General features: G+C 39.6%; 1 long non-coding RNA gene across 1 annotated transcript; it reads right to left on the bottom strand.

Moving 5' to 3' along the window:
• Nucleotides 1-12115: 12115 nt before the first annotated feature.
• On the bottom strand, nt 12116-39688 carry LOC144341236 (uncharacterized). Its single transcript, XR_013418109.1, has 3 exons — nt 39635-39688; nt 12314-12387; nt 12116-12136 (listed from the first exon to the last, which is right to left on the bottom strand). It is a non-coding gene; the product is annotated as an uncharacterized LOC144341236 (long non-coding RNA).
• Between the last annotated feature and the right edge of the window lie 32401 nt (nt 39689-72089).

Below are 72089 nucleotides of genomic sequence, written 5' to 3' on the forward strand. Positions count from 1 at the left end.
CGAAGATATTCTTGAGCCATTCAACAACACTTTGAAACATCCCCGTTGAAACTCAGAATTATTCACAATCACCAAAGAGCAAAAGTGGCTAGTTGTCATCTGAATATCACCAAAGTCAAAAGAAGTGGTCACACAGAAAGTCTTATTACATTTGGAGAAGGCAACAGAAGCAACTGAAAAGAAACATTAACATCTTAGAGGCTGATTAATGGCTCACTATGTTGTCATTTTGAGGTTATGTAAAGTTTATGAGCAATACTTGCCTTAATGCTGTTATTGTTATTGAGCTATTCAGCAATTGTAAAATTCCTGGCTATAAAGCACACAAAAATACAAGTAGCTGTAAATAACTCCTTTGTTTTTAGATAGAAGCTCTACCATTGTTAAGCAGAAAAAATCTTTTAGACACAAAGCTTTGGAGAGAAAGAGAGAGATGTAAACATTGTCTTGGCCAAGGCACCAGTAATAGGTAGCATTGCCCCGAGAAGAGCCAATCACAGAATAAGCAAGCACCTGTTTTTGATTAACCAGTTACACACATGTTCAGAGGTAGATGGCTTTGAATCCTAGGTTGAAACCATTCAGTTAGAAAAAGCTTCCACATTTCTGTTTTGCTCTTTTACAAGGGAATGGGAAAATAATCATGTCTGTATGTGTATATATAGATAGGTTGGTGCACAAGTAACTGCAGTTTTTGCCGTTACTTTCATGGCAAAAACCGCAATTACTTGGGCACCAACCTAATACTTTCATTCTCCAGTGAACAAGAACTATGGCTTTGTCTTTACAAGTCAATTCATTCAAAATCTGTACTTAGGCCAAACGTGGTAGCTCATGCCTGTAATCTCAACACTTTGAGAAGCTGAGGCAGGACGATCACTTGAGCCCAGGCATTCGAGGCTACAGGGAGCCATGATTGCACCACTGCACTCCAGCTAGGTGACAGAGTGAGACCCCATCTCTAAAAAAAATAAACTCACACACACACAATAAGAACAGCCAAATCTGTACTTAATTCCATCTCCAAAGAAATCAAACTGGTTTTGATTTTTTTTTTTTTTTTTCCAGACAGGGTCTGGCTCTGTCATCAAGGCTGGAGTACAATGGCACAATCTCAGCTCACTGCAACTGCCACCTCCTGGGCTCAAGAGATCCTCCCACCGCAGCCTCCTAAGTAGCTGTGATCACAAGCACACATCACCATGCCTGGCTAACTTTTTGTATTTTTGGTAGAGATAGGGCTTTGCCATGTCGCCCAGGCTGGTCTTGAACTCCTGAGCTTAAGCAAGCCACCTGCCTCGGCCTCCCAAAATGTTGGGATTACAGGCATAAGCCACCACACCCAGCTTGGTTTTTACTCCTGTAGATTTTTCATCCTATAAAAAAAAAAACAGTTCAATAGGATGTTATTTTGTACACATATAAATATGGTCACCAGTAGGAGCCATACATACAAATTATACAGATTCAAGCCACAAAATACACTGGCATCTCAATTAAATGGGTCTTTCAAGGACAGAGATCTTTAGTAACTAAAGAAAATGTCAAACAGCAACTAGTAGCTAAAATATACTATGATAGTGTTTTTCAAAATGTGGTCTGTGAACCACTTTTCTCACAAATGTCTGGAAAACATCTGAAAGCACAAATTTCCAAGCCACGCCCTAGTCCTAGAATTCCATGAAAGGCATCCATTACTACTATGGTACAAAAACAGGAACAAACAAAAACCCCTTCCCAGAGGGTGAATCTTTTACCCTCTAAGGTTTGAGAACTATGGGATTGTAAAAAAGAGGATACCTGTTCAGGCCAAGGGAACTAGGCTTTTCACATCACACAATGTAAAGCAGGTTGTAGACGAAACCAAAGAAGGGGATTATTTCTACTTTGGTGAAAGCAAAAAGAGAAAATTACATGGAGAATTATCAAAACTATAGCTTAAAGACATCTCATTCCACCTTTTCTTTCTCTTTCTTCAATAACACAGAGGGAGACTTTTTCAAAAGAGCAGAAAGCCTCACACCTTATGCTATAGGAAATACATGGTCATTTCATGTACATAAAAACTAGTAAACAGTACAAGAAAAAAAAAAGCAGAATTGAATACATAGAAAAACAAACAAGTTCTGGACATTGATTTATAAAACAATAATTTATTAGTAATCATTTTCAGTTTGAGCCGTATAGGGTCATCCAAGTAGAGTTTTCCTGTGGGCAGCTAAATATCCTGATCTCAAGCTCAAGGAGTAGTCTGGAGTAAACAGCATAAAAGTGACACTAGAAGCCTTGAATATAGAGGATATAGAATGGCAGAAGAATGAGCACAGAACCTTTGGAAACATCAGAAAGAAAAGTCTGCAAGTTCAAATAACGGATAATGAAGATGACTTAGGAAGAAGAGCTGAGAAAGTGACATGATGAAAACCAAAGAAAAAATGTAAATAAAAAGGAATGGTCAACAGTGTAAAATACAAAAGAGAGAACATGTAATATAAATCCAAAACGTCACTGCTGCATTTGACAACTGGGTCACTGGTAATCTCTGTAAGAGATGCTTTCATATACTACTATAGTATGAAGCCACATTGCAGAGAATTGAGGAGCAGCAGAGAGATGAAAGAGTCAAGACAGCTGGTGGGAACAATACTTTGAAGATGTTTGGCTGGAAAGGAAGAAGGTGTAGTGTTAGGAGAGGGATTTTTAAGAAAAAATAGAAAGGCACTTATACACCAAGAGAAACAATTAGGGAAGAGGAAAAAAAAAAAAGATATAGAATGAAATGAGAATCATTTGTGGACAAGCTCTTAGAGAAAAAAGAAGTGTATTAGCCAGCTTGGGCTACTAACAAAAATCCAGAGACGATGTGGTTTAAACAATAGATGTTTATTTCTCACAGTTCTGGAAGATGGCAAGTCCAAGATCAAGTTGCTGGCAGATTCAGTTCCTGGTGAGGGCTCTCTTTCTGGCTTTCAAATGGCTGGCTTCTTGCTGTATCCTCACATGAAGAAGAAAAAGAGGGCTTTGGCCTCCTCCTGTTCTTAAAAGGACACTAATCACAACTACCCAAAGTGATCTACAGATTCGATGTAATTCTTATCAAAATACCTATGACATTCTTCACAGAAGTAGAAAAAAAAAATCTAAAATTCATACGGAACCACAAAAAAAAAAAAAAAACCAAATAGCCAAAGTTATCCTGAGCAAAAGGAACAAAGCTAGAGGCATCACACTACCTGACTTCAAAATACACTACAAATTAGAGTAACCAAAGCAGTACAGTGTTGACATAAAGACACATAGACCAATGGAACAGAATAGAAAACTCAGATACAAATCCACATATTTACAGCCAACTGATTTTCAATGCAGGCACCAAAAACATACATTGGAGAAAGAACAGTGTCCTCAATAAATGGTGATGGGAAAACTGCAGAAGATATGCAGAAGAATGAAACTAGATCCTGTATCTTTCATGTATACAAAGGTTAACTCAAAGTGGATTAAATACTCAAATGTAAGACCCAAAACTATGAAACTACTAGAACAGAGGAAATTCTTCAGAACATTGTTCTGGACAAAGATTTTTTTGATAAGACCTCAAATGCATAGGCAACAAAAGCAAAAATAAACAGGATTATATCAAGCTAAAAATCTCCTGCACAGCAAAGGAAACAATCAACAGATCGAAAAGACAGCCTACAGAATGGGAGAAAATATTTGCAGACTATCCACTCAACAAGGGATTAAAATCCAGAATATGCAAGAAACACAAACAACTCAACAGCAAAACACACACACACACACACACACACAAATAATTTGATTTAAAAATGGGCAAAAGACCTGAATAGACATTTCTCAAGAGAAGACATACAAATGGCCAACAGGTATATGAAAAAATTTTCAACATCACTAATCATCAGGGAAATGCACATCAAAATCATAATAAGATATCATCTCACCCCAGTTAAAATAGTTATTATCAAAAAGAAAAAATAAATTCTGGTAAGAATGCAGAGAAAATTCTTACATTCTGTTGATGGGAATGCAAATTAGTACAGCCATTATGGAAAAATACATGGGGGTTTCTAAAAGTACATCTATCATATTAACCAACTATTCTACTACTGGGTGTATATCCAAAGGAAAGTAAATCTGTATGTAGAAGACATATTTACACTCCCATATTTATATTGCAGCGCTATTCACAATAATGAAGATATGAAATCAACATAACTGTCCATCAACAAATGAATGCATAAAGAAAATGTGGTATGTATACACAATGGAATTCTATTCAGCCACTAAAAAGAAAGAAATCCTGTCGTTTGCAACAACATGGATGGAACTGTACATCATTATGTTAAGTGAAATAAGCCAGCCACAAAAAAACAAATACTACATATGTTCAATCATATGTGGGAGCTAAAAGAGTTAATCTCATAGAATTAGAGAGTAGAGTAGCGGCTACCAGAGACTGGGAAGGGTGGCGGGAAGGAGAATAGGGAAATGTTTGTTAACAGGTACAAAATTACAATTAGACTGGAGAAATAAATTCTAATGTTCTCTAGCATGATGGCATGACTATAGTTCACAATAATTTATTATGTTTCAAATAGCAGAAGAGAAGATTTCAAATGTTTCCAACACCAAAAAATGATAAATACTTGAGGTGGTGAATATCCCAATTACTCTAATTTGATCATTACACATTGTATGCATGTATTAAATTATCTCATGTATACCATAAATATGCACATTTATGTATCAATTAAATTTTTTAATAAAAAATCTTTTAAAAGGACACTAATTTCATCATGGAGGCGCCACCCTCATCATCTCTTCTAAACCTAATCACCTCGCTAAGGTCCCATCTCCAAATACACTGGAGATGCATGCTGAAGCCCTAAACATTAGGGTTTAGGGATTCAACAAATGAATTTTCGAGGAGCACAAACATTAGTCCATAACAAGGAGGATGTGTGATATGAAGCATGAGGGAAGAATTGCCTTTAAACAGGAAAGGCAAATTTTGCTTGTATACTAGATTCAAGGCTACAGGAAAGTCAGGCACAGATAACTGCAGGTTAAGAGGGAAGGAGAGAAATGGGTAAGGTCACAATTAATAATGTCAATGTCCCCTATGAAATAGAAAAAATAAGGTGTCTATTTAGACATAAAGTGGTGGGATTAGAATAGAACTGCTTGAGCAGATTAGAGGACTGAGAATGGCTATCATAGGACATGGAAACAAAAACTTACCTGGGCAAGAGAAAGGACTGATAAGCTGAGTTGAGATACACTTAAAGTCTGAGATCACAAACTATTAGCAGGACCAAATGACAAGGTTATTCAATTTTCTCCAGCAGTACTTAGTATCCTGGCAATAGAAGTAGAGAAGGTCCTGACAGCAAGCACCTTAAGTAGGATAGAGGTGAAGGTCATAGAATACAAAAAGACTAAATAATTCTAGGAGGCAATGTTAAATAGAAATTGAAATAAATCAAGACTTGGAGCAAAAAATAACTCATAAGCCAAGTTGCACAGTCCTCATAAGTGTTTGATACAAAGTCTTCATAAAACCAACATTTATGATAAGGAGTGGGGAAAGTGGAATAGCTAGATTGCATAAAATCCAAAGGAAAAGAAATGTTTGCATGGGGATCTAAGAGAAATGGTTTAGTACAACACATAGAAATACAAACCCCTTCCTTGGCCCAGTAATGTGCAGAATATGAAGGAATGGCCTTCCTGGCCTCAAAAGGGCCACTAGGAATCAGGTTCCAAGGAGGAATAAATTTTGGTTAAAGCAAGGAGTGAAGAAAATGTTCTGTAAGAAACCTGGAATATAGGAAAGTTAATTTAAAATACAGTGAGGCTCAGCTGGGGCAGTAGAGGGCTAGGGAGGGAAGAAACAAAATGGGTCAGTGAGGAAGGAGTCCATGACAATGGGCAAGTGGGTGAAAGTTTAAAAGGATGTTCTTGTTCTCAGCCCCCACTCCATTTGATTCTGGCCAACTTTTAAGCCTATGGTGTGCCCCTCCCTATCTGGCTTTAGCCCTACCATTGCCCCTTCATCATGACTGACCTTAGCTTCGTAGCTTAGATGGTAAGGCTTTTTTTCCTGCATGTTCCTGGCTACCCAGTCCAGCCTTGACCCACCAGGGTCCCCTGTTTCCAACAATCTCAGGATCTGAGTCCTGTTCTTTGTCCACCATCCTTCCTTGACTTTTTTTTAATTATTATTACAATCTACGCTCCAAATTTTATCTTGTCCTTGTCCCTGAAATATAATCCTGATCTCTGACCAAATTTCCCTGGAACAAACCGCATTCAACTCAACAGAGGCCTGCCTCAGAATGGCTTCCCACAAATGTATCCTTAGGACTGTTGGCACAACCTCACACACATTCAAAGGACCATAAATGATGCCCTTTCCTGTATCCTGTTGAGCTGTAGCTCATTGCCTTACATCCAATACCCTTCAAGGATTTTTTTTTCTCTCCTTTATTCGGCCTTCTAGCACCCATGGGGCAAAGATGTGAATCCCATGCTAACTATGGCATTGAAGGAACCAGAGTAAGTCACTGCAGTATAATCAATCAGGTATTGGAGACAAAATGAAACTCAAGAGATGTGGCCAGGACATTGAACTGTGTCAGGAATTGGGTAAGGAAGGTAATAAGTGGGTATAGTCAGATATGTGCCACAGGCTCTAGGAAGGCAGATTTCAAATCCTAAGATACCAACGTGATCACATTGTCTGAGACTCTTGATAGACAAGAATGAGCAGGAGGATTAGGAAACTTCTAAAAAACTAAATTCCAACAAGATAATTACAGATGCATGTCAACACACAAACAAGCAACTTGTGAAAGAAAAATACAAATGGCCACAAACATGAAAAGTGTTAAAAATTATTAGCAAAGAAAAAAATGCAGATTATAACAAGACATGATTTTTTTTTACCTAGACAATTGACTGAACATTTTAAATTGTTGTGTTGAGAAGAATGCCAGGAAATCAGCAATGGTACTCTTAAATACTACTGATGGAAGTGTGCACTGTCATCTCCTTTTTGGAAAGCAAATTAGTGCCAGGCACGGTGGCTCACACCTGTAATCCCAGCACTTTGGGAGGCTGAGTCAGGTGGATCACTTGAGATCAGGAGTTCGAGACCATCCTGGCCAGTATGGCGAAACCCCATCTTTATTTAAAATACAAAAAATAAAAAAAATCAGCCAGGCATGGTGGCATGCACCCGTAGTCCCAGCTACTTGGGAAGCTGAGGCAGGAAAACACTTGAGCCCGGGGGGCAGAGGTTGCAGTGAGCCGAGATCGTGCCATTGCACTCCAGCCTGGGCAACAGAGCAAGACTCCATCAAAGAAAAGAAAAGAAAAGAAGAAAAGAAAAAAAAGAGGAAGGAAGGAAGGAAGGAAGGAAGGAAGGAAGGAAGGAAGGAAGGAAGGAGGGAGGGAGGGAGGGAGGGAGGGAGGGAGGGAAGGAGCGAGCAAGCAAATTAGCAATATCTGTCAAAAGCTTGAAAATAATTTGTAGTCATTAAGAATAATGTTCTAAAAGAAAAAACAACATGAGAAACCATCATAGTATATTTATAGGTGAAAAAAGTTTACAAAATGTCATATGTGGTATGATCCCAAATTGGTAATGACAGTGTATACTTACATAGATCCATGCACACATATACATAAACACATATAATGTTTGTACAGATATGCATAGAAAAATGACTGAAAGACACCAAGCAAAGTGTTAATATTAATTATCTCTGAATCATGGAATTTTGGTAATTTTTTTCTCCTGGATGAGTCTCTCTACTTTCAAATTTTCTACAATGTAAATTGAATACCTTTGCATTCAGAGGAAAAAAATGTTTAAGTTGATATTTTAGTAAAGAAAGAATAAGAAAGACAAGTTTACATCCTGATAGAAAAAAGCAGGGGCAGGGGAGAGAAAAGATACCTCCAGAGGACAATACGGATACGAAGGGAACTTACTAATATACTGAGGCCTTTAAAAATAATTCAAAAGTTGAAGAAAAGAGGACACACCCAGAGATGATTATAAAATGCTGAAACACAGGGTCAGGAGGTGGAAGCCCAAAGTAAGCTCAGGCTTGCACTGAATGGAATGACAACAAAAAGGACCATTTTACTTACGTTTAGTCTAAGAAGAACAAAAATGGTCTAAGTGCTGTTGGGACAAATGGAGTGAAACTAATAACAACTTGTATTTCCCACCCCATGCAAACATGATAATAACAATAAACACAAAATAGTATTCCCTTGGCTTCAACTCTACCCATTCCGCAGAATTTCTAACATATGCGCACACACACACACACACACACACACACACCCTTGACAAAGTTCCTTTCATATGGCTTTAGGAATGAATCCCTAAGGGTAAATAAAGATAATACCAAATCATCCAGGTTTCCTTGCTGTACATTTTTTTCTTTCTTATTCTAACTCCATGTTTAGAATTCTCAAGTTATGGTCAACAACACCCAAGGTGAAAGCTACTACTGTTGCTGAAAGAGCAACCACCACTGTCGAGCTCTCTCCTGACAACACTAATGCCTACTCGCAGTTTGCATTCTCAAAGTCCCACAAAATCTACTGAGAAATAGTCCTTTAGGCATTTACCTGCTTTTGTAATGGCCTCCTCACCCCTGGACGCTGCTGTGATCTCCCGGGGTCTAGATCAGAGGACAGTTGCAGTGACACATATTAGGCTGTGCTCAGAATCGCCGTTCCTTCTGATAACTGGCCGTTCTCCTGGACCAACTTCTTGGCCTCCACTCTCATTTCTTCCTGTTCTTTCTGGTAATTCTATCCCTGAAAAGTCCTCAGACCTTCAAGTCAAACAGCCCTGTCAGACTGGCCCCACGTTACTCTGGGCAAACAGGCTCACCTCTGACTTCTAGGACAACTGCTCTTTGGGCTACAGCCGGGATTCTTGCTATGCTAATGGAGAACAGCAGAAACAATGACATTTCTGCTCCAATTTTGCTTCTAGCTTCTTTGTCAAAAAAGAGCTTCTGTAATTGGTGGGATAAATCTCACTCAGAGGGAATTAAAACCCAAGGTAAGTGAAGAGATCATGAGATGTTACCTAGCTGTTCAGAATCAGTTATGGACCCTGGCTCCGACACATCACAAACTTCTTTTGTGAAAATCTGCAGATAAAATGACCATGATCAATAACCAGTGAGGAACCTCAGAGAACCACAGAAGAGGTGCTAGGGATAGCCAGTCCCATTTCTGACCAGGGAAAAGAAAAAGAATCTAAAAATGAGAAACGGTGAATTTGTTCACCACACAGGCAATCGTCTAGATTTTTTTTTAATGTAGTAGCTATGCATCTCAATCCACTGACTAAAGAGCACAAGAAATATAACTTCCTTGATTTTCTATAACAACTTAATTTCTCAGTCTGCACCCTTATTTCCAGGCTAATGGAAAACCTTAACCTCAGTCCCTCTGGGGACTGCTCCATGATCCCTGAATCTTCTGCAGAGCCAAGATGTGAGCAACAGGGGAATCAGATCCTCTAGTTTCCTCTGAGACATCCCTTGTCCCTGTCCTTGTGGCTTCTTTGTATCCAAAAATGCTCATCTCTCAAGAGAAAAAAAAAAGCATTGGTCACCAAAAATTACTCCTGCTGCACTAGCTTCATTGCATGTTTTCTAATAGGATTATAATCATGGTATCTCCAGTGTACCAAGATTTCAACAGAATAATTTAAAAGGTTATTTTGATGTTTCTGAAAAAAATGGATAAATGATATCTGGATGCTGGTATAGTCAATATATTTATAACCTAGTGAACCATGATAAAAGATAAGACACAGTCTAGTGCAGTTGCTAAGAGCCCAGATTCTAAAGCCTGACTGTCTAGATTCAAATACCATCTATTTCACTGCTAGATAGCCCCAAGGAAAAGTGCTTAAACTTTCTGCACCTCAGTTTTCTTATATATAAAAGTGGGGATAATGATTTTAACATAGTGACAGGGATTATTAGTGTTCACTAAATATTTAGTGCTCTATCGGCTCTGGTACATTTAGATGAGGTCATGTGACTCATACAGGCCAATGGAATGTGCGTTGAAGTGATAGGAGCCAGTTCCCATCTTGGTCCTTAAAAACATCCACCAGGTTCTTCCTCCATCTCTCTCTCTCTCTCTGTCTCTCCCTCTCACTCACACACACTTTGCAAAGGCAGCCTTGCCAGCCACATGTACAAGATGGAAGCAGCCTAGATTCCCACAGCACCACTTGGAGGACACTGCCACACTGGAAAGCCAACCGACCCTGAAATATGATGTGAATGAGAAATAAATGTTTATTGTGTGAAGCCATTGAGATTCTGAGGTTTATCTACTGAGGATGGTAGAGCTAATTATTCTGCCCAATAGGATAGTACAGAACTCAATCAATGCCTGCCACATGAAGTACACTCAATAAATGCAAGTAATATTTGGCATCATCTTCATCATCATTATTGGAAAGAACATTTAGGTTTCAGAATATTTGGGATTAAATGCTAATTTGTGTTGATGAAAAGAGTCAAACTCTGTAAAATATTTGCAGAGATTTATTCTGGGCCAAATGTGAGTGACCATGGCCCGTAAACACGACCCCCAGGAGGTCCTGAGAACACATGCCCAAGGCGATCAGGGTGCAGCTTGGATTTATATACATTTGGGAGACATGAGACTTCAATCAAATACATTTAAAACAAACATTGGTTAGGTCCAGAAAGGCGGGACAACTCAAAGCTGGTGGGGGTATGGGGGCACAGCGGAAGTTCTTTAAAGTTATATTTCAGGTTATAGGTATATTTAAATTTTTTCTGGTTGGCAATTGGTTGAGTTTATCTAAAGACCTGAGCTCAATAGAAAGGAAATGTCTGGGTTGCAATAAGAGGCTGTGGAGACCAAAGTCTTATCATGCAGATGAAGCCTCCAGGCAGCAGGCTTCAGCAAAAATAGATTATAAAGGTTTCTTATCAAACTTAAGGTCTATGTTGATGTTAATGCCAGAGAGGTGTGATGTGGCATGTTCAACCCCCACTTCCCAACATGGCCTGAACCAATCTCTCAGGTTAAATTTTAAGAGCTCCCTGGCCAAGGAGGAGGAAGTTCATTCAGATGGCTGGGGGACCTTAGAATTTTATTTGTGGTTTATACTTGCCACTTGCTAGTGATGAGATGACACTTCATGTCTCAGGATTTAATTTGGTAAATAGAGAAAGCAACACTTTTCTCTCAAGGTTGTGGCAATTGACACAGAGAGATGTGAAGACACTTTGGGAACTGTTACACAAATGATAAATACTTTTACAACATGACTTAGTGTTTCTAATTATTCACTGCCACTCATTCCATGTGAGTTCTGGAGTGTTCCTGCACGAGTATGCACCCTCCTCCCATTGATGCTAGGATGGGTCACGTGATTTGCTTTGGCCAACAGGGGGTGAGGGGACTTGCATATTTGAGCAGAAGCTTACGAACCATTGTGTGTGTATGAATTAGTGAAACAGGAGAGTTCCCTGACCCCCTCGCAGGACATGTGATGGGGTGTGGCTCATATGTTCAGCTGCTGCACACTCAAACCCCTTATGGGAAGGGGAGCACACAGACAGGCAGATGCAGGAGCCAGGGTGAGCACTTTTGGGCTCCGGCCCTATGGTAGCATCTACAGGTGGGTGCCTGCAACTCCTGAAGCCCCAGTGGGAATGTTACAGTCCTCCTTTAGCTCTCCCGATGGCTAAAATGTTAATCAGTTTAGTGCCTTCTTCTACCCAGGCCCTTGTCCAGTGTCCGGAAAGAATCAGGTCACACACAGACTCAAAGGATGGTAAATGCAGGGGTTTTATTGAGTGGTAGAGGTAGCTCTCAGTGGGATGGACTGGGGATCTGGAAAGGGGATGGAGTGGAAACATAATCTTCTCCTGGAGTTTGGCTATCCCACGACCAATCTCCTCTCTGATCATTTCTAGTCCAACTCCTCTCAACGTTCAGATGCTCCTTCTCTTCTCTCCTTCTCTATTGCGCCCTTCTTCTGCTCTTCTGCTCTTCTGTTCATCTGCTCATCTGCTCACAGCACCTGAGGTTTGGGGTTTAAATGGGTACAGGATAGAGGGGTGTGGTGGGCCAAACATTCGGATGCAAAAACAGGAATGCCTGTTCCCGTTTAGGGCCATGGGTTTCCAGGCTTGAGGGTGGGCCCTTTGCTGGTGAACCACCCTCTTCTACTCAGTATTTCCTTGCCTCCTGTCCATACCATTAGCAACATCTCTTTTTCTCCCTTTAACATGAGGAAAGCATATCCCAGATTGGGACCTCTCCTTGCTGGCCCTGAAATGAAGACAAATGGAGCAGAGTGACAGCAGAACCACAGTCAGCACAAATTGTAAGAAATAAACTCTTGTTGTTGGAAGCCACTAAGATGTGGCAATTGTTTGTTACTGCAGCATAATGTAACTTAACTTTAGCTACGTTACATATTAACCAAATGAAATTGACTAATAGAATAATGTTAATGTAGACATAGGCACTTGGCAATTTGCTCCAGTTTTCCTTCCTCAACATTTTTTTCTAAACAGCTTTTATTAAATATGAAGAGGAAATCGTGCTAAGGTGTGCATATGACAAGCTCTTGAGGTTAATAGCTAATAGTTTGCATAACAGAATCGAGAGCCAAAAAGAGAGAAACAAACTGGAACAATGGTTTCCCAAGATGCCATCTAACTGGGAGAAATATAACGTCTTCCACAGAACTGCAGGATAAGGAAGACAGCAGTTCTCATGAAAATAATGTAAATTTTATTTTATAGTCAACAGAATATAAGGCAGGAGCATGAAGTTGTTGCCCCCCCAAAAAAATGGACTTCAGGCTATATTCACAGAAATGTGGTACCCCAAATAGTTAGTTTTAAGTATCTTCACAACTGCAGTCACTTTAATTTGTTGAATTCCCTCTTGGTTATAGAACCTAAAGTGAAAATAATCGGATTTGGTTTAACTCCAAAAAAACAATGACTAAGTTGTATAAGGTATGTGTAAATCCTGTAGGAGAGGAAAGTAGGAAAACTTAAGAGAAGAGAGGAGAGGAAAAAGAGGAGGCTACCACCTTAGGAGAGTTTAAATAAATGAATTTAAGCATTTGAAAGCCTGTCTTTTAGAATAAGTATTAGAATTAGTCTGCATGACTTTGAAGTACAAAACAGACATGGCAGGGAAAAGAAAGAGATTTTCAACAAATAGATCCCAAATTGAAAGGGCTGCTTGGGATGTGTTGGAGAGGAGACCCACATGTGAGTACAAATAACAATTAAGTCTCAATGAGAGCAGAAGTCTCTTCTAAATGTGAAGAATCCAAACCAATTTGCAGAGGGCAAGACTGGATTAGGCCAGTGGAATACCTTGGGGAGGCTATTAATAATTCACAATTTGCAGTTCATCTTGGAAAATGAATTTCACTTACGAAGGAGAAGTGCAAAATTGGTATTATTTAAGATAGTTCTACCCTCACAAAGCGGGGAATCACCTTCACTCCCCCACAGCCAGGACAGCCAATGTGCATTCGATTTAGAAATGGGCTGGTCTGTCACACGGGCACTTTCTTCCTCTTGTCAGCAAAAGAAAGACACATCTTTGGCAAACCCTCTGTTTTAAACCTGGCATTTCCATTTTTCATTTGTCTAAAACAGAGGGAGGGAAAATAGCTATGAGAATACAACTAGTCCCAACTGGTAAAAAGAAAGGCAAGTAGCCAACATAAATATTATAGCATAAGGCTGAAGCAGAGAAGAAATGAGAAGAAAAGATCAGCCCCTCTGAAAAGGTTCTCTCAAAATAAAAGGCCATGCCAAGAAAAGCCACAGGGGCAACACCACAAGCCCAAGGAGAGCTTTAATCAGGAAAACCTGGCCTCAGGCACGCGCATGCAGCTTCCTACCCGCCTTTCTGTGTGCCATTTTCTGAAAATTAGGAGACAGGAGGTTTGTTCATGGCCAGATGAAAAAGCAATGCACGCTTTCAATGGGAGCACTGGTAGGAATCATGTTTCTACAGGTTGTTTTCCTCTACCTCCCATATATCTCATGCTATATAATCTCCCAGGGCCATCTCACCTGATCTTACGGTTTCAGTGGTAAGCTATCCACCCCTAAATCTAAACCTGCAGATTGAATCGACCAAAGGAATCAAAGATATTTATATCCTGTTGTTTATTAAGTAACTGTCGCTTGGATTTCCTACTGACACTCCACATTTACAAGGTCCCAAACTCCCACATTTATCCTCCTACTGAGGCAAGATTTTTCCTTGACCCCCTTGCAGAATAGGTGTGCCCTGTTTACTCAGCCCATCATGCCCAGCCCCTCGCAGGAGGGAGCATGCAAGTGAGTGAGTGCAGGAACCTGCTGGCCACTTTGGTGCCAGCAGAAACAAACTCTGTGCAGGCCCCATGGCAGTGTCCAGGTGGGGGTGCCTGTGACCCCAAGGCCTCAGAGAGCGTGTTACAATGTTCTCTTAGCTCAACCATCCATGGACGGCAGTGTGCTATCAGCTCAGTGGCCCCTTTGCCTCATCAAAGTGGGTGGCTACCTCCCGCCAGCAAGAGCAACAAGCCAATGTGACAGCCTTTTTGGGTATCCCAAACTCTTGTCCAGTACCCAAGAAGAATGAGGTCATGCAGATAAATTGGAGGATGGTGAATGTGCAGAATTTTATTGAGTGATAAAGGCAGCTCTCAGCAGAGAGGGGAGCTGGAACGGGGACGGGAAGGGTAGATTGCTCTCCCCTGAAGCCAAGTTGCCTCTCTGTCTGTTCCTCCGAAGTCAAGTTGCCTCTCTCTGATGTCCCCTATCTGCCTAGAGTTTCTCCTCCTCCTGCCTCTATCTCTACTCTAATAGACAGTAGGGTCAGGAGCATGGAAGTAATATTCCTTATTTTCTTCTCTGCCTCATCATCTCCCCCATTTATATTCCACCTTTCCTCACCTCCCACCTCCTCATTCCCATGCAAGTCCTGTTAATTACAACTCCCAAGCATTTCTTCCATCCTGCTGAGCGCTCTCTTGGTTCACCACCATCATCTCTAACCTGGATTGCTGAGACAATCTCCTGGCTGGTTTTCATGATTCTAATCTTACCACCCTCTAATCTGTTTTTCACATAACATCCAGAATAATCTTCCTAAAAGTGTAAATTGATACTACTCTCCTATTTAAACCCCTTCAAAAATTCCCTTTGGCCATCAGGATAAAGTTCAGAATTGCTAATGTTGAATAGAAGACCTTTGTATTTCATCCCATGTGTCTTCCCTGACCTCTCTCTAGCCTTTTAGCCCTCTTCCCACACACACCCAAAACAGCTTCATCATGTCACTGAATTTATCATACTCTCTTTTAATCTTCGTACATTCTACTCCTTTTGTCTGGAAAGGTCTATCTCTTTAGTGGTCACACGCAACCAGTAAACTCTTACTCAAACTTCAGCTCCATTGAAAAGCCTAGCAGACCTTGTTAATGCTCCCCTCTTCCCCTACCCCCAAACAGTACCATTATCATCTGAGCCCTCTGCAGACTGTCCCCCCACAGACACACCAATAGTTTCTTGCCTGTCTCACTGCCTAAAGGAACATTCTGATCAGGAGGTGGTGCTCCACCCACTTGTCAGGTAGCTACCCCAGGAGTGACCCTCAACTAATGAGGGTTAGAAGTTGCTGGATAACTTGCTCACCCCTCCATAGGACAGCTCTGAGATGTGCTCTACATGGTTTCTTAAAGGTTCACTAGTTGGGCCAAGTCCTTTTTACCCATAGCAGAAACCTGCTCATTAATTCACCCAGTAATGGCTTCTCTTCCTTTCCCCTCTTACTTTCCCATTCACTCAATCATGCTTTTTGGACTCTTCCCTCAAATAAATTCCCATAACATTAGGGGAAACTGGATGAGAAGTCTACAGGAATGCCCTGTACTTACTATCTTTGAAACTCTTCTGTTAGTCTATAATTGTTTCAATATCAAAAATAAAAAGAAAAATAAAGTCACCTTTTTCCTGTAAATACCAGAATTGTAGTAGCATGCACCCCTGCTGGTTTTATTTGAAAACTCTGGCCCCTGGCCAGGCACAGGTGTTCATACCTGCTTTGGGAGGCCAAGGTGGGAGGACTGCTGGAGCCCAGAAGTTCAAAATTTGCTTGGCAACATAGCAAGACCCTGTCTCTACAAATAAAAAATAAAAAGTTAGGACATGGCAGCATGTGACCATAATCCAAACTACTTAGGAGGCTGAGGCAGGAGGATCAGTAGAGCCCGGGAGTTTGAGGTTACAGTAAGCTATGATCATACCACTGCACTCCAGCCTAGACGACAGAGAGAGACTGTGTCTCTCAATATACATATTAGGTCCCCAAAAATGTCCTCCAGCTTTTTCCAGGAGTTCCTTCAGTTTTCTCTCACATGTACTCAGCACTGCTGCTGCCTCTACTATAAATAATTCTTATTAAGTCTTTGCTTCACCGGACGCAACTACCATTCACCATCATCTGTTGCTACCACACTGTCGACCCTGTAAGAAAGAGAAGCTCTCCCATTGGCTACTCCATCTCAAGGGTGCCACAAGATTTTCCCTTAATTTATCACAGCAAATTAGAGAGTAGGCTGTTTTCTTCTGGAAGACTTATGGCCTTGAGTTTTATTTTTCACTAAATTTTTTCCCACTTCATATATTAACAATAATTTTTTAACGGGTCATAGGCCTAAATATAAAGTCCAGAACCATTAGTCTTCCAGAAAAAAAAATAATAATAAGAGAATATCTTTGTGACCTTTGCACAGGCAAAGGTTTGTGGACAGAATGCAAAAAGTCATACAAGAAAAAATGGATATGTTGGACTTCAACAAGATGGAAAATTTCTACTCATTAAAGTATGCCATTAAGAAAATGAATTAAGCCATAGACCAAGAAATAATATTTGCAGCACGCATATGTGACAAAGGCCTTGTATACAGAATATGTTTTAAAATATCCTGCAAATCAACAATAAAATCATGTACAATTTAATAAAAAGTTGGCAAAAGACATAACAGACATTTCACAAAAGAAGATATACGAATGGTCAATAACCACATGAAAAGGTGCTCAACATCATTAGTCATCAGATAGATGCAAATTAACATACGTAAAATACCATTTCAAACCCCACTAGAATACCTACAATTTAAAAAAATACTTGAAACACAAAATGTTGATAAAGATGGAGAGCAACAGGAACTTTGATAAGAAGGTAGAGTGGTACGGGTTTGGAGAACTGTTTGATAGTTTCCAATAAAATGAAGTGCATGTCTTAACTTTATTAGTAGTAGACAATTCTACTCCTAGGTATTTACTCTGGGTTGGTGGGTCAGGGAGGGACATGTCCACAGAAAGATTTGTGAAAGAATATTCATTCATAATAGCCCAAATTAGAAACAACTCAATGTCCATCAAGAAGAAAATGAACAAACAAATTGTGGCATATTCATGCATTGGACTCCTACTCAGCAATAAAAAAGAATAAACTACAGGGCAGGCGCAGTGGCTCACGCTTTAATGCCAGCACTTTGGGAGGCTGAGGTAGGTGGATCACTTAAGGTCAGGAGTTCGAGACCAGCCTGGCCAACACGGCGAAACCCTGTCTCTACTAAAAATACAAAAATTAGCCCGGGTATGGTGGTGCACAGTCGCTGTAGTCCCAGCTACTCGGGAAGTCCCAACTACTCAGGGGACTGAGGCAGGAGAATCGCTTGGACCCAGGAGGCAGAGGTTGTAGTGAGCCAAGATTGCACCACTGCATTCCAGCCTGGCAACAGAGCAAGACTCGCCCTCAACAACAACAACAACAAAAATGAACTACTGATTCATGCAACAACACGGATGAACCTCAAATATATTATGCTAAATGAAACAAGAAGAAAGAAAGACAATCAGTTGTGGGAGGCAGTGTTAGGGCACTACTTTATTTCTGAGCTTCTATCCTTGATTAACCCCAAGGCCAAAATAAGTGAAGCGAATTCATTAGCAAGCATGGCTAACACCCAACCAATACCATGTGTTCCACCCATTCAGAGCTTTGGACTGTCAGGAATTAACCCCCAGTGGGCATCATTCATCAAGTATTAATTACAATTGCTGCTTGCTCAGATTTTTCTGGAGATAGGACAGGACAGTCCAGATTTCATTCAAATCCCAGAGGAACATTTCCTCTAGAAACTGGACCCTGCCACATCAGACATGACAAGACTTCCAAGCAGGGGACAAGGCAACCATCCAGGAGACTGGCAGTCACTGGCTGGCTCTGCCAACACCCCACGCGGCTGTCAGCATGACAGGACAGAAAGGGGCAGCCCTCCCACAGCCCCCAGCAGAAGCCACACATTGTACGGTGGGGCAGGAGCCACTGGAAGCAGGAGAGGACTATTTCAAACTATGAAGTGGGAGCAAACATGGCAAATTGTGACCTCATTCCTAAGCAGGAGCAAAGTCATTCTGGCTACCAACAGAGCCCAGCCCCACTGCCAAGACTGCATAGGCTTTCAGTGGGAAGAGCCTTCTGCTTGGGGTTTTAATGGCCCCTAAGAAGGAGAAGGAAATACGCTAAGAGAATGGTCAGCAGGTTTTTTTCCTGGCTGTCCAGGGAACACAAACAATGCCATTACTAGACTTCTTGAAAGGGAAATGGCCACCCAGGCACCCCTTCCTGAACCCAGGCCTGGGGCCTCAGGCCTGCCGGCCAGTGGGCGGCCTGCTCAGTGTGCTGCTTCCAAAGCAGTTTCCAAAAGCAACTGAAAGCTACAGCATGGGTGAGCCTGGAAGACACAGGACTCAGTGAAACGTGCTAGTCACAGAAAAGGACACATGCTGCATGATTCCACTTATACAAGGTACCGAGGATAGTCCAATTCTTAGAGACAGAAAACAGCATAGTGCTTGCCAGGGATTAGGGGTAAGGGTGGAAGGGCATGGGGAGTTATAGTTTATTGCCTATGGGGTTTCAGTTGGGAAGATGAAAAAAATTCCCAGAGATGGGTGTTGGTTGTATAATAATGTGAATATATTTTATGCCACTCAACTGTATCCTTAAGAATAGTTTAAATAGTAAATTTTATGTTATGTATATTTTACCATAATTTTCTTTTAAAAAGTAGCTGGGGAAGGGATGTTCCCAATCATGTCTCCCATGCTATGAAGTCATCCTGTCCATCAGCTCTGCTCCTTGGACTATGTCCTGACTCAGGTCTACCAGTAAGCACAACTCTTAATTTTTCCAGAATGTGCATTTGGGCTTAGAAAGGCCTTTCCTCCTCATCCTTCCCCCAGCATACCGCCTCACCACATACCTATCAGGGAGGTGAGTTGGTCAGTAGAATTATACTGAAGGATCAAGTCAAAATATTAAAAAAAAAAAAAAAAAAAAATTCAGAGAGATGATCCTGACCAAGATGGCAGGAAGAGGGAGGTAGGAAGCCGTCCCTGGGTGGTATAGCCAATAATGTTTTCTTACAGGACTCCTCATTCCACTACCTCCTTTCCTCACCAGATACCTCTTCCCCAAACCTGGCCTCAGGTCTCCTGCTCAAGAAAAACAAATCCTATTTTTAGGAAAGAAGCTCAAGACTCATTCCGTGGAAATATAAAGTAAAAGTTTTAACTTGTTACCTCTAGCAGGGCTATTGTATCTGTGAACATGGTGTTGGTAGGAGAAATCTAGCTGTGGGATTTTAGGGAGTAAACAAGAGGGTGGTAGGGCAGGAGGTACAAGAAGGTCTTCAGAAACTCCTGAAGGAGTATTTAAAGGCCGTCTACTCATCAACTACAGGCAGCCTTCAGCTTTTCCTCTGTAAAGATTTATCTCTATTAGGGCCCACTCCCAGATTCCTGCATAGGAAGAAGAAAAAGCAAAAACTCAGGAAAAGTAAATATGATAGCTACTTTTTGTTAAGCATTTACTATATAAAATACATTATCTTATTTAATCCTTCCAGCTGCCTTGTGAGAAGGTTATTATTCACATTTGACAAATATGGAAACAGACTTTGAAAGAGAAAACAACTGCCTTTTTAAAATATCTATATAAACACATGGACAGTCTTGGAATTGTTTATTTTCATTTTGGAGGGGTTTGCCACATTTTCACATTTCCCTTTTCCTCCATTGACAACTCCTTCTCTTGGACCCAAAATACCAGCACCACAGGCAGGAGACTATAGAAGTCAAGAGCACAGTTTGGAGTGAGAGAACCCCATGTTTGAACTCATTACTTACTTGTTGAATTGTGTGTGTGTGTGTGTGTGCGCGCGCGCGCTCACACGCGCGCAACATCAGCTCATGTCTGAGAGAGCATGCATATGTGTAAATCAACCCTATCTAAGGACCAGTCTTTATGTAACAAAACTGATCATCTTTAGAATAAAAATCTTTAAAAAGATGTCTGAAAACATACATCAGAACTGAGCACTATGAACACACTCGATCTGGTTAGGTCTTCATCAAAGAACATGTTTTTGCAATCCAGTTGTATATACCCCTCCAATATTTATGATTCTGTAAGCATTCATTTAACAACAAATATGTTAGGCAGATAAAAAAATGAATAAGATTCCACCCTCATCCTCAAGTAGTCCATAGTCCCATAAAGGATATAGACAGGAGACATGTAAATGAATGGCACAATAATTGATAACACAGAGATGGACGCAGTGCTGTCAGGTCACAAAGAAAGGGATGCCTCAAATAAGTAGGAATATGCCAAGGGAAAAAGATGGGAGAAGCACTCCAAGCAGGAGGAAGATTGTGTGCAAGGATACAAAGGCTTCAAAAATATGTCACTCCCAGAGAGCTGCAAGTAGTTCACAGCTGGGACACAGGTAAGGGCTGGGGCAGGCGACAGGACCCGTCCAGTAGGCCAGGGCAGCTGGAGTGCCTCTTCAGTCTCGAATGAGTTTGAATTTCACCCTACAGGTGACAGGAGGCTGTTGAAGATTTTTAACCCAGTGGTAACATGATGAAATGTTCACATCACAAAGATAGCTTAGGCCATCGCTGTGTGGAAAATGGACTGGAAAGAAGTGGAAACATGGAGACCCATGAAATCTCCTGCAGTGATTCAAGTGAGAGAATATTGGAGCTTGAACAACAAATTCAAGAGGCTCTGTCAGGGACATTGGACAGAATTTGGTGGAGAGGGGTATTAAACAGGAAATTATTTAAAATGATTCCAGTGTTTTGGGCTCATACATTAGTCAACTGTCCGGCAAAGAGAGGGACACACCTTCTCCACTGAGCTTAAGAGCACATCATGGAGGCACACAGATCACCTAAAGCCCCATGAGTCCCCCTCTACCAGGTTAGGGCACCACATAAAAGCAAACTTTCATTCCTGTCATCTGCTCCCCTTGCCACCTTGTCTCCCATCCTGCTTACAAGGGTTCATATACAAAAACCCATCTTGAAAGCTGGTCCTTCTGCACACCCTGCTGCCCATGCCAACCTGCAGGCACAGACACAAGTTTGGCCCAATTCATTTTTGTGTGCTTCTGTAGAATTCTTTTCTTTGGGTTTCTAAAATATAATTTCAAGCCACCTGTCATCATGGAGCAGCACACCTTTATTTTTAAAGCCACAGTGAGTGCATCTGGGCCTCTAAAGAATCCTGAAACCCATACATGTCCTTATATGATCCAGCAATCAAGTGCTGCCAGGCAGCCCACATGGGTCAACTGAAACACCCACATGTGGTTTGCCTGCCCCAACCTAAGCCGTGCAGTCAGCCAAGTCTGTTAGTGATACCCTCTGGGCTCAAGTGTCTTTGGGACTAATTGCCTGCCAGTCACAGTCAGACAGAGCACATTTATTCCTCCTACCTGGGGGAACATTGAGTTTTATGAATTTTTCATTACAACCTTTATCTCTAATAAAGATGTACATGAATATTAGCTATAAAAATGTTCAGCATATCAGTGTAATAGCAAAAAGTTGCAACTCATCCTGTTAGAAACAATAGGAAACAATTAAATTAAAACCTATCAATACTAGGGAATAGTATGTGACTCCTAAAAACGTTGTTTCATAAAATGATCTACTAATATGAAAAGATGCTCACTACAGAATGCTTTTACTAGAACATAAGTTCCATGCAGGCAAGAGCTTTGTTTCCATCAGTGTACTTACTCTCTGTGCCCAGAACAGGGCCAGGTACATCATAGGCATTCGTTAAATATCTACTGACTGAATCAATATAAGTGGAAAAGCAGATGACAAAAGAATATGGTTTCATTTCTGTAAAAAGAAATATACATGCACAGAAAAAAATCTAGAAACAGATACATCAAAATGTTAGCAGTAGTTTTCTCTGCGTGGGTGGGCCATTTTATCCTGTTTTGTCTCTTCTTTCCCCCTGTGAGCAGTACAAGGTATTATTACAGCAAGGGTCAAAACACAAAAGAAACTATCTGGGGGGTTAAAATGCCATTACAAACTCAATGCTAACTTTCCAAGGTCATCTATGAACCCATTGCTCCTTGCATGCCCTAATAACATTACATTATCTATCCATAATCCCACATGTAACCCAAAGCACTAATTTGCACTCACACAGAACAGAATCCCTGTATCCTGCATCTGAGTTGACCCCTTAGCTTTAGCCTCATTCTTAACCTGGGTTCCACCCACTGCCCTCAGGACTCCCATCACTCTTGCTAGAGCCCCATCCTAGCCTCTCCTTACTGAGCTCTGCAAAAGCATCCAATTCCTCTCAAACAGGAAAAGGACATTTTACCACTCTCTTCATATAAACAGCTTGCCCATGTTTGCAGTTGGACTCCTCTCCTTACTACACCAAGCATGAGAGTGTGAACACTTTTCACCCAGTTTCTCCACAGGCAATTTTAAAAGTACCCGAAGACGTCACCTGCTGGGGCCTAGCCCCAGTTAAACTGTGACTGCCCTGGAGGAAAATAGGGCAGGCAAAAACACTGCAACTTCATAAAATCAGCTTATATCAATTGCTTGGTACCAACACCAGTGCACATAATCCTCTTCTGGCTGCGCTAATTGGCTTAGCTTGCTGATGATTTTACAGCACCAGAAGCTGTTCTCTGATTCTAGGAATGAAAGTTGCCAAATGATCTTAAACCACAGCCCAGACGGCCCAGCGCCACCAGAGGCATATCTGGGAAAAGAGCTATTTTAAACGAATGCTCCTGTGGGTATAAGGATCCTTTTCTGTCTAGACTCCTGCTAACACCTGTTGCTCACTCATCCTGCCCCAGTTCACCTCCTTTTCAACAGCCGTGTGGCCAAGACAAGCCATGGCCACCTGACAGGGCCTGAAATGCGGCCACGTGAACAGCAGATCCAGGCAGCCCAGGCACCACATGCTCTGGCATGATCTGCTGGGCCCCAACAGCTCTGCTGCCAGGTGTCAAGGAGCCATTTGCAGGCAGAGAGCAGACCTGGCAAGGCAATATTTTAAACTTTCAGCGTGGCCAGGGAAAGGAGACTTCTTCCAGAGACTCTGCCATGCAAATCAGCATCAAGCAAGCAGAAGGAGAGGATGGCTGCATTTTGGTTCAACCAAACCCTTCATACCTAAGGCCCCTTTACCACGTCCCCAGTAGGTAGTTGTCTAGCCTATCCTTGAATCCGCCTGGTAACCAAGAAGCTCAGTACCTCATAAATAGCTCATGAGGCAGTCTTCCTTACACAGTGCTGAATTCCTTCCTGTGGCCTTTGCTCCTCTTGTTACACTTTAGAAAGTTATATAGAATGAACCTCATATGTCACTCATGCAATTCCATTCAAATCAATCTATGTTTCTGCATAAAACAGTTCAGATTCATAGCAGTAAGTGAGCACTGGAACCCTGGGGGAGTTTTTCAATTCCTGGAAGCTCATAGCCTGGGTTTTAATAAGACCTAGGGATAAGAGACTAAGCCTGGGCAGGGTTGGAGGTCAGATCTGAGATCACTGCATAAAGCCAGGATTCCAAAAGGGCAGTCCTCAGAGGGATGAAAAAACAGTTTCATATCAAAAGTCAGTAAAGATCCTGTTTGATCCAACCTAGATTCTGGACAGAACAGGGAAAAAAATATTTTCCCAAGCTTCCTAAACACAAGTTCATATTCTTTGAAGAAAGTATTCACACTACATATGTAGACTGAAAAACTCAAGCTGAATCTTCATTTAAAATGGTCCTGAGCTGGCCATGGAAAAGCAAAGCAAATCCACTCTGAAGGAACACACTTTAATCCCAAGCCTTAAAGAATTATGAAAGATAAAGTTTCAAGTAACATCAGCTCAAAATCAAAAACCACTAAACATACAAGGAATGTTAAAGAGTAAAAAGTATCTACCATGATACAGAGTAAAAAAAAAAGAAAAAAAAGTAGAATCAGAACCATACAGATTTCAGACATTATAATTATCAGATACAGAGAATAAAATGCGCTTAATGTGTTTCTTTTTAAGTTTTTTAAAGTTTTGGGTGTATGACAAAGGAAAAAAGAATGCTCATCAAAATTAACAATTGAAACTGGAAAAATAACAAAATAGAACTTCTACAAATTTTTTTAACGTAAGAATTGAAATTATAAACTCAGTTGATGAGTGAGACTACAAAACTGGAAAGAGAATGAGTAAATCGGAAGACAGGTTTGAAAAAATCCACAAAATGAAGCACAGAGACCAAAAAAAATTGCAAAAGATGTTAAGAGATATGGATAAAATGAGAAGGTCCAACATATGTCCTATCTGAAATCTATAAAGAGATCACAGAAATAATGAGGTAGAAGCAATATGACTGGGAATGTTTCCAAGGAGAAATTCACAGATTCGAGAAGCCCAATAAACACCAAGGAACATAAGAAAGAAAGGAGAAAAAACAAACAATCTCAACCCATCATAGTGGAACTGCAGAACATCAAAAGCAAAGAGATATTTAAAACAACTAGAGACAAATGAAAACAGATTATCTATAAATAATTTATATTACACTGAGAGCTAATTTCTCAGTAACAACAATGTAAGCCAGAAACCAGTAAAATAAGCTTAAAACACTGAGGGGGAAAAAAAAAAGTCAACCTTGTACTGTATTTTCTACCAAATGAAATTCACTTCAGTGAATGATGGTAAAATAAAGATATTTACAAATAAATCAAAACTAAGAGAGTATGGCATGAGCAAAAACTTACTAATGAATATTCTAAAGGAGGTACTTAAGAAAGAAAATTATCCTAGGAAGTGGCTCTTAGATACAAGAAGTGGTGGGCAAAGAAAATGGTAAACACAGAGGTAAGCCTAAACAGCGACTATGTAAATAATAACAATTATAGTAACTAGAGGAACTAAAAATCAATGCATAACTAAATTTATGACAATAATAATTTATGATTAAAGAAAAAGAAGGAAATTAAAGGCATTTGATTTCTTGTATAGAAAAAGAATGAAAATATTAATTACCTTTAGACATTGTTAAATTAAATGTACCTCTTAAAATTTCTAGGCTAACCATTAAAACTATTGAAATAGTATATGAATTTCCAAACTAGGGTTAAACAATTTTGATCACTAGTGTTAATACAAAATAAAAGTCAATAAAGGAGAAATAAACATTGAAAAAGTGGGGGGAAGTATGAAATAAGATAACATGAATTCAAATCAAGCAGTAATCATTATTTAATGTATACAGATTAAATTCACCCACTAAAAACAAATATTGTCAGTTTTTTTAAGCCCAGCTATATGTGAACTATAAAAATAGAAAAGCATAAGGATGCAGAAATATAGAAAGTAAAAAGATAAAATATGCCAGCAAATAATTAAAAGAAACCTGAGATTGCCAAAATACATTTTAAGCTAAAAAAAATTATTTAGAAGCTAAAATGATCATTGCATATTGACACAAAGTTCTATTCACTAGAAAGATATAACAATTTTAAACCTGGAAACCCAGGATTATCATATTTATACCACATGAAATATATTTTGAGGCAAAAGGTACTATTTAGAAGCTAAAATGATTGTTGCATATTGATACAAGGTTCTATTCACTAAGAAGACACAACAATTATGAACCTGCATGCCCCTAAAAGGCAAAGGTTTGAAGGAAATACAAGAAGAAATTGATAGGTTCGCTATCATAGAAGGAAATTTTAATACATCCCTCTCAGTGACTGGTAGAGCAAATGGACAAAATTGTCTCTAAGGACATGTGGATTTTCTCACTCAACATCTACTCTAACCTCCCTCTGGTATGTCCTTGTGTACTGTGGGGCAAGAACACTCAGAAACTACATTTTCCAGTCTTCTTTGGACAACCCAGTTTTTCTGAGACAATCCTGGTTGATGTTCATTGCCCTGCCATAATTATTAACAGCATTCCCCTTTACCTTTGAAAATGTCTGGTATAGATAATAAATTTTATTGTTACTCTACCTGTATGTAGAAACACCATAAATGCAAAAGGTTCTTGCAAGTGTGCCATATTGGTGATTCAAATATCAAAGCCACATTACCTTCAGTGGTGTAATTTTTCCAAACAAGTGAACAACCTTTCAAAACAAAACAAACTAGACTTCTCTTGGATTTACATGAGAGTGACATTCCTGGAAAATTCAGTGTATGTTAAAAATATGCAAAAAATACTCAAGGTTTATACAGAAAAAGGAGATCAAGTCTGGTCTTAGATTATTTTAAACAGGTTTTCCACCTAAGTTTAGGTTCCACTTCGGTTTAGGTTTTCTAAAGTATAGAAACACTTTAGGAAATCATGCAGGCTGGGTGCAGTGGCTCACTCCTGTAATCCAGCACTTTGGGTGGCCAAGGCAGGCAGACCACTTGACCTCAGGAGTTTGAGACAAGCCTGGCCAACACGGTGAAACCCCCTCCTCTACTAAAAATACAAAGATTATCCAAGTGTGGTAGCATGCACTTGTAGTTCCTGCTACTTGGGAGCTAAGGTGGGAGAATCACTTGAGCCTGGGAAGCAGAGTTTGCAGTGAGCCAAGATGGCACCACTGCACTCCAGCCCGGGCAACAGAGGGAGAACTTGTTGAAAGGAAAGGAAGGGGAAGGGGAAGGGAAAAGGGAAGGGGAAGGGAAAGAGGAAGGGAAAAGGGGAAGGGAAGGGGAGCGGGAAGGGAAGGGAGGGGGAAGGGAAGGGGAAAAGAAGGGAAGAAGTGGAAGGGAGAGAGGGAAAGAAGGAAGGAAGGAAGGGAGGAAGGGAGGGAGGGAGGAAGGAAGGAAGGGAGGGAGGGAGAAAGAAAGAACATCACACAGGATGAAGGCATAAGGGTGATATAATGGACTTTGGGGACTTGGGGTGGGAGAAGTTGGGAGGGGGTGATGGATAGAAGACTACATATTGGGTGCAGTGTGCATTGTACCCAGCGTGCACACAGTGACAGGTGCACTAAAATCTCAGAAGTCACCCTGAAGAACTTATCCATGTAGCAAAAAAACCACCCATATCCCTAAAACTATTGAAATAAAAAGAAAGAAAATCATGCAGGATGTGGGACACGCCTTCACTGTATGCTGCTGTTCCACACCTTGCAGGACACTGAGCATTTGCTGCTGTTTGCCCACAAGGCCCATTATGCATCCCCCAGTTGTTCTGACAAAACCAAAACACTGCCTATATTTCATATTATAGATGAACATCAAGAACCTGAATAATAACATGCCAGGGGCTCTTAGGCCTTTCAGTACATACTGTCTTCCTACGAGTAAACTGCCTCCCCTCAGGCTCCAAAGTAAGTTAGACAGTGTCTGTGGGCCTGGATTTACCATATCTCAACCCCAACAGGCACTTCCAAAAGTTTCCTTGCTAAAATAAAAATACACTTTATTTTAGAACCATTTTAGGTTGATAGAAAAACATGGTAAAGGTGGTTCAGAAAGTTCCCATAAACACCATGCCAAATTTTCCCTATTACTAACTTCTCACATGAGTGTGGTACATGTCTTGCAATTGATGAGCCCATACTGGCATATTATCATTAACCAAAGTGCACAATTTCTTCAGATTTCTTTAGTTTTACCTAATGTCCTTTTTCTGTCCCAGGATGCCACATTATATTTCATAGTTATGCCTTCTTAGGCTTCTCTTGTTGATGAATTTCTTAGAACGTCCTTGTTTTTGACGACCTTAACAGCTTTGTAGAGTCCTAGTCAGGTATTTTGTACTGAATCCCTCAACTGGGATTTGTCTGATTATTAGACTGGAGTTCTAAGATTTGGAAGGAAGACCCTGGAGGTAAAGCGCCATTGTCAACGCCTTATATGAAGGATACGCACCATCAGCATGAATGAGTGTTGTTGATGTTCATCTTGATCACCTGGCCGAGGTAGTGTTTGTCAGGTGTCTCTGCTAGAAAGTTACTCTTTACTCCCCTTTTCTATGCTGTGCTTCTTTTTCTACTCTCACCCATTTGTTTATTTATCCAATTATTTATTTTTTATATCAGTATGATGTCACACTCATGGATATTCATTTTATATTGTGTGTTCATCCAATGCTGTTTTGTTGTTATTGTTGTGTGGTTTTCGTTTGGTTAATTGGTTGGGTTTTTTGTTTTGGGGGCTTGAGTATTTCCTTACTTTCTGGCACTACAAGATGTTCCAATATCATATATCCTGCCCCAGTCCTGGAATCAGCTATTTTTCTTTTTTTTTTAATAGAAGATGTTGTTAGAAACCAAGACCTGGGTGCTACATGTGCTTGTTGCTATAGGGGTGTTGTTTCCAGGTCCCTTCAATTAACAGAGTGAGGAAATATGTGTGTGTGTACTAACCCATGTATACAAACATATCTAAAAAATGTCTACATGTATGCATCTGTGTCTATACTAGGCTAAACATGAGTTCATACTGATATCCTCAACTCTAATCTGTAACTACAAAGAATCATTCTAGCCTCTTCCCCTTGCTTATCAAAAATGTCCCACTGCAGAAGGGAGAAACCTGGCTCCCACCAGCCATCATTCGTTTACTTAATTATTCCATGTCAGCCGGGTGTGGCAGCTCATCCCTGTAATCCCAGCACTTTGGGAGCCCAAGATAAGAGGATCACTTGAGCCCAAGAGTTCGAGACCAGCCTGGAAAACTTGGTGAAACCCCGTATCCACAAAAAATACAAAAATTAGCTGGACATGGTGAAACGTGCCTGCGATCCCAGCTATTTGAGACACAGAGGTGGGAGGACTACTTGAGACTGGGAGGTTGAGGCTGCAGTGAACCATGACCATGCCACTGCACTCCAGCCTAGGTGACAGAGTAAGATCCTGTTTCAAAAAAAAATTATTCCTTTTCAGTATACATGTGTTTTAATCATTGTTAAGCCATGCTCCTACAGGAAACACCTTTCTTAACTGGAGTACAGTGCTTATGTACACTTCCATTTGTCTTTACTTCTGCAGACTCATTTCTAGCATTACTTAGGTCAGTACCTTTTTTCTCCATCTCATTCACTGAGGTTGTTTCATACTTTCATAATGCAGCTAGTTTTATCACATCTGCATTGCATCTGGGGATCCTCTGACTTTCTAAATGATGTTTTGATTTGGACACATTGAGGTTCACTCCTTGTACTATAAAGTACTGTGGATTTTGACAAATGCCTAATGTCATGTAGTCACCATTACATGATTACAGTATCCTACAGAATAATTCAACCACTCAAAAAAAAAAAAATTCCCCGTGCTTCACCTAGTCAACCCTCTCTCCACCTATAAATCCTTAGCAACCCCTGATCTTTCACCATCTGTATAGTTTTGCCTCTTCCAGAATGTCATATAATAGGAATTACAGTGTGTAGCCTTTTCAGACTGGCTTCTTTCATGGCAATACATATAAGATTCATGCATGGCTTTTTGTGACTTGATAGCCCATTTATTTTTATCATTGAATAATATTATACTGTGTGGCTATACCACAGTCTCCTTATCCATTCATCTATTAAGGACATCTTGGTTATTTCCAGTTTGGGGTGATTATGAATAAAGCTGTTATAAACATTCACACGTAGGTTTTTGTGTGAGTATAAATTTTCAAATCAGTTGTGTAAATACCTAGATGCATGCTTATTGGATCATGTGGCATGACTATCACTAGATCAGTAAGAAATTATCATTCCAGCCTGGTGCCATGGCTCATGCCTGTAATCCTAGCACTTTGGGAGGCCAAGGCGTGCGGATCACCTGAAGTCAGGAGTTCAAGGCCAGCCTGGCCAACATGGTGAAGCCCCCATCTCTAAAAAAATACAAAACTTAGCCAGGCATGATGGCAGGTGCCTGTAATCCCAGCTACTCGGGAGGCTGAAGCAGGAGAATTGCTTGAACCCAGGAGTCGAAGGTTACAGTGAGCTGAGATTCCGCCACTGCACTCCATCCTGGGCGACAGATTGAGACTCCATCTCAAAAATAAATAAATAAAATAGAAAACATCATTCTATCTTCTGAAGTAGCTGTATCATTTTGTATCGTTTATCTTTCCAAAGTAGCTATATCAAGTGGAATAAGAGTTACCCTTGCTCTGCATCCTTGCCAGCAACTGTTATTGTTCATTTTTTTTTTATTCTGTCTATTCTATTAGGTGTGGAGTGCTATCTGGTTGTTGTTTTAATTTGCAATTCCCTCAGGACAAATGTTTACCATATTTTCATATGCTTATTTGCCATCTGTATATCTTTTTTGGTGAGATGGCTGTTCAGATCTTTTTTCCATTTTTTTGGTTGAGTTGTTTTTTTATTGTTGGTTTTGAACAGTTTTTTGTATATTTTGGATACAAATCCTTTATCTGATATGTGTTTTGCAAGACATGTTTCATCAGGTATGTGTTCTGCCAGTCTGGTTTGTCTTGTCTTTCTCTTAATAGTATCCCTTTCACAGAGCAGAATTATTGATAAAAAGTTCATGTCTTAGTCTATTTTCTGCTGCTTTAACAGTATTACAGGCTGGATAATTTATAAAGAATAAAGTATTATTCAGCTCACAGTTCTGGGAGCTGAGAAGTCCAAGATTAAGGGGCTGTATCCTGTGTGGACTTTCTTACTAAATCATAACATGGCAAAAGACAGATGGGTAAGCACGTATGCAAGACAGAGAACACACACTCCCAAAGCCCCTTTTTAAAGCCATTAAACCCAGCCGTTAGTACAGAGCCCTCACAGACTAATCACCTCTTAAAGGTGCCACATCTTAATGCTGTTACAACAGCAATTAAATTTCTTATGAGGCCGGGCACGGTGGCTCATGCTTGTAATCCCAGCACTTCGGGAGGCCGAGGCAAGTGGATCACCTGAGGTTAAAAGTCCGAGACAAACCTGATCAACATGGTGAAACCCCACCTCTACTAAAAACACAAAAATTAGGTGGGCGTGGTGGCACATGCCTGTAGTCCAGGCTACTCAGGAAACTGAGGCAGGAGAATTGCTTGAACCCTGAGGCAGAGGTTGCAGTGAGCTGAGATTGTGCCATTGCACTCCAGCCCGGGTGAAAAGACCGAAACTCCATCTCAAAAATAAATAAATACATACATTTTATATAAGTTTTGGAAGGGACATTTAAACCATAGCAGTTCAATTTATCAATTTTTTTCTTTAATTGTGCTTTTGATGTTGTATTAAAAACTTATAACCAAAGACAAGGTCATCTAGATTTTCTCCCATTTTTCTTCTAGAAGTTTTACCATTTTGTGCTTTAAAATTAGGTATACAATACATTTCAAGTTAATTGTTGTGAAAGGTGTAAGGTCTGTGTCTAGGTTCAGGTTTTTGCATTTGGATATCCAGTTGTTCCAGCACTGTTTGTTGAAAAGATTATCCTTTCTCCATTAAATTGTCTTTGCTTCTTTGTGAGAAATCAGTTGACTATATTTGTGTTGTTCTATTTCAGGGCTCCAATTTATTGATCTCTGTGTCAACCTTTTAGTATCATGTTAGCTATTCTATACAAATTCTAGAATTGGTTTGGCAATATATACAAAATAGCTTGCTGGAGTTTTGATTGAGTCTGCTTTGAGTCTATAGATCAAGTTGGGAAAAATTGATGTCTTAACAATACTGAATCTTCCAATTCGCAAACACACAGTATCTCTCCACTCATTCAGATCTTTTTTTATATCAGTCTTACAGTTTTCTGAATATAGTTCCTGTATGTATTTTGTTCAATTTATGCCTTAGTATTTCTTTTTGTGCTTTTGTAAGTGGTATTTTTATATTTTAAATTCAAATTATTTTTATGTATGTAGGAGTACAGATACCTCATAACAAAGAATTTCTAATTGCTCCCTTTTATCCCTTATGACATTGCAGCCATTCATTTTACTTATCCATGCTATGATCATCCAATACATTGTTACCACTAATACTTTAAATAGGTGGATATTTTAAATCAATTAAGAAAAATAAAAATATTATCTTTATTTCTTTTCCAGCACTCTTTATTTCTTTATATAGATCTGGGTTTCTGACCTATAGCACTTTCTGCCTGAAGAACTTAATATTTTTGGCAAAGAAGATCCAGCAGTCATAAATTTCCTCAGTTTTTATTTATAATGACTTTATTTCTTCTTCACTTTTGAAGGATAATTTCAGTGTATATAGAATTCTAGGTTTGTGGGGTTTTATTTTCTTTCAACACTTGGATATTTCATTCCACATTCTTCTTGCTTGCATTATTTCTGATGAGAAGTCCACTGCAATTCTTATCCTTGTTCCTCTCTACGTAAGGTGTTTTGCCCTCTGCTTTCTTTCAAGACTTTATCCTTGCCTTTTGTTTTCTGCAATTTAAATATGATATGCAAAGCAAGTATTTATCCTGCTTGGCATTTTCTGAGCTTCCTGGATCTGTTCTTAGGTGTCTGTCATTAATTGTGGGAAGTTCTTGGCCATTATTACTTCAAATTTTTTTTCTCTTCTGATTTTTTTTCTCTTCCTGGTATTCCAATTATACACATGTTATACCTTTTGAAATTTTACCTACAGATCTTGGGTAATCAGTTCTAGGTTTTGTGTGAGTTTTTCTTTTCTTTGTTTTTTCACTTTGCTCTTCAGTTTGGAAAGTTTCTATTGAGCTATCTTCAAATTCAATGATTCTTTCCTTGGTTATGTCCAGCCCACTGATGAGCCCATTGAAGCCATTCTTCATCACTGTAACATCTCTGTTACAGTGTTTTTAGTTTCTAGCATTTCCTTTGATTCTTAGAACTTCTATTTCTCTTGTTATATTATCCATATGTACATGCATGCTGTCTACTTTTTTCCTTAGAGTCCTTAATTATAATCATATTTATTCTTTTAAATTCTGTATCTGATAACTCTTAACATCTGTGTCATATCTGAGTCTGGTCCTGATGCTTGCTTTTTGTCTTCAGACTATTTTATTCTTGCCTTTGGCAAGCTTTGTAATTTTCTGCTTAAAGCTGGACATGCTGTATTAGGTAACAGAAACTGGAGGAAATAGGCTTTTAATGTGAGGATTTGTGTTACTATGACTGGGAGTTGGATTGTGTTTAATGCTTGGTACAACTGTAGGAGCCAGAAGCTTCAATTTCTCCAGTGTCCTTGTTTTTGCCTCCTCTCTAGACTTGGGTCTTCCCTAGGTATTACTCTCAGAGGAGTACGTGAATCTTGCATTTATTTCAGCTGTAGTCCATTCTTATTATACTGGAGCCCTATTGGTGTAGTAGCAAGGTATGGAGGGAAGGGGTATATGGTTAAATCTCAGTCCTTCAATTGACCTGTGTCTTTAGGCTGTGACCTTCACAAGCTCCAGTGGTATAGCTTCACCACCCCTACTTAGACAAGAAAGGAAGGCTGGAAAAGGCTAGAGTGGGAAGGATGTCCTTTCACTAGTGAGATAAGGTTCTGGTATTTTCCCTGGACAATGGGCCTTTGTTAGAGAGAACGCTCTTGGTGTATATCACAATGAGTACGCTTCCCCTCCCCCTGCCAAGGCCACAGAGAATCTTTCTTGGATCTTTACCATGAGAACCTGGTGGACTTCCTGGAGGTAAAACCCACAAAAGTGTGAGTGTCCCCTGTAATGGTTAATACTGACTATCAACTTAATTGGATTGAAGGATGAAAAGTATTCATCCTGGCTGTATCTGTGAAGATGTTGCCAAAGATTAACATTTGAGTCAGCGGGCTGGGAAAGGCAGACCCACCCTTAATCTGGGTGGCCACTATCAGCTGCTAGTGCAGCTAGAATATAAAGCAGGCAGAAAAATGTGAAAAGACGAGACTGGCCTAGACTCCCAGCCTACATCTTTCTCTTAGGCTGGATGCTTCCTGCCCTCGAACATCAGACTCCAAGTTCTTCAGTTTTGGGACTCTGACTGGCTCTCCTTGCTGCTTAGCTTGCAGATGGCCTATTGTGGGACCTTGTGATCATGTGAGTTAACACTTAATAAACCCCCCTTTATTAATATATATAAACTTTTTTTCTTCTATTAGTTCTGTCCCTCTAGAGAACCCTGACTAATACATCCCCTAAGACAACATAATACTGTGGCCTTACAGGTTACTCACTCTTGGCTAGCCCACAGTCCACCTCTAGCACTTCATCAAAATTATCATTTAATTACCAAAGTTATCAGTGGCTTCTAATCCAGGTAAGCAGGTTTCAGCTGCGGCTCTTTGCATTCACCTGTCTCTCTAGATTTCAGGGTGGTGATCTGTCCTGCAACTTCATTTCTCTAATGGGTCTGAGAAAAGTCCTTGATTTTCCATTTTTTCAGGTTTTTTCTTGTTGTAAGAATTGGGGTGATGACTTCCAATCTAAAGAATTTTCAGAGCTGAAATTGAAAGTCCAAAAATTATCTTTTTTAGTTAGAAAAATTTAAAAACAAGACTGGAAATAGCTGGGTAATAAACTCATAGGGGTACTTTATAAAACGTCTACTTTTAGGTATATTTGAAATTTTCTATAATAAAAAATTATGGTTAAGAATCTGAAACAGGGTAGCTTTAAACAATAGGGACAGCAGAGAAAAAAATTAGTCAGCAATATTTGAATATCTAATATGGACCAGGGACTTTGCCAAGATAATTTGGATATAAGAATGAACACTACTATTTCCTGCCCTCATGGAGCTGTCAGCTTTTGGGGAGAGAATGACATTCAATAAATAGTTATGACTTAATTACTTAGGCTAAGGACTACAGCAGAGGCAAAAATGGTGCTGTGGGAGCAGATAACAGAGACTAGAGAATCTAACCTCATCTGGAGAGTTGGGGGAAGACAATCAAAGACCACCAGGGGACTGAGTACAGAAGGCCTGCTGTGCCTATTTCCAGGAGACCCAGCAGCCTGGATCAATGGTAATACCTGAACTTAGTCAGGCTGGACCCAGAGGCTGGCCTCCAAAGTTTACACATAATAACAATAATGTTAAAGGTAAGAAGAGAGAGAATGTTTCAGAAGAAAGCAAGTCTACGGAATCCCCCGTAGGCTCTTAAAACCCTGACCACCTGAATTTAGGTGAAACAACCAAGTGGGATTTTCACAATTCATTCTTACTTTCTATAATATTGACCATTTTCATGAATCCTTCTTCCCCACTCATTCGAATTCTCTTTGGATACCAGTAAACTCTGCACTTGTCATTTTGCTCCTGGAGTGACACCATAGGAGAAGGATTGTAATTTATTGACAGAGCAAAAGAAACAGGGACCAGGCAGAAGGAAAAAAAGATGATCTTTTGGAGGTCTGCACTCAGATATGCCATGATTTCAACGTATCAGTTAATGCAAATCACATGACTCTTGTAACATGTTTGCCATCAGGAAAACAGAAATGCCACTTACCAACTCTAGTGCAGATTGTTACTAAGCAAATTTCACAGTTATATCTACATAAATGTTTACTACTGATTTATTACACAGCTAATGATAATTAATGATGGTAATTATTAAAATACAGATTGATATTAGCATTTAGAGCAACATCTAAACTTTCCAAATTATCATCAATTTATAATTTTTAAAATAACAGCAATTAATCATTATGGTTAAATGATAACACTTTGTAATATATTATCATGTTTTCTACAAATAAGAAAAGCACTAGTCTATTATGGTGAAGATAATAACACTAACAATGGTAGAGTAATGATTGCTAATCATTTCCCATTATTGTTATTAAGATGTACAAATCACTCAAAATCACTGAAAATCTGTGAAATAAAAACCTAGTGAAGGCATATGATAAAATAAGCAATCTACAGTTACCAAGCCTACCAAATCAAGATTCTGGGTCCTGGTCACAATAGTGGCTGCCCATCAGAAAAGACTGGGGAATGTTCAAAAAATCCCAAAGCCCACCACCCTACCCAGAAAATCTGATTTAATCAGACTGGGTGTGTCTGATTTTGTTCTGAAAGTTCTCTAAGTCTAATGTGCATCCAGAGTTGAGAACCACTGCTCCAGGTGTCTCATTTTTATGCTTGAGAATAAAGACGTATTCGGTCCTGGGGCAAAACTGAATTGGGAAACCCACTTGCCCAGCCTCTGTCAATCAGTGCTGTGTGTAGCAGAGGAAAGAGTTGTTAGTTTTCGTTGTCAGGGAATTTTCTTCATAGAAAAGTACATTAAAATACCAAATTACAGTATTTACATATTTCATGTATTTTTCCCAACTGCGTTCCCATAGCAACTAAATCCATTTGCTCCCTACTTTCCTCTGAGTTATTTTCCATCATGAGCCATGCTTTATTAGTGAGGCAAGCAGTTTGCCCTCTGAAATGACTGTTTTGCTCTTTACTATTTCTTTGCCAGGGAATGCAACTCTGTTGTGTCTTTCTAACTCCTGTACTCCCTGAATTTGATAAAGTTGGCTTTGCTAGTTTGGGCACAGACAGTGTCCCTGACTACTTTCCTCAGTCTGGAGCAGTCCCTGATTTTTCCAATGAGCTTACCAAAACCAAAAAGCAAATGGCAAGGAAAGGTTCCCTCAAGGAACCTGTGACTGGGAAAGGATGCGAGGAAGGGAATTGCTGAAATCCCAAACCGTGATGAGTTCACCTAAATCAGCAGTGGACAAAGGATAACCCGGCTCTCTGGGACCTCACTAGGCTTATCAGGTAGGGTCAGTGGTTAGACATCACGGCTTTGGAGATAGTCACCCACTAGCAAGCAGGAAGAAAGTCAGTCCTCTTGCAGCCTCTGAATCCCCAGAGAGCCCAAAAGAGCCACAGGACACTGAGATTTCTTTGTGATTTCACCCAGACAACTTGGCAGACTTTAGGGCTTGTTTGTTTGTTTGAAACTATGACATTTCACTTGCTAATGAGGCTCTGCCTTGCAAGGGGGACAGGGATGCCAAAGAAGACTGCGGGAGGGAGGCAGCAGGCCCAGTGCTTCAGGGCAGCTCTCCTTGTGGCTGCCTGACGCCAGGATGGACTCGGGCCGCCAGTGCCAGAGGAGAGAGAAGCGGCACCAGAGACAAGGCAATGCTTCAAAATCATCTGTTCTCAGTTGCTGACTCAGACGCCTCCTTCTGTGCCAGCAGCACTAATGAAGAGGACTTGCTTCCTCCTCCCTCTCAGGCTCCAAATAAAAACCAGAGCTATGGTGCAACGGCTCCCAGGCCAGGGGGCAAGTGATCCAGGCAGTATCTCAGAATGCAGCAACAGAAACGACACGCAGCGAGAGTGTGCCTCCCATCTGCAAGATCCGGTGCAACTTACATAGGTACATCTGTGGCACTGCTTGCTGCTGGGTTCTGGGGGTCATGGTGAAGTCCTTCAGTACTCTTCCACCAATAGCATTTATTCAAGAACAACGTCTATCAGTTAGGGTTCCAGCAGGAAACAGATGGTACTCTCAAATTGGGTTATTTGAGGAGAGTTCAATTAAGGGACTATTTACAAAGGTATGGGCAGGATGTAGGAAAGACCATAAGACATAGTGTATTATCTCAGAGCTAGGAAAGCAGGGCACTGCTCCTACACTAGGCCTAAGCAGTGGAATCCAGAGACAAAACTGTGTGGAATGACAGGAGCTGAGACCTTCAGTAGTGGGAGATAGCCAGCACACCACCACCACGCAGGGAGGAAGCCAGGAAATAAACACCTGGACCTCATTCTCCTCCCCGCCTTCGATCTGCTGCCAGTGCTTCCTGGTGCCAAACTCAACCAGAAACTGACGGCCTGAGGGCCCTCACTGCTGCAGTCCATACAGGTCAGCCTCCTGGGGCACAAAACAAGATGGAGAAGTGGGGACCTAGGAAGGCAGATAAAGACATCAAGCACCCTCTCTTACACATCAGAGCAGGTGAGATACTTCATGACTAAGGATATATTTATTCTGCCACTGCCAGAGCCCTCCCAGATGCAGCAAATTCTGAGATAATAGTGTCCAGGGGTTGGAAGATAACATTGAGAGCTTGCAATATGTTTAACCACAGAGAAGGCAAGTAGAAGCCCAACCTCCTCAAGAGCAGAGAAGTGATACTGAGGACACAGACAAACAACAAACATCCTAGCTCTGATTCAATGATACATCCCAGCCATGGATCACACGGTTGCTCTCCTGCTCAAAAGGAAATCGTGAGCACCATGAAATGCTCCCTTCACATGGAACATTTTGCCTGGTTACCTATTTGCACAGGCGAATGGAAAAGGAAGCCTCCGTTATTCCGCAGTTTGGCATCATTTGTGCTGAGAATGTGCAGAATTAGACATAGACATACTGGCCAGGTGTGGTGGCTCACACCTGTAATCCTAAAGCTTTGGAAGGCCAAGGTAGGAAGATCACTTGGGGTCAGGAGTTCAAGACCAGCCTTGGCAACATAGTGAGACCCTATCTCAAGGAAGGCAAAAAAAATTAGCTGGGTATTACGGTTCTCACCTATAGTCATATCTACTCAAGAGGCTGAGGCAGGAGGATTGCTTGATCCCAGAAGTTCAAGGTTGCAGTGAGCCATGATCATGCCACTGCACTGCAGCCTGGGCAGCAGAGCAAGAATCTGAGAAGGAAGGAAGGAAGGAAGGAAGGAAGGAAGGAAGGAAGGAAGGAAGGAAGGAAGGAAGGAAGGAAGGAAGGAAGGGGGGAAGGAAGGAAGGAAGGAAAGAGGGAGGGAGGGAGGGAGGGAAGGAAGGAAGGAAGGAAGGAAGGAAGGAAGGAAGGAAGGAAGGAAGGAGAGAAAGAAAGAAAGAAAGAAAGAAAGAAAGAAAGAAAGAAAGAAAGAAAGAAAGAAAGAAAGAAGAAAGAAAGAAAGAGAAAGAAAGAAAGAAAAAGAAAGAAAGAAAGAAAGAAGAAAGAAAGAAAGAAAGAAAGAAAGAAAGAAAGAAAGAAAGAAAGAAAGAAAGAAAGAAAGAAAGAAAGAAAGAAAGAAAGAGTTTTAAGAGTCTGACAGGATATACTTGGTTATCAAAAGTTCAATGTTTGAGGAAAATCAGCAGGGTTGGTTTTCATTCTGATGGAGCTGGGAGAAGAGCAGATATTTGAAATGGATGCACAGAAGGCTAGGTGAGATAATAGCAAGATGCTCTTCTGCTACCTTTATGGGGTGGTGGAAGTTGAGAGGCAATACTAATTATAACATCTGTCCTACCTGATTTAAGAGTCTCTGTCACTTGGGAGGCCAAGATGGGCGGATCACGAGGTCAGGAGATTGAGACCATCCTGGCTAACACGGTGAAACCCCGTCTCTACTAAAAAATACAAAAAAGTAGCCGAGCGAGGTGGCGGGCGCCTGTAGTCCCAGATACCTGGGAGGCTGAGGCAGGAGAATGGCGTAAACCCGGGAGGCAGAGCTTGCAGTGAGCTGAGATCCGACCACTGCACTCCAGCCTGGGCAACAGAGAGAGACTCCACCTCAAAAAAAAAAACAAAAAGAGTCTCTGTCACACATTCTATATGTGGCATCTGCTTGTATTATAAAGAACCTGAAGAGTAAGTGCTACGTACAACTCAAAAAAAAGATGATCTGACCAAATATTTATGGTGATGGTGGGAAGTATCACAGATTTTTAATCTAAGTTCATATGTAAACTTGATGGATCATTCTCTACTGCAATTTGTTCATAAAAATTCAAAATTTCATATTCTAGATTCTAAAACTAGCCCAAAGATTTATGCTTATATCAGTTCAACTCTAGAATTGTTCCACTCTAAGGTTATTAAAAAGAAGACAAAATTTACCAAACTGCTCAAAAGAACTGAGGTGGTAGCATTAATTTAACATCTCTGTGCTTTGCACTGTCTTTATTCAGTATATTAAATTTTTCCTAATTGTTTGATTAATAAGGTACCCCATGCACTTGAATAACTTCCTTTAAGAATCATTTTCTTTGTAGTCTATAGCTATGGTGATCATGTCAATATTTTCCCAAATCAACATTAAGTATTTTACCAAGTAAATATTACAACTTATCACCTTGACACATGTGAACCTTGAAAGCATATGGTCACTGTGGTTATAATACACATAGTGGCATGCTAGGGGTAACAACATCCACAATAATAGCCAAAAATAGTCTCTGAAAAGCCTTTCTTTCACCCATGAACCTGTTCTCCACGAAACTTGATTCTTCTGATTATAGCGGTTCAGAGTAAATTTAGACAAATGGAGGCATTTGTCATTTTCCTTGCACTTTCACCCTTTTGCCTCCTCATATCCAACAACCACCCCCTCCTGCCGCAAAAACAACATAGTAAACATGCAGAACACAAGCCAGTATGCTCCACTTTGCTCTTGAGCCATGGAATTTCTCCACTGTGCTCATTGTACACAAGCAACAGTATTCTTTTCAGTGTGATACAACACTTTGCCCAGACAGCTGAGGCCACAATTTCTCAGAAAGGCCCTTCAGTTTTCAATCTTTCATTTGTTCTCTACAATAATTGATGTGCAGGTCTTCAGAGCTATAGTCTCTTTCTAAGACCCAAATTAGTAATAGGGGGCACTTGGAGAGCTCCCTGTTGTCTCCTGTGGCTGTAGAGCAGGTTTCAGGAAGGAAAAATAAGACTGGTCCCAGTTGAGGGGGAGAGAATCGATCATCCTCCATCCACTGGGTTTGTGGTTGATTCAAAGTCAAGAATTTTTTAACCTCTCCTATAGAAAATAGGGAGCTATCACAGTTTTGTAAGCGGGATGTGAATTAATCAATAATAACTGTGTTGACAATGTGAATGATGAAATGGGAAGGGTAGAGAGATAAAACTGCAGTAGAGACAGCAGATAACAGGAGTTTAGCTCAGGCAACTAAAGCAGTGGTAGTAGTGAAGAAGACAAAAATAGAGAATATCTAAAAAGAAAGCCTTTCAACATACTCAAATGCTATGGAGAAGTTAAAGGGAGTAAAGGATTAATAAGATTTCTTTGAATTTGGCTATTTGTCTTTGTGGTTGCTATTATGAAAGCTCCAAGGACATAACCCCTTTTCTCAGAAAACCTTCACTCTAATTGAGGGGCCCAAAATGTCATTGAAAAGTTAAAGTATCTAGAACACAGTTTATGCCCACGAAATATTTGTTAAGTGACTAAGAAGGTATTCTTCCATCTTTTTCTTCCACCTTTCCTCTCCTCTCTTCTTTACTTCCTAGAGAGTTGTTTTTTCCCAGATGACAAAATGTTGCCACAAAAACAGTATTTTAGCTTATGGGTTCCTCATTTAAAGTTATTTTTCTTTCTTTGAGCTAGTTCTGACCTCACCTGCCATGTTAAGTAGTGGGTTTGATTGTATTTCTTAAACAGATCATTCCACTATAGAAAAGATGATGGACTAGAGGCAAAAGGATAAGGTAAGAGAGATTCTTCTTTCTGGTCATTCGAGATGGCATCCCATCTTCCAGGTGCCAAAGGATAAATATTATTCCTTACAAGGCAAACTCAAACTCCACTGGGTCAAAAACACAAATATGCAGCTACAGACAAAATCCTTTCCCCAAAATACAAGGCTTAGAACCAGGCAGTCAGCTTAATTCTTAGAAGGACAGAGTTCCTCAAAGGTGATCCCAAGGCTGCCAGAAAGCAATAATAAAGCTCAACACATGCTCTGGCTTAAACAATTTGCAATTAAGTTCAAAATTCAGGTGCTCAGAGTGCAAAGACATTAAACCTCAATATTGATTCTACAGAACACACAGGAACAATGAAGAAAGAAACAAATCCTTTGTAATATTATGAAATAACTATCCCAATCTCATAAAATCCTCACAGTCTTCTGTTTTCTGCCATGAGCTTCATTTTACTAAAATACACCCCCAACCACTTTGTGGACATGTTTTACATGTTAACAAAGGAGCAAACAGTAACTAGAGCAGACAAAGACACATTTATCTCAGACTTACAGGTTTATATATAGTGTGGCCAGACATTCTTTTATTTTGCCCTTTGCACTTGCATTCTCTAGATGGTGTGTCTAATTGCTATGTTGCATGCTCAAGTGCCTCTGAATACAATATATTACCTTCTGTTGAAACCCACATTGTTGTCCCCCTGGTGTTTTTGTCATCTCCCATCCTCTATGACTAGTGTAGTGGTGGGGTTTGCTTTAATTCCAATCGGCTACATACCCTAAATTCCATCCAGAGAACTTATTGGCCTGGCTTTTTGGCATCTTCCCATGTGTGTCTGCATTCCTTTAAGGGTAACATCTTCATCCTTTTCCATTTCCCCTCTTTTCCATTTCCTATGGTTTTCTCTGTTTCTGTTCTTTGGCCAACCCTCCCTGCAGCTGCATGTGTTTTTGAATCTTCCCTGTGTTTTTAAATTATCTTGGTATTCTTAGCCTTTGGGCTTTCAGGACTTATTCAAACTCTCTCATCTTTCCTCTGCCGCCTTTCCAATTATTTCTGGGTCTCATTTTGCCTGGCCTACCCATAGCTTCTTTGTAAGTAAAATTTACTTTGTAGGCAGTGAAATGCTTTACTAGGGTAGGTTTCTGTAACCTCTCCTTGCAACACAAACTTCAAAGTCTTTGAGATGAGTGATTCACATACCCATCTTGCTTCCAGTCTCACTTGTTCAGAGTTCTAGCTCCTCCTCTGCCATTCCTCTATTAGAAAAAGTCCCAGGATTGGGAAACATGCTAAGAGTGAGATGGTGCCAATGGCCTATAACTTGAATGTCTTCTCCTAATGTCCTACATAATCTCATTATCCTTCCTCAAAGGATTTTCTAAACCTTGCACTAGGCACAGACACACACTACACAGATTCACATTAGAAGCTTGTTAATAAAAATTGCTGCTATAAAGACACATGCACACGTATGTTTATTGTGGCACTATTCACAATAGCAAAGACTTGGAACCAACCCAAACGTCCATTAATGATAGACTGGATTAAGAAAATGTGGCACATATACATATGGAATACTATGCAGCCATAAAAAAGGATGAGTTCATGTCCTTTGTAGGGACATGGATGCAGCTGGAAACCATCATTCTCAGCAAACTATTGCAAGAACAGAAAACCAAACACCGCATGTTCTCACTCATAGGTAGGAATTGAACAATGAGAACACTTAGACACAGGAAGGGGAACATCACACACCAGGGCCTGTCATGGGGTAGGGGAATGGGGGAGGGATAGCATTAGGAGATATACCTAATGTAAATGACGAGTTAATGGGTGCAGCACACCAACATGGCACATGTATACATATGTAACAAACCTGCACGTTGTGCACATGTACCCTAGAACTTGAAGTATAATTAAAAAAGGAAGCTTTTTAATGAAAATTAACCAGTAATTCTCCTACAATCCACGTGGTTTTCATTGTCTTCCTATTAGACTTGCTGATCATTAGTCAGTTATGTGAGTCAGCTACTTAGGATTCATCTTCCTTCTCCCCTTTGTGGGCTGACACATCTTAGGATTCATCTTCCTTCTCCCCTTTGTGGGCTGACACATCTTGATGAAGGGCCTCATTTAGAAGGGACAGTCTACACATTTCTATGAGTACAAGATCATATTTATTTTTAGTCCAAAACACGATTTTTAAATGCCACAAAAAGCAGATGTATGGATCATTCCGCCTAATGCTCTGCTTATGATAATGAACTATGGGCATATTCTAGGATATTCCTACTTAAAAAGAGACTGAGAAAATTCTTTGTAAGATGCCAATTTGAATGTATGCATTAAATTTTCTTCCCTCCCACATTCCCTCTGAAATGCCCAAAATATTAAAATGGGGGAGAAAACATTCACATCAGTCCATGAAAACAGGAAAGTTATACAAATAGTCTGAAAACAGAAAGGAAGTTTTTCAAGATATGGCATAGGTGGACTGGATTTAAATACCAATATAGAATTATGGTTAATATTCTGAGAGGATAATAGTATTAGTCTTATGCTAAGAAATACATGCTGAAGTATTTAGGAGTGAAGTGTCGTGATATCAACATACTCTCAAATAATTCAGGGTGAAAGAAGATGTATGTAGAGAGAGATAAGCCGAGTAGAGCAAAATGCTGATTTTTTGAAACTTGGGTATATATGGATGTTTAATATACTACTCATTCTCTTTTCTATATACTTGAAATTTTTCATAATTAAAATTTGCATAAAAAATTAAAGGAAGTACTGACATTCCTGAGACTCAATCCATGCCAAAGGAAAGCTACTCTGACAATATTTAGGCATGATCTATCCCGAAAACTATCACTCTCTCTCCCCGAATAAATAAACAAACAAACTCAGGGAGTCTGGAAGTTTGGGGAGGGACATATCGCAAATACAAAGACCTGGATCAAATGAGAACAGGTAACAAAAAAAAAAATCCGTTTTCCATCCTACTTTTACATATATGTTAAATATGAAAGATAATGAAGCAATTTATATAGAATTTTGAGGATAAGTTAAACATTGAAGACCACAATTATATAAGGAGCTAATCATATAAGAACTCAGAAAGAAAATTAATCACATGGTCTTTTGACAAATTTATTTGGAAGAATATTCCAGCATGCTAGGAAATAAATTCAATAAACAGAATTCAAATATAAGTATGTTCCAATAAAAATTGTGACAGTGGACAATGAAGCCAATTTCTATTAATTTACCATTAATATCTACTTAACCAATTTGCAGAAGATTTTGAAACTTAATACAAATGCTAAAAATAATTATTTTAGAAAGATTTGTTAATGTAGAAAAGAAGTTAATAAAATAATCTGCATCTAAAGGGTTTAACATAGTCAAATGCTATGGAGAAATTAAAGAGAATAAAGGATTAACAAGATTTATTTGAATTTGGCTGTTTGGATCTAAAGGGTTGCTGGGGTGAAAGCAAGAAGGAAGAAGGAATGAAGATGTGATGAATCATTCATTTTACATGGGGAATGTCATTTCACTCCTGATAGACAAATATGAGTTTATACTCTTTAATTAAGAATAACTACTGGGAGACTAGAAATAAGTAACTTTCAGACAATATACAGGAGGGGGGCAGGAAAAAGACCAGGGTTAAGTAGAACAATGTTAGGGAAAAAGAAAAAGAGAGCAGGAGAGAAAAAAGTCAAAAAATATATAAAATAAAATGACAGAAATAAGACCAATACATGTGAATGGGATAAAATCTACTGATAAAAGATAAAGACATACTGGATCAACAAATAAAATTCAACTATATACTGTTTGCAAGGCTCACATTTGAAGCAAAATGATATGAAACAGTTAAAAAAAAAAAGAGAGATGAGCAAGGATAGGCCAGGGAAATGCAAACAAAACAAGAATAATATTAATGAACAAAACAGCATTGAAGCCAAAAAGAATGATTAAATTAGACAAATTTGTCAAACAGAAAAAAGTAAAATCTACAATGAATATATAAAAGCTAAGTATAGCACTGAAATATTTTAAAACTATTAAAAATGCAAGAGAAAATTAACAGAACTATCACCAGAGCAGAAGATTTTACATTCCACTGGAAGATCAAATAGTCAAAAGTAAATAAGAATATTTTAAAAATTGAATAATACAATTATAATTCCAGAAATTAAAAACAAAATAATAGACCAAAAAATCAAGATACTTAGAAATTAAAAAGTACTCTTCTGAACTCTTTGGTCAGCAAAGCAGTACAAATTCGAAAGAAAATACTATTAGTATGACATCATTTTTCCATGGTTTATGTGATGTTTGGTCAAAGATACACTCAGTGGAAAATCTATAACACAAATATTTTCTTATTAAGCAAGAAACAGTAACACTTAAGCATTAAAAATTAAGATGTAAAAAACTGAGCATTATATAGAACTCTAAGCTATTTAATTTGAAAACTTTTTTAAATTGACTTTTTTTACTAGAAAAAAAATAAAATAACAAAATTGACAAGAAGTTTCCAACCCTTTTTGGGGGGATATGTGGAACAGAGTCTCACTCTGTTGAGGGAGTAGACTGGAGTGGAGTGCAGTGGCACTATCTCAGCTCACTGCAACCTCCACCTCCCAGGTTCAGGTATTTCTCATGCCTCAGCCTCCCAAGTAGCTGGGATTACAGGCGTGCACCACCACACCCGGTTAATTTTTGTATTTTTAGTAGAGACAAGGTTTTACCATGTTGCCCAGGCTGGTCTCTAACCCCAGGCTTCAAGGAATCTGCCCACCTCGGCCTCCCAAAGCACTGGGATTATAGGTGTGAGCCACCGTGCCTGGCAATTACTAATATTATACCTAAAGATATAATAATAAAGTCATCCCCATTAGAATGAGAAACAAGACAGGCATACACACCTAATATATAGCATCATTCTAGAAATGTGTGACAATTAAAATGTACCCAGAAACAAAATAAGAGTATCAATATTGAAAAAGAAGAGGAAAATTATCATTATTTCTTGATGATTTTATTGGTTAAACTTGAAAACCTAAAAGCAACAACTGAAAAAAAGCTAGAATCGGTAAGAAAGTTTGTCAGGGAGGCCGCTTAAAACAATAAAATATTTTAAAAGCAATAATTTTCTTATATGCCCTAAATAAGCAGCTAGAATAATGGGAGAAACCATTCACAATAGGAATAAAAAGTAATAATAATGCTGTGAACATAATCAAGTTAATAAGAAATATGCAGAACAAATATTCATAAAATAAGAAAATTTTAATGAGACACATAAAGACTTGAAAAATGAAAAGATACACTGTTTCTAGATAAAATCACTGCCTATTGTAAAGATTTTCTCCAAATTAATCTATAAACTTAATGTAATTACATTTAAGATCCAATGGGACATTTTTAAGTTGAGAAAAGTATTATAAACATAGAAGATAAACATATAGAAAAACACAGAATTCTTTTAGCAGTATGGAATTGGTCAAGGAAATTATAGCACATCAATACAAAGCAACATGTAGCAGTCATTTGAAACGTTTGCATAGCTCTAAATTTACAGACATGGAAAGAATATCACGAAATATCAAGTTGAAAAAGCAAATTGTAACTTTGCTTGTCTTAGTTTGAGCCCATTTGGATACGTTAAATACATAAACAAAAAAAATAAAGGCTCGAAGATATACATCAAAATATCAAAAGTTATTTTTAAAAAATTATAGGCTTTTAAACTATTTAAGATTTTGCTTATATAATTTTTCTAATTTTTCTACAATTAATATATGTTATTATTCTGATTTAAAACAAAAAGTATGGCCTATTTCTTACACATGCCCCCTACGAGTCCTACACCCTTGAGTTTATCTAAGCCCTTCTTAAATTCTACCATATTTTGACCTATCTCTTGGAATAATATATAAAGCCACACTTTTTCTTTTGTCTTAAAACTACCTTCAGTATGTGTCCTTTGCTCTTATTTTTCTGAGCTGTTTTTTACTAGGAAAATATTCTCACCTGATTCATTTCCTTCATGACACTGTAAATTTTTATCACATCCTACTCCACCTTCATCCTTCCAGATTGAGAGCATTAAGTAGTCAGCCCATCCTCATAAAGAAGCACTCATTTGCTCCGTCTCTATTTTTACTACATCATTAAAATGACCACATGGCCAGAACTGTGCAGTACATTCCCAATTTATTTTTCCCTAACTTCCACTGTGTAAGAGTTATTCTCCCAAATGTAAAATACCATCTTCAATACTATTTATAACAATATTCATTGAGTCAATTATGTCTATGGATTACTTCTGACTGTCCACTGGGAAAGCAGAATCTCTTAGGTCAATTTCAGTGACAACATCTATAATACTATAGCTTTTTACCTCCCAAATAGACATAGATTTGTCTAGACTACACAGATGAATTTGCATCCACATTCACAAGGAAGGCCTTCTGTGAATCAATAAGTGCTATCCTCATGTCATTTTTCTTGCTGTCAAAATGCTACAGTAAAGGAAAAAAGGTCCCAACTCAGCCCGTGTAAATTGTTAGTTTTAGGCTCTTCCCAAATTACTCTGTGTGGCCGTGTACTCACAGAATGTCTGAAATGGTCTGATTAAATGTGCAGCATCACCAGGAAGAAATGGAAAAACTGCTGTTTAAATTTGGATAAAAGAGACTGGGAGTGGGAAGGGAAAAAGGTAAGACCAGGTAGTGGGCAAACGTGGAGAGCTGAGGGAAGGAGTAGAGGCCACGATTCATCTGCTCATCAAGTCAATATAACAGCGCACCTGTATGGAGGAGGTCAGCTACGCAGCAGTGAGCCATTTTGATTATCATTATGAGGCTGCTCACACAGACCATTTATATGTTCACTCTTTTGCGTCCACCATTTATTGTCACACGGAAAGGGAATATTGATATCACACTTCCCCTTCATTTCTTCTCACCCAAACTGTCACAGCCTCCCAGTACAGTTCCATTCCTCTCCACTTCATCTTACACATTGGTGTCAGAGTGATATGTTTAAAGAAAGTTCTTAGGTTGTCACTTTTCTGGTTAAAAAAAAGAAAAGAAAAAAGAAAGCTGTCTCTTGGTCCCTATTGCTTCCTCTGAAAACCTTTCTGAATAGAGGAAAATCCCATCATGTGGAACATGAAGCTCCTCTAAGCCAAGCCCAGCCTCTTTTCCGAAATGCACCTTATCCCAGCTCCCAAATTCTTCCCTCCCCAGTGAAGCCCTCCCATTTGCCTTTGCTGGCCAGTCCTTCTGTACGGATTCTCTGGCTTCCACTTCTACCTGTCCAAATATCACCCATTTTCAAGATCCTCCACAATTACACCAGCTGGCGACTACATCATTACCTTCTTCCTCCTTTCCTTTCTATTCTCCAAGGACTTTTGGTGAATCTCAATAAACCCCTTAGCACAATAAGAAAATAACAAGCACATGAAGAGAACTCACTAAATACTGGGAAGGGTGCTAAGTGTTTGAAATAGGGGATCCTTTGATTGTAAGAAATAGAAATTTTCTGGAAACAAGCAAAAGGGATTTTATTATTAAAACTCAAGGAACCCTGGGCAAAATGTATAATCAGGAAATCAAGGAGGCACTGTCTTCTCTCTCTCTTTCTCCCTTTCACTCCCTTGCTGTCTTCCAGCAGTGCCTCTTCCTTGTTGCTAGACAGTACAGCGGAGACACTGCGAAGACACTCCCTCCCTTCCTCCACCAGCCACTACAAAACCATAGAAATGACTCAACCTCTAATTTATGAATGTTGAGTGGATATTCTTTATATGTGCAGATTACTATGTATAAAAATGATTACTAGCAAAAGAACAAAAGAAGATTATTTGTATTAGGTAAATATACCCTATTTAATCAAGTCTAAGACCCCACTGATTGTGGGATACCTCTCTATTTTAGGTACCATCAAGAAAGAAAAAAAAATGCCACCTTTCATAGTGGTTAAGAAGCTGTCAATTGTAAGATATGTCTTTATTTTTAGAGATGTCAAAATGTAAAACAATATGATTTTTTTTACATTTCCCATTTAATTATATTTTATAGGTCTCCCCAATTTTTCTCCCTATCAAACATGCAGATAACCCATCATTCTCCAATTTCTTTTAATCTCTAGCTGTTTTGTCTTGATCAACTAACTGTGTTTTTTTCTTTTTTTATTAATATATAATAGTTGTACATATTTTGGGGTACATGTCACATTTTGATACAATGTATAATGATCAAGTCAGTGTAACTGGGATATCCATCATCACAAGCATTTTTGCTTTGTGTTGAGAGCATGACAATTCTTCTCAAATACTAGAACTTATTCTTTCCATTTAACTGTATTTTGTACTCCTTAACCAACTTCTCTTCGTCCCCTTCCACAATGTGATACTTGATGAAATGTTAAATGTTGAAAATAAATTCTAAACTTGCCTTTGTGCTTTACCTAAGATCACAAAAGGAGAGGTTGTTTAAACCACTTTCCAATGAGAAGCCCAAAATGACCAGCTTGCTACTACACAGACCCCCAAATGGACCCAGCAGGGAGGGCTCCTACCAGAAGCTCTCAGGAACTACTTTAACTCATCTCAAAGATGGTATCAATGACAGTAAATCAGTTATTAAAAGCCTTTTGGGTCAGACCATATACACTACACAGATAAGAACTGCAAAGAGCTGGTCATAGGTTTCCAGTCCTGAAGCAAAATAAAAATTCCTCACTGTCTACTCCCTAGCCCTCTGAGCCAACTCAGTTCAGGAGTCCAGATGTTCAGGCAAAGCGTAGCTCTCAACCTTATCACCAAGATGAATATTTTTATTCTGCACTGCTCTCCCTTCCCTAGGGTGACTAATATGGTGGGTCTGGAATAGTGACTACTACTGCCCAGCTCAGTTTCTGCTCCCTGCTTGTACAATGGCCTAAAAGTGGGCTGCTGTCAGGGCCAGTTATTGATCTAAAGTCCAAGAGGACAGCATACAAAACTCTCCACAGAGTCCAACTGTTCCTGAAAATAATTTATTCTTCCTCAATATTGCCTCTAAAATCTGTTCCCACTGTTGAATGTACCTGTGGCTCCTCCATATCCACTCCTGCATACTACTCTGCCATGTGAATGCACAACATAGTCACCTATCCCCCCCATCAATAACACTTGGCTTACTTTCTTTTTTTACCTTCCTCATCAAGAGAGACTCTGCAAGTCATTGTAAACGTCTGCACAGTACGTGAGCAAATGTTTTTCCAGTGCATATACCTAGACATGGAATTGCAAAATCTTAGGCTACATTCATATTCAGCTTGGCAAGATAATGCCAGATTAATTATCCAGAGTGGTTCTCTTAATTTACATTTCTATAGGAGATATGAGTTCCCATTACTTCAGACTTCACCAACAACTTGAGGTAGTCAGAATTCTTAATTTTTTTGTCCATGTAGTGGAATGAAGAAGACAACATAGAGTATATTGTTTATAAAGTTCAAAAAACTGCTCAAAAATAAATTGTTGAGGTGTATCTATACTTGTGATAAGAAATGATAAACACAAAATTCAGGATAGTAATCACCTCTAAAGAATGGTCAAGGAATGGGGTTATTGTGTTTATACATAGACATGTACATATATATTGATTTTATCATTTCAAATAATGCATAATAAAATATTTTTCAACTGCTTTATTCTCTGTTCCCGTGACACTGAAACAATGGCTGCAGTCACCCTTGAAATTATTTGCTTAAAGCCTCATCATCCAAAAGAAAAAAAATTCTTCCCTTCTAGCTCCAGATAGAAAAAGATAAAATCTCAGAGAAGGAATCTGATTGGCCCAGATTAGATTCTGTGTCCCTCTCTGAACCAATCACTGTGACCAGAGATAATAAACACTAACTGACCTATCTTGGGCCCACTTCTGTGGCCAGAGGGATAGAATCTGTTGCCATAAAGTGTGAGGTGGCATGGAGCAGTGTGAAAAGGCAACACATGACAAAATCTTATGAAGTGTCATTATCATCATCTTCTAAAGATCATGGAAATGATAGGTGGCAGGGCTGGATTCAAACCCAGATCTGCATGACTCCAAAGCCTAGGCACTAGTCACTTCAGTTCCAGCTTCTGCTGGATGAAAATATTGAGTTTTCCTTAGTGTTATGCCAAGATTTCCTTAAAGGCTGGGATCCTGTCTTATTTATCTGTGTCCTTCCACCTGGCACTTTTTAGGTGTCTTGTAGAATTAATTAAATCACCAAACCACAGATTGCTTACTCGAACATATTCTTATATCAATGTGGATGTGACCATGTCTGAGACCAGCTGTGTGGGTCTTGTGCTCACAAGAGAACAGATGGGGATTTGAAGAGTGGGAAGGGGTGGAACATTTTAATTTCAAGAACATTTTAGCATCACAAAATTCAAAAGAGAAATAGCAATACTAGAAATTTTATATTCAAAGTTGCCTGATAATCAAAAGTGAGCATAATAAGAGTAGCAAGGCATAACTAGCATATATTTTTCTTATGGAGAAAATTATGACCTTCCAGATTTGTTATTTCCAGTATGTTTTTTGATTAACTCTTTGGACAGGAAAGTGGAATTTGGTGGGGCCAGAGGAGGAACTTTTTCTTTGACTGCATCATTTCAATTGTTATTTTTAAAAAATGTATTCATGAGGTACTTGCAAAATGAAAAATAAAGAAATAAAATAATAAAAAGTTTACTGCCTAAATACGTATTTTAAGTCTGTTGGCAATAATTACCAGTTTTCCGTCTCTTTCCACTTTGCCCAGCCATGATGTGAAGATATTGTTCAAGAAATGATCTTTATCGTCATCTGTTTTCATTTGGGTAATGTTAGTTTCTATCTTTTTTCTTCCATAGAATTACATCTTTTCCTGAGACTTGTCTTTTACATTCGTTGTGAAGCCTAAAATAAGACAAACAAACACAAAAACATTTCTTTAAGTGCATTCTTCTCACTTCTCGTTGCTCATTCTGTCTTGCTTTGGAATGCTTCTAGCCTCCTCAGGATTTTGGATGCACATATCTAAACTTTTTATCTTCATTTTAGTCTTTCAACCCTTTTGTTCTCTTTTCTTTGTTCCAGAATAAATTATGCCTTATTTTAAGTGACTCACCATTGTATTGCTTCCTTGGCTTGCATAGCCATTAAGTTGAACATAGTCTATTAATTCAGAGTTGTGTGTTGTGTTGGTTCAGGCTGCTTCTAATTTTGCTAAAGGATCTGTTATGTGGCTGCAATTAATTTATTTTTAAACATTTTCTTTCTTTCCTTCTGTCCTCTTCTCTGTATTATCCAATCTGATATCTACCAGAGCATTATACTCTGATCCAAATTTTGGCCCATTCCAAATTTCAAATTTTCCTTTTTTTCCCCTCCCATTAGACTCATTTTGTTTCTAATTATAATCCGACTACCCACAGGCTTGTTTCACCAGAGGCCATAACACTAGTGTTTATTCAAGGAATTTCTGAAGTGAGTTTTATCCTGCATTTACTAGGAAAAAGGAGAGGGGAAGGGAGTATAAAAATAGAAAATAATAATTGTTTCAATCTTGAATTCAAATATCCCCTATTGACTGTGTACACTGCTAGGATTCTCTGAGCCCTTATGTAATCCTACTATTGCTTTGCCTTTATTGACTTGTACATCTAGTGGGCTCAAAATAAGCAACGAAGACCCAAGAACCCTGACTCAAGACTTCTCATCCTTCCCCTAGTCCTTTTCCCTTACCTCTCATTTAACAAACACTAGGTCCAAATCTACCCTTGTTCTCTGGACAAAAGAAACGTTTCCTTTCAACTTCCTCTCCAGTCTAGAAGTGGTAGGCAAAAACGGTATGGTCTAGCTGGACCCAGGACAATTTTTGACATAACATTACTGTGATGGCCCAAGAGCGAGATCTTAGCATACTTAACTCATGGAAAGCCATCATGCAGGGAACAGAAGATAGTTATTTTGTGGGGTTAATTAAATCTCCAAACTACAGATTGCTTATTTGAACACATTCTTATATCAACATGGATGTGATCATGTCTGAGACCAGCTGTGTTGGTCTTGTGCTCACATAGAACAGATGGGAATGAGAGCTCCTTTCCTGGAATATCAGAAAGAATGGGACCTTCAGTAGAGTCCATGCTCACCATGGTCCTCTCAGGGCTACCTGCCAGATGTGGGGTTCATGTGACTACAGTCATGGGCAAAATGACTCTGCCTCCAAGATGAGATTGGTAGCACTGTGCATCTACCCTAACTATGAATCCAGTATGGTGCCTTCTCTGCTTCAGGTATCAGACTAAGAGAAAATTTGGGATTAAAAGCTTGCACAAATGTTTCTCTCATGTCTTGTGGAGACATACAAAGGCCTGTGGAAAAACAGAAACTTGACATCAGAGAGAAGTTGGGTCCTAATGAAAGGGCTCCGGCCATGTAGGCCTGGTGCACTGAGAGAGCCCCGACTGCGACACACATCTGCCTGTCTTGCTGGGCACCAGACATCAGTGGAGGCTGGAGTAAGCAGATGCACTCAGTCTGTCTCCTAGTCATGAAAGTTTCCACCATCACCCCCACCATGATTCACTGACCCAAGTCTGGAAACCCCCAGTACAGGACCAAACCTCACAGAAAAGCATGAAGATGTCCCCAAGTCTTTTCCAGGCAAAGTTAACGCTTCCTGTTGGTTAGAACAGATGCCAGTGAGGCCAAGACTTAAGCAACACATGAAACAGTTCCTCACAGGGAAACATTCCGCTCCAGAGTCAGAAACTAAACCTGTAAGCCTAGCCAGCCAAACATTTTGCAACCATGACCATAATGAAGTCAGTTAATTTTCTTTTCAATTTTCTACTGTTTGAAGGTATATTGTCACTTTAAATTCTATGTCAGAGGCAGTCTCTAAAGAAGTTGGTTCCTGGAAAAAAGTAGCCAAGGGCTGTAGATGAAGAGCAAGATGGAAAAAGATTCCTTCTGAGAAAGCAGAAAAAAATATAAGTAGCAGAATCAGAAAAGCCTCCTATGATTACAGCAAGCCAGACACAGACGTATTTGAATATTGTTCTATAGATGTAAAGGAAAATATATGTGCTTCATGGTAGATTCTAAATTCAGAAATGAGAAACTGAATTAAAGATATACCAAAAACGATTGATTGTTCTCCTCTCACGGGAAACCATCTCCCTCACAACCAGCTCAGGACATCTTCGCATGGATAAAGAAAGTAGGATACATAAGAGAAACTACCAGTGAGTTGAAGCCAAGATAAGGAGGGGCGACGGGTTAAGAATAGAAAATGCTCTCATTCACTGTTGATGGGAGGGTAAATTGGTACATTTCTGGAAAACAGTTTGGTAACATATTTATCAAAATCCTTCAAAATATATATCACCTTTGACTTAGTATCCCTACTCCCAGGCATCTGCCCTAAGAAAATCATAAGAAAGGTAAGGAAATATGCATGTCACAGAATTATTTACAATGGTGAATAGTTAGACATCTATATACACAACAGGAGAATTCACACTATAGAAAATTACGCAGGTATTTAAATTGCCACCTTTTAGAGTAGTCAGTAATCTGTAACATGTTATGAATAACATGCTCATAACATTTTAATGGAAAAGAATAGATGCAAAATAAAACAAGTAGAACTATCACAGGTTTTTACATATTTTTGGAAGGAAATGCAATATTAATAGTGGCTATCTCTAGGCAGCAGAATCACAGTTCATATTACCAATTTGCAGCATCAAACCAGTACTACTTTTCCAATCACCGAAAACTTATTTTTAAAAGAAAATTTAAAGGTTTATGCTATAAACTTTTAGGGTAGGAAAGGGAGGCAGAATATAAAATTCTATAGAAAAAAAGGCCTGAAAAAAATACTTAAAATATTAATGTTTGTTATTTTTACATTATAGGTCACTGTATAACTTTTCGCTTTCTACTTTTTCATATTTTCACATTTTTCCTTGAAGAGAATATACCCCTTTTATACTGAAAGAAATTTTTTAAAGAAAAACATAATATAATAAACAAGAGCATGTAGAGATTCTCATTAAGAAGAACTAAACATCTAAGAAGTATAGAAGCGACTTGTTCTTTTATTGAAAGATAAATAGGATGAGAGGACCTTTTCATGTTGCTCCAAAAATTGGTTACCAAACCCAAAGCTAGTAACAAAGAACCATAATGACACCACATTTTAAAGAAAGCCAAAAATAAGGTGAGGGGGGTGCCTCTGATGAGAGAGGCTGAACTTGCTCAGCTACCCCATCAAGCCCTCCACCTCTCTCCAGTTTAAATACACAGACAACTATGAGATATAGGGGTTTTAAGGAGAATCTTTGTAATCATGAGTCATTGGTGTAGCCCATGGAAGAGCCCTAGAGTTTGCAGGTGTGGTGGCCATGAAAATGTGCTCTCAGATCTCCTACTGCAGAGAACATAACAGCCCATTTGCTGCAGACTGCCATCTACCACCGCACTGGAACCAAGATCATGCTTTCCTTTGGCTGAGGGACACGAAGGCGGGCTCATTCCTGGCAGCCTTGATGGAACTATCTTAGAACCACACTGTTGTCTAATACCGTGCTTCTTTTTTCTTCCCTGTCTCCTTCACAGGGTTCTGATCAACATCACGACCTGGTAGTGCTCTCAACCTCCTCCATCTCCTGCTCCTTCTCCTTCACAAGCATTTTTCCCCCAATAAATCCCTTGCACATCTAATCCCATTTTGGCATCTGTGTCTCTAAAGACCTGGATGAATACAGGAGTATTCTGTATTCCACTGGCTAATATAGAGCCGACTGCAACAGAGAGTTTTCTCTGACTGGCAACAGAAGAGGAAGTCAGATTTCAGCATAATGGGGATGTACACTAAGGAATTCTGCTGCCAGCTTCGATGTTGCAAATGGGTCTGTGGATAGCCTGTGAGAAGGCCCTTGGCAATAGACCGTGAGAAGCTTCTAGAAGATGACAACACCCCCCACTGACAACTAGGAAACTGGAACCTCAGTCCTACAGCCACAAGGTTGTCCTGCCCACAGCCTGAATGATCTTGGAGGTAGGCTCTTCCAAGATCCTTTGGTAAGTACCCAGTTAGCTGACTCCTAGAGTGTGAGACCCTTAGCAGAGAACCCATTTAAGCCATGCCAGACTTCTGACCTACAGAAACTGTGATGTCAGAAATGGGTATTGTTTTAAGCTGATAATGTGTGGTAATTTGTAACACAGCAATAGAGAAGTAATACAAGGAGATTTGACAGCATGTATTTGATAATAGTAACTGAAAAAGAGTAAACCACTTGTGCCACCAGCAAGTTAAGAATGCTTAATAAACTGAGGACAAAGTTTTATTATTAATCTTGTATTGTTAAATGAATACATTCAAGTGTTTCATAAACAAATTATATCAATCATTGTATAATGCAGTGGCTTTAAAACTCATCGTAATCTCTTTCCTCAGGTCATAACTGTTTAGAACCAACCTGATCATTCCCTATTGTGTTACTTTTAAATTACCATGTACATGCTACATACCTAAATTAATGGCATGATATTTAAAGTAATCCGCAATCTCCATACCACTGAATCTAAAATCTCTGTCCGTATCACATCATGGCTTGCGATATTGTATGGATTGCTCACTGAAGGCATACCCATTCCCGTGAGGGGGAAAGCAGGATTAGTAGCTCCACTGTGATATATAAGGAGCTGAAAAAGATTCTTGTCTTACCCCGGGTTTCTTAGAAAATCAAGCCTGTGAAGCAGAGCTTGTGTGCTGATGCTTTATTAAGGAGTGCAGTCTCAAGACAGCAAGAGTAAGGGGGAAAGGGAAGGGAGGCAAGAAAGGAGGGAAAACATGTAAGTGTGGTTCATCACTGGGCTGGCCACAGCATCACTAGAAAACACAGCTGGGGCCGGGCGCGGTGGCTCAAGCCTGTAATCCCAGCACTTTGGGAGGCCGAGGCGGGCGGATCACGAGGTCAGGAGATCGAGACCACGGTGAAACCCCGTCTCTACTAAAAATACAAAAAATGAGCCGGGCGCAGTGGCGGGCGCCTGTAGTCCCAGCTACTCGGGAGGCTGGGGCAGGAGAATGGCGTGAACCCGGGAGGCGGAGCTTGCAGTGAGCCAGGATCGCGCCGCTGCACTCCAGCTTGGGCGACAGAGCGAAACTCCGTCTCAAAAAAAAAAAAAGAAAACACAGCTGGTTCCTTTTTTATGCAGGACATCTCCAGAGAGGCCATGTGCTTTTCACAATAGTCCATTGTGGGGACAGAGGGAACAGAATGTATCTGCCAGGTCTTTCCTGTCTCCTGTCTGTCACTGCTCAAAGGATGCCTGACGCTTCTAGAAGCATGAACCCCCAACACTTCTGGGAGTGTCAGTCCTGAGCTCTCCAGTCAGCCACTAGGGAGGTCAGATCTCATGCCACTTCCCAACACTCCTGAGCCTAGGCGTTGTTGAAAGGTCAGGGGTGGGCTTGCTACAGTTCTGCCCAGTGAGCATAGTGAAGTGATACAGAAGCAGGGTCCTGGCTGGACACGGTTGCTCAGGTCTCTAATTCCAGCACTTTGGGAGGCCGAGGCAGGTGGATCACTTGAGGTCAGGAGTTTGAGAGCAGCCTGGGCAACATGGCGAAACCCCATCTCTACCAAAAATACAAAACTTAGCCAGGTGTGGTGGTGCATACCTATAGTCCCAGCCACTTGGGAGGCTGAGGTGGGAGGATCGCTTGAACCTGGGAGGCAGAGGTTTCAGTGAGCCAAGATCACACCACTATACTCCAGCCTAAGTGACAGGGCGAGACTTTGTCTCAAAAAAAAAAAAAAAAGTCAGGATCCCCACCTTGGGGAGGCTGGGACAGCTGACAATGTTAAGAGACGGGGGAAAGGGAGTGGTCAAGGCTTCTCTGCTGAGCAAGTGGCCAGCACCCAGAAGCAGCTGGAGCAAGCAAATCTGGAGAAGAACAGTAACACAGATCACACAGTCCCAAATCTTATGTCGTTTGCACTGCACCACCCTTCCTCTCATACTAGTATCTTGACAACTAGGTAACAGAGAATGGACGCATCTTCCCCCACCTCCCTGCCCCACTGCTTCTAAGAAACAACTACTTCTTTCCTTTCATCATCATTCTTAATTTTGGGTTCTTCCATCTGGTTCACATTTCTTCCCAGAAAGCTCTTGATGCCCTTATTTCCAAATCCTTTTCTGTACATGAAGCTATTTCTTTCCCACCAATTTTTGTAATCCATTCTGGAAAACACACCCAAAGCCCCTGGGCTTCTGCCCATTCTGCTTTTCATTATTGCAATTGCAATGTGGTTAGACCAGTAATGTCAAAACCGTGTGTGTGTGTGCGTGTGTGTGTGTGTTTGCAAAGAAGTCTCCTCCAAAGCTGATAAGAGTGGACTTAAACACACACACACAGGCACACACACACACACACTTTTCTCCTGGGTAGTGCCCTATTTGGACAGAGATAAGATTACATCTCTTGGAATGGAGAAAGGCCTTGGTCTGAGGGATAAGTCTTCCAATTTTAAAATGGGAAATATTTCAAAACTGGTTGCATTAAGCCCTTACGTTCAGGAGACCAAAACCTTACGAAGGGCATGAAAAATTTTAAAATAGTCCATTAATAAAGAAAAGCATTTTCCCCACAGATTAATTGGGCTTTGAGTTCTTTATCCAAGGCCTTCTTTTGACGTTTCAGGGATTCTTGTCTTTATATTCCAGCTCATCAGAAATGGTCTTCAGGTGACCAATCACTCCTTGTGGTTTTTCTTCCTTCCTCTTGTTTAGTTTTTCTCTTCTTCGGACCTTTGGCTGACTTCTTTGCTACTGTTACCAGGACTGAAGTTCCTAGCAGGGTTAAAAGAAAGACCCATGAGTAGCAATGCTGTGTTCTCACATTTTTTCATCCAGAGCAGGAAAGAACAATTTATGGATTGATCTTCAATCAGAGAACCACGTCACCCAATCTCCCTGCTCTGCAACTTGCCACAAGATTGATGGTAAATATAATACATATGAAAATGAAGGAGAAAAATGTATGCAAAGCCTCGGTGCTGGTGCAGGGGCTGGAAACGATGTCGTGCAGTACATCATTTCATCGGAATTTCTCATTTTCAGGACATTGACTCTAAAATTACTGCAGCCGTAGTGTTTAATGTTCCTGTATTGAGATTCCAGGGTTTAAAAAAAAAGATTTGAAGCCAGAAAAGCAAGCCTGACTTATTTGGACCCATGATGTAGTGTGACCAGAAAAATTGCAAGGAAATTTTTAAATGCTATAAACACAGATACACACATACGGACACACAAAGATTGATGGGGGGGCGGGGGCTCCGTGAACTTAATACTGTGTCCAATACAGCATCAAGCAGGTTGCCAATAAAAGAAGGAACACAACATAATAGTAAACTAATGAAACTTAAGTTCATGTCCCTGAGAGGGGACCCAGCAATGGCCTAGCAACATGGTCAATATTTTTACAAGTTTTTGTACAATTTAAGCTATTTTAACCAAAATGCTTAAGATTGCTGTCTCTCTCCACTCCAATTTTCCTTCTATATTGGGTGACGTTAGACAGGTCATGAGCATTTGGGGGACCCAGCTAACAGAAGGTGAGTTGAGGATATTTCATTAGGGTTTAGTGGAAATCTAGGCTATATTTAGGTGGATCTCAGTCGCTTCTGTGTCAGTTACATGATTACCAGCGTTCTGGTAGAACACTGGCTTCTAGGAGTGCTCCTCCGGCTCCTGAGCCACACAGAGGTGCAGGGCAAGAGTCCACATCTCAGCATGAATATGAACTTCAGGGCCCAGCACCAGGAGTATGTTACGTAGTGGAGGAGAAACCAGAAGACAGCCAGAAGCTAATCATCTATGGGAAATTCTTGTAATCATCAGAGCCATTAATCTAGAGAATTCAAGTTTCACTGATTCCTCAAAAAGACAGAAGTTTTCTCCTCAATAAAGGCTTTTCCAAATTTGACATCAGTCCTAAAAATTTATGTGATATTAATCTAACTTGGGACACTGGAAAAAAAATTACTGTAAACTATCAGTAGTTTTTTAAAACTTCAATCAACCATGCTAGAACAACTGAGTTATCTCTCTATTCTCTCTATGAAAAACGTATTACGAAATTGTTGTCCTCTGAAGGGGCAATCAAAGATTATGAAACCAAAGAATGTATTTTTAATGTTTGTGATATTTGTTAGCTTTTTCAGATTTGTAATTGGTTGCAACTGTTTTCTCATTCTAAATACATATTCTTTCATAACTTATTTAGTATTCATAACTGGTTACATATAATCTCTTATATTTTCTTCTGAAATATTTATTATCTTCTTGTTTACATTTAAATCTTCAGGGCATCTGGAATACATATATATATATATATATATATATTTTTTTTTTTTTTTTTTTTTGAGACAGTCTCACTCTGTCACCCAGGCTAGAGTGCAGTGGCACCATCTTAGCTCACTGCAACCTTCGCCTCCCAGGTTCAAGCAATTCTCTACTCCTCCTGAGTAGCTAGGACAACAGGCCTGTGCCACTCTGCCCAGCCTGGAATTTATATTTGCATGTTTTGTGTAGTAGGTCCATCTTCACTTTCTTCAAGAAAGATAGTTATACTGACACTATTTATTAATGATTTATAATGTTACTGTTTATTAATGAAATATTTAATAACTATATAATTTATTTCCTACTGCACTGAGGTACTACCTTTATCATATAGTTTTCATATATACTGAGATATATTCTTTTATTATAATTTTAACTTTTATTTTAGATTCAGGGAGTACATGTACTCCCTGTTTGTTATCTGGGTATCTTGTGTGATGCTGAGGTTTGAGGTACAATAGATCCTGTCATCCAGGTACTGAGCATAGTAACCAACACTTAGTTTTTCAATCCTTGCCCCACTCCCTCTCCCTCTACTCTAGTAATCCTCAGTGTCTATTGTTGCCATTGAGGTATATTCTTGATTCTATATTCTATTCTACTGATTTGTTTATTCTGTGTCTATAACATATTGATTTTTATCATAGTAGTTTCGTTGAATATACTGATCTAATAAGAAAAGTATCTATTTTTAGATACTTTTATCATTATTTTGAGGTGTTTACTTTTCTATATGAAATTTGAGATTATTTTATCCACTTAAAAATGGCTGAGAGTCTATTGGCATTATACTAAACATATGTAATAGTTTGGGGTAATTTGACATTTTTATGATATAATGTCTCCCCTTCTAAGAATGTGGTATGACCTTCTAGTTGTTGAGATTTATTTCAGGTTTCTTCATATAGCTTCTTCACTTTTTTTGCTAAATTTATTTCTAAATATTTCATAGTTTTATGTCATTATCTTGAATTGAATACTTTTCCCACTTTCATTTCCACATTGTATTGATAGTATGAAAAACATGCTTATGTTTTTAAATTATTATTGATCCAATTATCTTTCAAAAATTATATTCTTATACATTTTTATTAGTGTCTCCTGGGTTTTCTGGGAATACTATTATATCATCAGCAAAAAAAGAGATAGCGTCATTTATCTCAATTTCTCTAGCACTGAGCACAGCGTCTACTACTGCTCAGGCACACCATAAATGTTAAGAATGAATGAACAAATGAATTAATGAATGAACAAAAATGTGGGTCAGAGATTATTCACATGGAACATCAAGTTCCTCACCATTGTAGTTCTCCAGTGAATTCTCCATCTTCCTTTTGAATGCCAGCACCATTTCTTTGATTGAAACTGCAGAAGTTTCCAAATCTAGTAAAGTAGAAGATGAATAAATATGATGACCAAAGGGAACACGTTCCTGAAGAGTGAAGGATCTTCCTGAGTGAATTGCAGGGTGTGTTCTTTGAGTTTCCCTATTCATTCGAGCTGAGACAGAGAACACAAGGGAGGTTTTTTATTCCGTCCAGGAAAAAAGCAATGGACTGTCACTGCACTTTTGAATGAATTAGAAGGCATAAGGAGGAAAACAAAAAAACCATTTCTTTTAAAAAGAAAATGAGGCCGGGTGTGGTGGCTCACACCTGTAATCCCAACACTTAGGAGGCCGAAGCAGGTGGATCAACTGAGGTCAGGAGTTCGAGACCAGCCTGGCCAACATGGTGAAACCCCATCTCTACGAAAAATATGAAAATCAGCCAGGTGTGGTGGCATGCACCTGTAATCCCAGCTACTCAGGAGGCTGAGGCAGGAGAAGTGGCTTGAACCAGGGAGGAGGAGGTTACAGTGAGCGGAGATCACGCCACTGCACTCCAGGCCTGAGCAATAGAGTGAGACTCCATCTAAAAAAAATAATTAAAAAAAGGAACAGGGAGCCAGTCAGAGGTTTGCCAGCAGAAACATTTCAGAGAAGGGTCCAGGAGCACAGATAACAAAAATCAAGGCAGCCTGGGTAGCTTTCTAAAGCTCAGAGGAGAGTTTTCTTTAAAAAAGTCTGTAGGTGGTGATGAGGAGAAAGCCAAAGTAATGCCAACTTATACATAGGTATTCATGTCCATTTTGGTCTTGATCCATATATTATATCCATACTTAAGCCGCACAAATGCTGCATAATTGAACTAAAAGCATGTGCTCACCAATCTAACCTCTCTAAGTCTCACATATGGTTATATGTGAGAAGAGCCAAGCCACTAGGCCTAAAATTACAACCACGGCCATTCACCTTATGGGAGCTATTAGAGTTTGTAGAATTGTAGGCATAATTTATTGCTGAGGGAATTAGCCATTATGTTGCATACTTGAAATTCCAACTCAACTAAGTGTCAATCTGAGTCATAATAAATAATAAATAGGCCCCAAATGCTAGAAGCTTCTGACTTGGCGTCATAAGAGTATCACTTAATCCTGCAAGAGGTTTTCCAACAAACCACAATAGCTCCCTGCTTTTCTGCAAAATTAAAATACACATTTACAACAAATTTATGAGTGCACATGAAGAATTTTCCACTGTAAGAAACACCTTTGTTTTCAAAAACAGAAAATGATGATCGCCAAGCTGGAGAGCATGATGCAAAGTGCTCCCCATAAATTAGCAGCAAGAACACCACGTCCTAAGACAACCAGGAGAAAAGGGTTATGTTCGAGTTGTGGAAATAAATCCAAACTCTGGCACAGATTACAAAGGATTTTCTTCTAGGGAAAACAAAATGTTTCTATTAGGGAGTCCTTAATAGGGAAATCACTTGAGAAGGCAGCTAGAACACCAGCGTAGTAATTGGCTAGATAATCCCAAATACTGCACTTGAGCTGACAGCACAAGGCCAAATGAGGAGTAGCAGCTTTCACGCACACACCAGGCTACTAGGTAGGCTGATGCTTTGAAGCATCTCTTCGTGGTTTTTGTTGGTGAAAGGTTTGTAAAGAAAATGTGTCCCTCTAAATAAGCCTAGCCCTGCAAACACATTGAGTGCATTGGTGATGTGAGTGCATTGGTGATGTGAGTGCATTGGTGATGTGGCTTGGGTCTTTAATTTGTCTTGGATAGCAGCTGGCACCCTGCTGTTAGGCCTTTGCTCACAGCCTGGTCCTGATGGAAGTGCTCTTGCCCTTCCTCTCTGAGGATCTGCATGTTTCTCATCTACTGTGCATCTGCCAGACTTAGAATCACTCCCTTCCCTGAGACAGGCCATACTTCAATTCTTTTGATCACAAGATAGACTTTGAAGACATTAAGAGACAGACTTCTGAAAGAGTTTCCTATGACCTTAATTCCCTATCAAAGGCAATGCTAGGAAGATCCTGAGTGTTACCCATATTGTCACGCAGCCTGTGCCCAGCAGTGAAAATCTTCAATCATCCAAGTGGCCGTGATCCCTGGAGCTGGCCTTCTTCACTCAGTGGTTAGGATAGACAATAATGAGATTTTTCCCTGCAGCCCAAAACAGGGCCCCTGAAGATGACCAGAAAGGTAGACTCAGCAAGCAGAAGGAGTGCTCTTTATTTTCTCTGAGGCAGAATTATAAGTTTAGATTAATTGAAACCAATTATAACATCACTTAATTTGTCTATAGAGTGACCATTAAGTCATGTTGCCTCCAACAATCCTGATTTATACCTATTGTCCCTGAGTCATTATTTATGATGCTCTCCCTTGCACTCTCAAAATTGTTCCACTTTGGAAAATAAATGATATTGTCAACCCACTTATTTAGAATACCAAGGGCAAGTTCCTCCTTGATCCATACAAGGTAACATATGTATCAACAAGGACAAGTAAGCAGGATGCCAAAGTCAAGGGACTTTAAGCAGATTTAGAAACTGGGGATTTAGAAACGTTACTCATTCTCCTTTGGCACAGATATCAAGTTTATCTTTCTGTAAAGGGTGCAGCAACTTTGCATATCTTGCTGGAGAAAAACAATCATAATCTGTTGGTCTCATCTCTTCCATTAAAATGAAAATGTGTTACACAGCTGTGTTGTAGCTTCCCAACAGAGAGCAGATGACCCACCTGAACGAGCATAATTCAAAGAGGACTTGTTTACAATAGTGTGGATGTAAGGGGACCACAATGAATAGTGCAGAAACCTGATGGTTAGTGCCAACCAAACTGATATCACCGCAGGCCAAAGCAAGGAGGAGGTGCAAGGCATCTTGTGAACTGGCTTCTGGAGAAGAGGACAGTCTCCTCTCATGATACAACTCAAGTTTCCCTTCTTTTATAAACCAAACCCCACAATCTCAGCCCATAAGGATCCTACCCTAAAGCTCTATCACTAACTGCACTATGCATCTGGCACTCACACAGACGAACTTGTGTTCTTATACCTTTTCACAGTACAGGTTGAGTATCCCTTATCCAAACCACTTGGGACCAGAAGTGTTTTACATGTCAGATTTATTTAAACTTTGGGATATTTGCATTATACTTACCAGTTGAGCATCCCAAATCCAAAAATCTGAAATCCAAAATGCTCCAATGAACATTTTATTTGAGCATCATGTCCGCACTTAAAAACTTCTTATTCTGGAGCATTTCAGCTTTCAGATTTTCAGGTTTGGGATGCTCAGCCTGTATTGTCTTTTAACTGAGATCATAAATGCCATGAAGGAAGGTAGAGACCACATTTCTTACCTCTAGATCTCAAGCATCACAGCACCAGTGTTTCTAAACCATTTGTTTTCTGGCTACAACACATGAAACCAATGACATTCACATGCAAGACGTTCCCCAAAGGCATCCACTGGGTTATGCATCATTCCTACCATGCTCCCTCATTTATCTCCCACTCAAGAAGGCATACCAGAATGCAGATGAGTGAGGTCAGGTTATTGTATAGGTAATGTCGAATCTACTCCAACTTTTTAATGTAAATTGTATACAAACTATGTTGTTACTATTAACTGGTGTCTGGCAACACATCTCACAACCTCCCCTGCACACTGTGTGTCATAATGGCACAAACACATAAAGTACTTGATGATAAGGAAAAAGGATTCACAAAGTGGATAAGAAATGTGGAGGAAAAGGCTGTCTCGGTCACTGTGGACACAGGCGTAGACCTATAGAAGAGACCCCAAGAACCAGCATCCCAGCATGCTATTGCTGGATCTCAGAAGATATTCCACTTTTACAGTCCCAGAAGAATGCAGCCAACTTGCCTTACACGCTACCTAGCGCAACTCTGAGTTTTATAGATGAAGAAATTGGGATATGGGATCTGACCCTCATCATACAAAGTACTGATCAAAGTGATGTTGGAGCCCATAACTAAATCAAAGACATTCAAGGAAAAGTAACAACAACAACACTTTTTTCTTACCTGGAAACTAATGAATTCATTTGTATTTACTGGTTCCAAATATTTTCTGATTGTTACCTTGTCCAAAGTAATGACACTGTTCTAGGTAATGATGATACACAGTAAACAAAAACAAAAATGGTCTGCTCTCATTTCTGTGGGTCAGGAAAAGCTTTCTAATGTGGTCACATTTGAACCGAGAGGTAAAGGGAGTGAGGGAGTCACATGGTTCTTTAGGGTAAGAGTGTCCCAGGCAGACAAACGAACCAGAGCAGCATGTACTTGGCATGTTCCAAGTGAGGAGACCATGGTGGCCAGACTGGAAGGAGAATAAAGGGAGAGTGGCTGCAGGTAAGATCAGAGATATGGAAGGGGGTAGATCATGTAGGGTTTTGGGTTTTACCCTGGGTAAGATGGGAAATCACTGAAGGATTTTCATCAGAGGAGACCCATGACAATATGTTTTTAAAACATCACTCTGGCTAGCTTGTGGAGAAGAGACCGGGAGAGCAAGAGAAGAACCAAGTGGGAAACTATTGCACAAATCTAGGAGAGAGATAGGCAGTTTGGACAAGGAAAATGGGCCTGAAGCAGAGTGGTCAGATTCTTAACATATTGTAAAGGAATCACTGACGTTTGAGGATTGATTGGATTTGAGCTGTGAGAGGAAGACGGGAGTGAAAATGAGGCCTAGGCTTTTGACCTAGGAAACTGAAAAATTAAAGTGGACATTTACCAAGAGAGAGGAGAATGAGGGAAGAGCGGGTTTGGAGAGGAAAGTCAGGAGTCTGGTTGTTTTGCCAAGTTAGATCTGCCTTTTACAAGACTAAATGGAATGTCCAGCAGGCAACTGCACACAGAGTGTACAGTTCACAAGAGAGGCTGGGGTTGTCTGCACAGAGGTGGTATTTTAACTCATAAGCCAGGATATGACGGCAGACAGAGAAGAGGGCCCAGGACCAAGCTCAAGTTCAAAAATTGTGTTGCCCTTCCCATACATCACATTTGCACTTTAACTTAGATTTTCTGCTGATGTTGCCTCTTACTCTCCTTCAACAATCAGCTGAAGGACGATTTACTGCTAGAATGTCAATGAGCATCACCGTCCTATTCAAGGAAGCAGCACTTCCCTTTTGGGCTGTTCACCCTTAGCAAGCAGCCAGTGGCCTTTCACAGAAGCGACACCAGCAGAAGGAGTTGTGAAGGGGCGAAAGAAACCACCCTGGATGTGGGGGTGCTGGGAATGCAGGGAAAGAGAACAGGAGCACTGCCACTGTCAGAAGGTACATAAAAGAGAGAGATGGCACCTCATGGGCCCCTCCCAGACATCGCTCATGAAGCCATCCCAAAACAGAATGGGCAAGGAGAGAAATGGGCAAACCAAGTGGACAGCTGAGCAAGCTTTTGATGAATGGCACATCCGGGTGAGGGTGGGACTCTGACCACAGCCCTGAGTTGTGGTGATTATGTCCTTTGGACTAGAAGGAACGAAGACTGGCTATGAGTAGAATGCGGGGCTGGCAGTCACAGACCTTGTGGGATTGAATCATTTTTGTGGCCAAGGACAGAGGGAGGACAGCAGGTCCTACCATTCAGCTGAGGCAGGAGCTTGGCACTGGGAAACCTCTTAAAGATTATTTGACTTCTCTGAGACTCGGTTTCTCTCCACCATGAATTGGGACTGGTGAACTAGACCACCTTTACAGGGAAAGTTTTTCAGAAATAACTTATGGAGAATTATTTTCCAAGTAAAAATAGCAAGCACCACCACATTAAGTTTTAGACAGTTAAAAATAGGTAAACTCCCATTGTGTTGAACTCAGGGAACTTGCCAATTATTTTAATGAAGTAAAATGGTTCTAAAATTAACACATTGTTAGAAACCATGTTCCAAGATGAGGAATCTGGAAAAGAAAGAACGCCAGCATCCGGCTTCTGCTTAATAAATCCATGAGCTAAGGAAACTCAGGCCAGCAGGAGGAAACAAAGGTCACAGATGCACAAGCACGTATATTCCCCCTTACCCTCCTTAGGTACGGGACTTTTATGATATGTGGGGTTTTTTAATCAATCATTTGAAACATGAGATGGCACCAAATTAGATGGCTAGCTCTTCCATGTGAAAAATAAGAGTTACTGAAAAAAGTCTTTATGTTTTTTTGAGACAGAATCTTGCTCTGTCGCCCAAGCTGGAGTGCAGTGGCACAATCTAGGCTCACTGCAACCTCCGCCTTCCATGTTCAAACAATTCTCCTGCCTCAGCCTCCTGAGTAGCTGAGATGACTGGCACACACCACCATGTCCAGGTAACTTGCAAAATGACTTCTACTGAAAAAACTAACCTACTAGGAAGAGCTGAGCTATCTTCTCTAACCCACAATGCAGGAAACATACAATCATTTCTTTTTCTATTGGAGTGGCTACAATGTAGACAGGCATTCCATCAGATTGTTATTACCCTTAATTGACTGAAGCCAGGCCAACAAAGCTTTGTTTGCAGAGTATAACACAATGACCATGAGCAATAATTTTGGAATCAGACAGAGATATGGGTCCATATCCCAGCTCTATAAATTTTCAGCTATGTGACCTTGGGCAAGTTACTTTGCCTCCCCCATGTGTTGGTTCTCTGTTCTGTAAAATGGAAATTACTCACCATCTCATATGGGTATAAGGGTTGAATAAGTGTACATCACTTAGCACATTCCTAAATGTGGCTATTAACCATCAATATTCATATAATGGATAATTTAGAACATGGACTTGACTTTATTGTCCAGAAAGCTTTCCTATAATAGTATTTCTTGTGATGGGATTTAAATGAAAAGGACAAGCAAGAAACATCTAAAAAGCCAATGCAGCTACCCAGGGAGTTCTCTGATAAGTGCTATTCTCTAACAGGCTTTTAGAAAAGGAAAGAATGATACAGAACTACAGCAAGCTGATTTTAGTAGCATTAACCTAGTGCTTGGCAAGATAACATAAAAATGAACTGAGGTTTATAAGGGAAAAGTGACAAAGACAACAGAAAAATAATGTTTAAAATTCTCTCTTTGAGAGAAAGAAGTATATGAGATTAATGAAGTACTCTAAGACACTATTAATATTCTAATTAAAGCTTACAACTTGAAATTTCCGAGATAAAATGATATAAAAGTACAAACAACAAGAATTGGAAAAAATGGTTCAGTGGCAGAAGTTGGACACATTTGTCCTCAAAATCCTGGAGAACAGGCTGAGGTCTTCCAGCCTAGAAAGGCTTGGCGGTGCCTGTTTCTTTTTCACGTTCCAGCAAAGAAGGTCTGCTGGCTGCTGGGGAGAGGCTTGCATGGCAGGCAAAAGGATCAATGCACTATGATGCATGCAGCTAAGATATGAGGATTTTTTTTTTTTTTTTGGTCATTGTGCGGCAAAATCATTATAGTGGAGAATCCATTCACTATTTTGTTATGAATTCTGTGTTGATTAGATTTGCCATATTTAGCAAATAAAAATAGAGGACAACCAGCTAAATTTGAATTTCAGATAATCAGGGAAATAACTTTTAGTTTAAATATATCCCATGCAATATTTGGCAATCCTAACTTTGGGCTATCAGTAATTTGTCACTTCAGCAAGGCTTGAATTTAGGAAAGAAGTGACTCTATTCAACTTTTGCAAAAAGCACATGTTCTCTTTTCCCCCTTGCTTCTGAGAAAGATATTCATCATTGATCATTTTTATTAATCTAATCCAGTGGTTTTTAAACATACACACGTACAAAAAAAAAAAACCGCTCTTTTTTTGAGAATTTGTCAGAAAACAAATTCTCAAGTGGAATCCTAATACAGTTGACTGTTGAATAACATGGGTTTAAATTTCTTGGGTCCACTTATAGGCAGATTTTTTTCAATAAGTATATTGGAAAATTTTTTGGAGATTTGTAACAATTTGGAAAAACTCACGCATGAACCACATAGCCTAGAAATATCAAAAAAAATTAAGAAAAAGTCATGTCGTTCATGCATAAAATATATCCATATACTAGCCTATTTTATCATTTACTACCATATAATATACACAAATCTACTATAAAAAGCTAAAATTTATCAAAACTTAAACATAAAAACACCATATATGGTGCCATTAGCAGTCAAGAGAAATGTAAACAAATGTAAAAATGAAGGATTAAATCATAAACTGCATAAAATGAACTATAATACATACTGTACTACTGTAATAATTTTGTAGCCACCTTCATTGCTATTGCAGTGAGCTCAAGTGTTGCAAAATGTCTGCTTAAAATGCTGTGTGATGCTAATCATCTCCACATGAGCAGTTCCTCTCTCTAGTAAATTGCGTATCACAGTAAAAAGTGATCTCTTGCAGTTCTCACATATTTTTCATCATGTTTGGTGCAATACCGTAAACCCTGAATAACACCATGGGACCCATTTGAAGTGCTGCTAGGGATGCTGGAAGTGCTCCCAGGAAGCAGAGAAAAGTCATGACATTACAAGAGAAAGTTAAATTGCTTGATATGTTCCATAGATTGAGGTCTGCAGCTGTGGTTGCCCACCATTTCAAGATAAATGAATCCATCGTAAGGACCACTGTTAAAAAAAATAACATGAAATAAAATAAAATAAGAAGAAAATTCATGAAGCTGTCACTGCAGCTACACCATCAGGTGCAAAAAGATTACAGTTTTTTTGTTATTATACTTTAAGTTCTAGGGTACACGTGTACAATGTGCAGGTTTGTCACATAGGTATACATGTGCCATGTTGGATTGCTGCACCCATTAACTCATCATTTACATTAGGTAATTCTCCTAATGCTATCCCTTCTCTTGCCCCCCACCCCACGACAGGCCCCCATGTGATGTTCCCGCCCTGTCTCCAAGTATTCTCATTGTTCAATTCCCACCTATGAGTGAGAACATGCAGTGTTTAAACCTTACACTTTTTGTGAAATATCTTTTATCTCAGACTGAAAATGTGGGTGTAAGATTGCTATAAGGAAAGCATGCCTATAGACTCTAATACAATTCAAGAAAAATAAAAAAGGTCATTATGTGACAACTTAAAGGAAAAGGGAGGTGGAGGATCTAAAGTTGGAGAATTTAATGCCAGCAAAGGATGGTTTGATAATTTTAGAAAGAGGTTTGGCTTTTAAATTGTCAGGATAACAGGAGAAGCAGCTTCTGCTGACCAAGAGACAGCAGATACCATTAGTTCTGAGTTCAAGAGTTCCCAGACACCATTAAGAAAATAATTGAGGAGAAAGGGTATCTGGCTGAACAGATATTTAATGCAGAAGTGCCCTATTCTGGGAAGGAAAATGCCACCAAGGACATTTATTAGTAAGGAATAAAAGTAAGCACCAGGATTAAGGCAGAAAGGGATAGGTTAACTCTTACTACTTTGTA

This window comes from Macaca mulatta, chromosome 6 (genome assembly GCF_049350105.2).
Source record: "Macaca mulatta isolate MMU2019108-1 chromosome 6, T2T-MMU8v2.0, whole genome shotgun sequence".
Lineage (NCBI taxonomy): Eukaryota > Metazoa > Chordata > Mammalia > Primates > Cercopithecidae > Macaca > Macaca mulatta.